Source organism: Poromitra crassiceps (genome assembly GCF_964638095.1).
Source record: "Poromitra crassiceps genome assembly, chromosome: 9".
Lineage (NCBI taxonomy): Eukaryota > Metazoa > Chordata > Actinopteri > Beryciformes > Melamphaidae > Poromitra > Poromitra crassiceps.
Window position 1 is genome coordinate 17,512,172 of NC_139630.1, and position 72,089 is coordinate 17,584,260.

Below are 72,089 nucleotides of genomic sequence, written 5' to 3' on the forward strand. Positions count from 1 at the left end.
TGTGCTACAAATTCAAAATACTTTTTTTTATAAAGGGAAATCCCAAACAGCACAAGATAATGCATACGATGGTATGCAAAAAAACAAAAAATAAAATACAAATAAGGGTGAATACTTTTTGAGAGAAGCCTGGAATAACAACTCAATGCCAACAGGAACACATGACAGGTTACATGATCTTACCATACAAAATGGGTTACAGTATATTCAGAAAATCTACAACAAGTCGAGCAAATCTCTGTACATCTAACAGACATTCATCATTCAGCAAACGGGGTCGCGCTGTCCCTTTATAAGGCAACTAACAGAGGAGGGAGGAGGGGCAGAGGAGGGGAGGGGAGGGGCAGGGGAGCGGAGGGGAGGAGGGGCTGGGGAGGGGAGGGGAGGGGAGGGGGGTGCTGGGCGGAGCCAGGAGGATACACTACCAACCTCTAACCAGCTAACGGTACCGAGGCCCGGCTGAGCCTCGCCGCACTGCCACCCAGTTTGGGATTAGATTATTCAACTATTGCAACAATAGTGACTACGTTTACATGCACACAATATTCCGGTTTTTGCCCATATTCGGAAAATGACAATATTCCGACTAAATGAATAATCCACTAATATTCTAGCCTGGTAAACCAGCCAGGCTAGGGGAAAGCATCTCCTCTCTCGTCTTCCTCACCAGTTGCAGCACCGTCAAGTCATCCAGAATGTAAAAGTATGTCTTCCGCCGCGGGCTTTCACGTTAAGATTAATATACATTTTGAGTAATGCTTTAGACTAGTTTCACTCCTTATGTAATCGTAACACACCGCAACCAGTATTGTTGATGTGTAAGCTATTTTATGGAGGTTCCTCATAGTTAAGGCTATGAGTTATTTAAGTTTATTTTGCACCGTGTGCTTTTATTTTTAAGGCTAGAAACGGAAGCGGTTGTGTTATTTGCTGTGCTCTGGGTGACGCGAGGTTAGATCTCATTCCAACTTTACTCCAGCCTCCATGTTGTGTTACTTTCTATGATGAAGGGTCAGAGTGCAACAGTGACTTGACCTCACAGCCAGTGTTAAATCATTAGGGCATTAGCCGATTCGATTTATATTGCGATTCTTAAGTATTGCGATTCTACGATTATTGCGATTCGATATTATGATTTATTGCGATTTTTGTTTCTTTTTTTATTTTATTTTTTTCAGTTTGTTTGCTTTTTTACTCTAGAACATGGGAAAAGTTGAATCATACACTTCTAGAGACTGTATATTATATCATGAGTAGGGCTGGGCGATATAGTTAAAAAGTATATCGATATAACATCTTTCATATCAGTCGATATCGATAATTATTGATCATTTTAATTACCCGTTTTTATTAATAAAAAACATGAGAAGAAAAATGTTGCATTTAGCCACTTCATTTTGAACCACCTTATTTTCAAGGCACACAGGTAGGTCTAATTTGTCACACACACATACATGCTCTGAGTGCAACTGCAAGCAGTAATTTACAGACATGGTGACGTTTTACTTTGATGACAGCCTAGGGTTGCCAGCCTTCTAAAAAAAAACATTTGGTAACGTGTATTTCAGGGTTGTAGGGTTAACGTTAGGTGAATCAGAGGTGTGGAAAAGCCTGGGTTTTGCTTTGACTTGCTTAACTACAAATATGTCATAGGCTGTAGGGCTGGAGGGCGACCGCGCTGGGGACCGCGCGCCGCTGGTTGGGCGAGAAAAAGCCTTGCCTTGCTGAAAATGCGGTAGGCTACATTTCTCCATACCCATCAAAACTCCGCCCAAGCAGAAGACATAAAGTTATAAGCTGTGTGCTCAATAGATGACACGAGTAATTCCTGTGAATCCTGTCCCAAAGTACAAGTAAAACCTTTCTAACAGTTCAACTTTGTCTCTGCTCACAGAATTGAGCTGCGGATGCCATTCCGTAAAGGAACGCTGCAGATGTCCGTATTTGTGAAATTGATGTCTTAACATTAACGTTAATTTCCCGGGCACTTATTAATAGATATAACACATGTTAACACGTTACGTTAACACAAATTGAAACTCGATCACCCACATGGAATTATTCGTAACGCCGGGTGAGATCAAACGAGTGGCGTCAGCGGAGGACTGATAATGTACAATTTGATTCAAGGGGGGGAAAACCCTTTCAGAGTACAACACAAACTGTCTATTTTGCTGCAACTCGACAGTGCTGCTTAATCCAGGACAGGAGATTTCAGCCAGGACTCTCGGCTCTGATTAGCTGTGTGTGAGTGGGGGCGGGTCATGGGGCGGGCCACTTGTACTAACAAGGTACACGATTGGCTGTATGAGCCACGGAGCAGAGGGAAGCGCTCTATAATGTGATGGACGAAAGTGGTAACATTTCATACATAAACAGAAAAAATGCGATTATCGATTCTGGAATAAAAGATCGATTCAAAAAATCGTGACATTAAAAATCGCGATACTTAAGTGAATCGATTTTTTCCCCCACCCCTATAAATCATGTTGTGTTACTTTCTATGATGAAGAGTCACAGTGCAACAGTGCAACAGTGACTTGACCTGACAGCCAGAGTTAAATCCTGCAAAATGAAGATGGAGAAGTAGACTGCAGAAAAAAAGTCATGGAGTTCAGCAAGAGGGAGGCCAATGGAGGGAGGCAGCTTCAGAACGCATGGGGTCGGTCTGCAGTCTTTTCTCATATAAATGCAGTTTATTCTTCTTCTACAGGCTACATTCAATAATATATTATGATCAATTGTCCCGCCCCCCCAAAATTATTAATGCCATTAAATAGGAATAGGTCTCTTAATCAAAAATAATAATAACTAGAAGATCTACATTTCCTACCGAAAATGTAATTGTGCTTGCTGTCCTCGCCATGCACCGCCTGCCTTGCAGGGTCCCTGCCCATGCAGCTAGGGGGACTAAGTAGTTATGGGTGGGCCTATGTGAGTAGCAGCGGGAGGAGGCAAGGAATCCAGGGGCGGAAGAATTTCGATTGTAGACGCTACAGTTCAAAAGTTATGGACCAAAAGGTGAAGAGGGCTGTTATAGCCCCACCATCAGGTCAATAGGAGTATTTTGTTTTTAGATCAGAGCAATGAGTAAACATGGGGCGAGCCAAGGAAACCTGTCGGGTTCCTCCAACGTCAGGTCAATCGGTGTCATTTTTTAGGCCAGAGTAGAAGAGTACTCTATGAACATATAGCCCCAATTTGGGAACAGTCACTCTTATGGCTTGTGAGCTACAGGTACTTGATGTTGCTACAGTGCCCCCTATAGGCAAAATGACAAGATTTTTCCTATCCGCTTAGAGTACATCCGTCCACACCTGGACCAAGGTTGGTTAGGATGGGACGTTGTGTTATGCTGATTTTTGTGAAATAGGCCCCACCCACAGAACTTTGGAAGTCGATTATATCGCAACGGTGCGGTTTTTTCAAAAACTTCAAAATCAGTGTTGTGCAGGACAGTCCACACATGATGCGTGCTTTGGTTTGGTGAAGATTGGACACAATTTCAAGGAGGAATCGCAAAAAAACTGTTTTGGACAAAATTCAAAATGGCGGAAAATCGTGTCAGAAAAGGTAGAAAAGCGTTGTGGTTTCATCCTGGCTCTCTCAATCAGAGTCCTGTGCTGTGAGATGGCTTTTGGTCGGGCGCTAGGGTCTTCTCCAACATCCAGCCCCTCCTGTCCCGACTGCCACAGCCAGGCCGCCCTCCTGCCTCACGCTGAACCAACTACAAGGCCAAGTGTTTGAAAGAGGAGAGTAAAAACTAATATAAAAAGGCAGAAGATTAAATTATATCTGATTATTCTGTGAGGCTGGTCTCCCCCCAGCCCTCCTAAGGGGAAAGCGGAGGGTGCCCATTCAGGTCCTCATTTTCACAGGCAGAGCGGGGTCATTGGAGCATGAGCTGCTTGAGGTTCTTGTGGAGAATAATGTCCTTGACGGTTTCGAACACCAGCCGGATGTGCTCGGTGTTGGTGGTCGTGGTGAAGTGGTGGTACAGGGGCTTATGGCTGGTGTCGTGCCGCTTCCCCTGGAAACACTCCAAAATGAAGGCCTGGACGTCCCGCAGGCTGTGCTCGGGCCCGGTGTAGTCTTGGAAGTAGTCCTTAAACGGAACGGTCTTTATCTTCTCCTCCAGCAGGTCCATGTGGTTGAGGAAGAGTATGATGCTGATTTTGATGAAGGCAGGTTTGTTGACGACGGTCTCGAAGATGTTGAGCGACTCTTGCAGCCGGTTGGTCTGCCTGTCCTCTGACACCTGATCAAGACAACAGAACATGGAGTTAGCAAAATGACTACTACCACTATTGTTGTTATTTTTGTAGGGGTAGTAGAACAATAATAACAACAACAACAATAATAATAGGAGAAGAATTTTTTAAATGCTTACAATAAATATAATGGGGCAGTATAGAGAAACAAACGCCCATAAAAAGATAAAAACATGAATATGGGAGAGAAATGTATGTTTTTTTTTAAAGGTCTGTAAAATTGGAAATACATAATGAACTGGCCAGTATCTGCTAGAGCATTGGTAAGGTAAGGTCAAGGTAAAGTCCCACTGATTGTCACACAATGTGTGAAATTTGTTCTCCGCATTTGACCCATCCCCTGGGGGAGCGGTGAGCGGCAAATTGTGGTCCGGTCCGTGTTCACCCCCCCCCCCCCTTTTTTAACAGACAACAGTTTTTACATACATTACATACATAATATTATGTAAATATACAATATTACATACAGAAGATTTTCGGAAATATCGCGATACTGTATTTGGGAAATATCACAATTTTGAACATTTACTTTCAGAGGCTGCAGTTTTAAAGCCAAAGTGAAGTTTCTGGTATGGTATATAGGTATCATATGAAACTAGAAGACCTAAGGAATCGATTTGTACCAACCATGCTAGTTTGTCAGGAAGGTAGCTAAATAACATTGCCTGAGCGTCACGACTCGCGTGTGATGCGCCGCAGTGTGTTTTGGGCACACACAAGTCAAAAGTGTGAGTCCACCTGCTTATGCTTTTAGTATAAGCAGTCACTTGTCAGTTTAGGGCACTTAACACTTTGAGTGCCACGGCCCTTGGGCAAAAGGTGCTGTACTGTGCCACATAGGCCGCAATGCATTTTAATATAGCCATATCATTTTTTGTGTTCCTCTTATATGGACAACCAATAGCCTCAATGAAACTTTGAACCCTTCTGTTTCATTAAAAAAAAAAAACTGTGTTTATAAACCGTTCCATTTTGGAAATACACCCCTCTGAAAAAGAGTGTTTTCGACCGAAAAGAGCATGCTGAAATTAGTTTCTGAGATAATCACATCTTTATGTTAGAAAGGCGACAGAATGAATTCTGCTTTGAGTTGAACAAAATGCTATAGCTGAAATGAAAGGGTAGAATGTCTAGTTTACCTGCGGGAAAAAGTATGTCAAAAGAATCTTTTGTTTATTTTCTACAAATATTAGTATACAGCTTGGTCTAACATCAAAATGCTCACTTTCATGGGTCATGCTGGATATTGAAGTCTCTATTTACATAGGGAAACAAGATATCACCTTTATTTTTTATTTTTATGAAACTAAACATTGAAAGCTTTCATTTGATGTGTAACATAATAACAATATTCAAAACACAACATGTCCTGCACTGTTTTATCTTCTTCACATGGACCTTCAAAATAGTTGGAAATCAAGACAACTTTATGTAAACATAGGCCAACATCGAGCCTGCTGCTGCCTGGGTGTGTGTGTGTGTGTGTGTGTGTGTGTGTGTGTGATTGGCTGCATGTGCCCCTGCGTGCCCCACCCCCCTCCTCCTGCTCCTCCGTGGTGGGAGGAGTCGAGTGTCTCTGCTGCGGTTTGCGCTGAGTTTGATCTGCACTGAAAAGTCCGCTGCCTGCATCCCCCTGCTTTTTTACAGCGTGTCCTCGGCTCCCAGCTGAGAATAATGTAACTTTTCAGAAAGACGCTGGTGTCGCCGTGTCGGCAACTAAATCATATGGATGGACTGTCGCAGCCGACACGGATGGGGCTCAATTGTGGCAGCAGATGACTGCAGTTCACAGGCACGGGTAACGTTATGCTTCAAGCATATCGATGCGATTTTCGTATTCCGTTTCCTCATGACTTCTTCTCTCTTTTCTCCTGGCCTTTGTCTAATCGGGAGGGCACTGTCGCCACCTAAGGGTTCTGTAAAATAGGTTAGACACATTCAATAGCTCCCATATTGTAAGAGGCGATGTAAGAGGCTTAGATCGACACCCCCCCGTCAAAATATGAATTTGGAGTTATTGACGCCATTTGGCGTCGCTGGCAGTCTACGGTAAATTTCTCTTGACGCCATATGGCGTCGCTGGCACTCAATGTGTTAAAGGGTTACTGACCCCCCCAGATTTCTTGCAAAACGGTATTCTACTTGATTTGAAAACTCTGCAGTCAAGATGGCCGCCTATACTAGATTCTTTAGCTGGCAGAATTCCTCCTCCATAAACTAACATAGCTTGGGAAATAAGTATGTAACATACAAAATAAAACAACCCGTAATATCTTCATTTGATGTAGAATGCAGTCAGAGGACATGTAACTATTTAGTTAAACTTGCATTCCAGAAATATTCCTCTAAAGATAACGTAAATGGCTCGAGACTGTTTCGTCCTGAAACCCACTCGCTTTGTGCCAGAACACAATCGATTGGGGGACAATCCAGGGATGCATTGCCCTTAAAGGGCTCGCGCCGCGTGAACTACAGTAATCACATGGGGGGAAAAAAACAAATTTTCACATGAGTGGGGCACGCGCAAATACCACCGTGACGTCACGATGTACAAAATCTCCCATTCATTTGAGGGCACAAAAAAAGCAGGTTTGAACCCATAGAGGGAACTTATGCTGCTGAAAATGATACAAATGGTACAATGGTAACAGTTTGGTCTCAAATGTGGACATTTTGACCAGAATTCTTCACACACCACCCCCAAAGTCAGATATATTGGTTAAAAGCTGAAAAAGGTGTTTTGGGGGTAAGTTACACTTCAAAAATAAGAGAGTGAATTTGAATGATTGGGATTATTTACTATTTTGGTTTAATCTGCATGACTGTTGAAGTGACACTTAAAGGCCTGTCAGTGATATTCAGACCTACCATGACCTTTCTGTGAATTAATACACACGATTAATTGGTCATGTAAACACTAAGTACTTAGCTACATGACCCATTAATCTTGTTTATTCATTCTTGTTAGTGTCTCTCCTAAAGATCAATATATCAGCTTCAGGTCTTCTAACGTTAAACCTTTTGTTGGTTTTATTAAAGAATCAGCATCTTTGCAGATATGTTGATTGAATGTGAAGCAAGAATAACTCTAAACGGCCTTCCTTGTTGTTTCATTCATCAGACTTCTGCTGACAAAAACAGCAGGAGAAACCCAGACATTTAGAAACACCACACCATACCACGTTTGGTTCCTGCATCCTACCGATCATTACACGTCATTTAACTGCACCGATTGTAACGTTACACAGGTACCGCTAGCCTTGAAACAGTTAATGTAACGTTAGAATGTTCCTTAGCTGCTAACTGGACAGCGGCATTTAACATTACGGTCTATAGACCGCAATGTTTCCCTTCCCCAGCCAATTCCCTGGCACTCTTCCCAGACTCTGGCACCTCCTGCCCGCATTGTATTCATTATTAAGAGTGGCTAATTAAATATATTGATCTTAGAAAGCTGCAGCAGCAGTTCGGCTGTCAGAAAGTAGCTCCCTTGCGTGACACACACTAACATGATGTGTGTCATGCATCATGAGTGTCGCCAAGCGAGCAGGGCTCCCACCTGACGTCCTGTCCCAAATTTATGTGAGCTTCATCAGACCTGTCTTGAAGTATGCTTCTCCAGTCTGGGGAGGGCTGAACAAAAACCTAACTCAGGACCTGGAATGTGTGCAGCGGAGGTGCTGCCGTATTATGGGCCTACCAAGTGGAACATTCCCCAGCCTGGCGGAGCGGAGAGATGAAGCCACCTCCAGATAATTCAAGCGGATGCTGGAGGAGGAAGGGTCCAACCCTCTACTTGGAGCCCTCAAAACTCCACACCACCAATATGGCCTGAGAACTACTAGATTGTTCACAGGGCCAATAAGTCACACAAAAAGACACCAGCAGTCCTTCTTACCAAGAGCTTACAGGCTGTGCTCACATTGTCCATCCTTTTAGTTATCTCCTCCCTGTAGCCTACTGTAGACATGATATTGTTATACTGTATCTATTCTTGTCTGTTTTCTAACTTGTAAAAAAACATAATTTCATCTTGTGATGCAACAATGTTTTTTCTTTAATAAACTTGAAACTTGAAGTCATGACCTGCCCAAATCTGCCTCTGATTGGCTAGACTCGTTGCATTCGTGGTTGGATTGGTCAGGTTGCTAGTCTTTCACAGTAGTAGTCATGACCACAGTGAGAGTAGATTCACAACACACGATAGGCATACTGCCCAGTGCACCCATACACAATTTAATTCACAGGCGTCAACATCTTTTTGCGTAGTTTTAACTGACAAATCGTACCACCGTACTTTGATGCCAAAATGCATGCATGGTACGAAAAATAAGTGCAGGTTGGCAGGTCTGCACTCCAAAGTTAGGCACTTCCACTGCGTGGAAGTGGTCCCTGGGAAATTTGGTTTGGTACGTAGTGGTACTTGGACGGAAAAGTTTGGGAACCCCTGTGCTGGAGCAAACTGATTGTGTGACTTATCGTGCGATCTAAAGTGTGTGTGCTTGCTTGTGTGTGAGAGGAAATGAGATGCCGTGTATGCACGGTGTGTGCTTGTGGGACTGGAGCGCGTTCTCACCTGGTCGTAGGAGGAGGAGGATACGAGGAAGAGGATGCAGTCGACCGAGTCAAAGTACTTGAACCAGTGCCTTTCTGACCGCAGCCCCACATTCACAATCTTGTACGGCACGTTCTTGACCTCAAAGTCGTACTCTTGGATGCGCGTGGTGGGTGGTGTACAGTAGTCTTCTTCAGGAGTGTACAGGATGTCCTGGTCACTGGGAATATAAGTCTGGTGGAGACACGGAGAGATCCAATGAATGAATGACTGAATGAACATGAAAGACAAATGGACACGTTGCAGCAAATAAGCTCTTCCAGGCTGTAAGACTGGTAGCGGTTCCCACATTCAGTGCACTCGGGACTGCTGATATAAGGGGACCTTTACTGAATTAACCCCAACATCTCTGCTTCATGGAATGCTGTCACACAGGATCATTTGCTGAATTCACTGGTGCTCTAGAGCAGTGGTTTTTAAACTTTTTGTGGCCAATGCACACCAAGTGGCAAGCCAAAATCTCAAGGCACACCTGTATTCATATCCATGCAAAATAGTCTGTAAATGCTTTTTATTTACTTAACAAGCATATTTAATTAACAAAATAATTCAAGAATGCATTTGAAACTTTGTAAAATTACATCAAAACAGCAACATACCATTTAATCAATCCAAGTAATTGTTTAAGCAGAATATCGGAGCAATTTACATTCTGTTATTAAACCTGTCAGTTTCTTATCTGACCTGTTCTCCCTACCTAGATACTTTTCCATCCACCACGTTACTCTGCCATGATGCCATCTGGGCTGTCTGACCAACTGACGACACAATTCTCCCTCTGCTTTCATTGGGGGGGCGGTGCTCCCATGAGCAAACAAGGGAGTCCACGCGAGGGAAAACAGTGAAAGTGCCAAAGTGAAATAAAATGATTGTGTAACACAGTAAATCTCACCAGCAGTTGACTGAATTATCTGCTGATCTAAGTTTCGACTCGGAGCGGATAGATCACAACTTGGTTATGCAGTTTAACAATATTTATTGCCACCATGAATAAATCACTGAACCTGGATTTGTACACCTTATAACAATTGACAAGAAAAATAAATAAAAGAAAATAAAGTGTCTCTCACGGCAGCCGTGTGCCGTGTTTCCTCACAGCAGCCGTGTGCTGTGTCCCGTTCCGTTCCAAAGTCCGTTTCCAGTGCAGTACAGTCCGTTTGTGTACTTCTCTAGTTCTATCTGTGTGTGTATAAGCAAGCGCACGCTACCCGGGTGTGTTTCATGTGCTTATCTGTATCCACAACCGATTCTCTGCGATGCAGGTGAGGACGATGAAGATGAAGAAGCAGGATGGTACCTCGCCCCTCTCTCAGATAGGATGGGGACCCTGGCTCCTCTCCACCCTCTGTTCTGTAACATCTGTTGTAGTCTAACAAAAAACCAACCTGCACACCACAATAGAATCAGTTCAATATCAACACTGTACAGTAGTGATCTTCACTTCTTTTTTCTCTACATCTGGTGTAATCATAATACTGACCCAGCATAGCAGTCGGCATCAATGTTCAACAGTACATTAAACATATACACTCATCTCTTTTTTCCCATATCTCATTCTCATATCTACATCTTTTAAGTATTGTGAATTGACAACAGCAATACTACTGCAGTGTTTATCAGAAAAGAAAAGCCATCATACCAAAATAAATAAAAGGATTTCAACTATAAAGATTACTGCAATATACAGGAAAATGTAGTGTACTCAACCGTGGCCTCGTTGTTAAACGAGGATTGAAAGAACAGTAGAGCCTCATGGTAGCATGGCTACACTATCAGTTCACTTAGCACACTTTCGTACCAAGAAGACTCATCTTAACATGGGCTACAAAACAACATATCTACACAATCTTCACATTTGACTCCGATTGGTTTTTAGTTAGATTCAAAGTGGTTCAACATCACTGAAACGATTGAAAATCAAAGAATACCCCAGCATTTCAGTAGCTAGCAAAACGATAACAAGCTAGGAGCTAGGTTAGCACTGCTAACATAGTGATTCACCAGAGATTTCACGGAGATCCAAATTTAGAAAGGAAAAACAAAGTAAAGCATGCTCCACGGCATGTCACGCAGCAGCATCATCATATACAGCCAAAAATCTTGTTCTCTTGAACAGGAAGCTCAATGCTTCGATATCTTTCGTGAAAAGTCAGCTTTCACTCTAACTTTCACCATGCGTTCATTAGCGTCACCGTGTCCTGCATCGGACTCCTCTTTGCCTGTTTCATCACGTCCGGGTCAGAGGTCTCTGACGTGGTTTCCGGTACTTTAGCGGGCATTTCAGATGCTGGATCGCCGCTTTGTGTAAGTGGAACTAATTTATACATCTATATGTGTCAATATGTGGAATTTCATATGAATATGTGCATGGTAACATGTCAAATTACTTTAGGAAAGTGACTTTGATGACAGAAAGCCATAAGACGTGCTTGGGCGACGAGAGTTACTGATCTTTACCGCTTCTGTTTTTGCACTTAATAAAGTTGCTAGCGAGTAAAAAAAAACCCCACACACATCCAGGCCAGCAGGTGGCAATAATGCAGCAAAATGGGACTCAGCGAGAACTACAAGCCACTCTCTTTGTTGACTATTACTGGCTTGCTAACCACTGGCTTGCTAACCAGCAGAGCCACAGAGTGAGCTGTCCGTGACAGGACAAGAGCAGCTTCCAGTTAAGACGCCAGCGGTAGCGTCCTTTCCCCGACTCTGGTAAATCAAAGACACAACTAAAATAAATTATTTCAACGGTATGTTGCTAGAAAGAAGTTCTACTTAACGTTTTCGCCGTTAAACTACACGGAAACATGACATGATCATTGTAGCAGTGTTTGAAGCACAATTTTAACAGAAGTTTTGTAAAAATATCGTCCGATGCAGGACACGCTTCCGTTAGCTGTTTCTCTGTCTGTATGCAGCAAGCTCTTGTCGTGCTCTGTGGCGTAAGCACGTTCAGCCCCGCCTCTATAGGTGATGCAATCTGGCAAACAGACACAAGACCGCGTTGCCCTCTAGCGGTCTTCTTCTGCAACTACACCAATATATGTGGTCCATATTATGTGGGTTACAATTGCTTTACTTTTCGTCTCCCCATTTGAAATGCGCCCTGACAACGCTGTTATACTGTTGTTGTGTTGAAATGCACCATGTTACCTAGAAGACTTAATGTTTGTTCCCCTGACTATGAACATGTGTGGCTGTGCCGTCCACTCGCCTGTGCGCATGCAGCCAGAGACTTTTAGTATTAGAGACAGATGCTCCACTCCAGGCTCTGCCAATTGTAGGAAATGCATCTCTTCCGGTCTCCTAAATGGGCGTGGTTTTCGGCTTGTTATTGGCTGTCTGTCAATGGTATGAATCTTCATTGGCTGACCAGTCTCCTAAGGGGGCGTGGAAGTGGCCAAACCTCCATGGCACAGATACAGGAAGTCAAAAGTGAGAGAAAAAGCCAGCACTCCAAATGTCCTTTCACAGGTTTTAATATTTCCTCAAACCGGGCAGCAGCAACAAACGTTTCAGCCAAAGGCCTTCCTCAGCGTTGTGCTGTGTCAGGTTCCTCAGCGTTGTGCTGTGTCAGGTTCCTCAGCGTTGTGCTGTGTCAGGTTCCTCAGCGTTGTGCTGTGTCAGGTTCCTCAGCGTTGTGCTGTGTCAGGTTCCTCAGCGTTGTGCTGTGTCAGGTTCCTCAGCGTTGTGCTGTGTCAGATTCCTCAGCGTTGTGCTGTGTCAGGTTCCTCAGCGTTGTGCTGTGTCAGGTTCCTCAGCGTTGTGCTGTGTCAGGTTCCTCAGCGTTGTGCTGTGTCAGGTTCCTCAGCGTTGTGCTGTGTCAGGTTCCTCAGCGTTGTGCTGTGTCAGGTTCCTCAGCGTTGTGCTGTGTCAGGCAAAAATGACGGCTATATACAATCATGCCGGAAGTACAATCAATTATTGAATAAAACATTTTACAAAAACACAATATGCCTCACCAGTAGAAGCAAGGATCTAATTGTAAAGAAGCAGTTAGAAAAACAATTAGAAAAACAATACATTTGTAATAATCACAAGTCATGAAGCACCACTCTCTCTGACGCGGGTTGCCCCGAGACAGCAGGTCGGCCCCGAAATTCAGCCGGCTTGGCACATGAACCGCCAACAGCGAAAGGATACGCCCACAGGTGAATCCCTGCCGCTAACTTGTTCAGCGCCGCAGACCTGTTTGTTCAGGTGGGCGATCGATGCCGTATTGTCCGAACGGATCAGAACATGGCGCCCATGTATCAGCCGTAGAAGTGAAGCAGAGCCAGGCAAATCCCCTCTAGCTCTAGCACGTTTATGTGGCGAAGCTCCTGAGCCTCCGCACACCGCGCCCCACCCCCAGAGGCAGGCGTCGGTGCGATGACCAACCTGAGCGGGACAGGGCCCAACCGAGTGCCTCTCGGGAGGTAACGGGGGTCCGCCCACCTGACCAACGCCCGCTGGATACGTCAGAGGAATCCTGTGATAACGGTCCCTGGCTGTGCCCGCGAGTACAGCTCGAGCCCCAGGAAGGTCGCAACCTGCGCTGGGACGAGGCAACTCTTCTGCAAGTTCACCAAAAGCCCCAGGGTCTGCAGGTGATCTGTCACCGCCCTGGTGTGCTCCATGGTGCGGACCCTTGAATCCGCCACTATGAGAGCGTCATCGAGATAGAGGAAGACGCGAATCCCACTCACGCGGAGGGGAGCCAGGGCTGTGTCCACACACGCGGTGAAGGTCCGTGGGCTCAAGGACAGGCCGAACGGCAGGATGCAGAACTCGTAAGCTTTTCCCAGGAAAAAGAACCTCAGGTATTTGCTGTGCCTCTGAACCACGGGGACATGAAAGAACGCATCTTTCAGATCCACGGAAGTAAAGAAATCCCCCAGCCTCAACGCATTGAAAAGGCAGGGGAGGAAAAGCATAAGGAACGGGAAGTTCCTCAGCATCCTGTTGAGGCGCAGAAGGTCCAGAATCGGACGCATGGAACCGTCCTTCTTGGGTACGGCAAAGTACCTGTGATAGAACCCCGATCGTTTCTCCGCCTTGAGGACCGAGCGTATCGCCCTTTTGGCGAGCAGCGCGGTAACCTCCTCTCGGAGTATGTCCAGGGACCTCCTATCAGCAGCTGAATCGGGTATCCCGTGGAACGCGGGCAGAGGTCTCTCTTCCTCATGCAGGTTACCAGCCTGGTCACACACTGCTGTGGGATGGCATTCCACTCATCAAACAGGATTTGTCGCAAGTCAGCCAACGTGGTTGTGTTGGTCACTCTAGCATGAACAGCACGCCCAAGCTGATCCCACAAATGTTCAATTGGGTTGATGTCAGGACTGTTGGCAGGCCATTCCATTCTCTCTACTCCCAAATTCTGGAGGTAGTCTCTGATAAACCCCGCTCTGTGGGGGCGAGCGTTGTCATCTTGGAGGATGGAGTTCACTCCCAGACTGTGGAGATATGGGATTGCCACTGGTTGCAGAATCTCATCTCGATATCTCTCTGCTTTGAGATTGCCTCCAATGATGACAAGCCTGTGACCCACCTGTGGGTTGCAACCCAGTCTTTGGAAAAGACTGTTTTAACATATGTCTTAATGAATGAACAGTCCTCTGGAGTTACCACACAGCACATAAGAACCACATTACAGGACCGCCCGCAGCAAAATGAATCCAGTTGGAATAGGGCTTAACTTCCACATGGTTGCGTGTAAAATCTACTACACATACACACAGTGTGCTAAGGCATCTACTACACATACACACAGTGTGCTAAGGCATCTACTACACATACACACAGTGTGCTGAGGCATCTACTACACATACACACAGTGTGCTGAGGCATCTACTACACATACACACAGTGTGCTGAGGCATCTACTACACATACACACAGTGTGCTGAGGCATTAACACAGGGCAAGGCAGAGGTAACTACACATACACACAGTGTGCTAAGGCATTAGCACAGGGCAAGGCAGAGGTAACTACACATACACACAGTGTGCTGAGGCATTAACACAGGGCAAGGCAGAGGTAACTAACTACACATACACACAGTGTGCTGAGGCATTAGCACAGGGCAAGGCAGAGGTAACTACACATACACACAGTGTGCTAAGGCATTAGCACAGGGCAAGGCAGAGGTAACTACACATACACACAGTGTGCTAAGGCATTAGCACAGGGCAAGGCAGAGGTAACTACACATACACACAGTGTGCTAAGGCATTAGCACAGGGCAAGGCAGACGTAACTACACATACACACAGTGTGCTAAGGCATTAGCACAGGGCAAGGCAGAGGTAACTACACATACACACAGTGTGCTAAGGCATTAGCACAGGGCAAGGCAGAGGTAACTACACATACACACAGTGTGCTGAGGCATTAGCACAGGGCAAGGCAGAGGTAACTACACATACACACAGTGTGCTAAGGCATTAGCACAGGGCAAGGCAGAGGTAACTACACATACACACAGTGTGCTAAGGCATTAGCACAGGGCAAGGCAGAGGTAACTACACATACACACAGTGTGCTAAGGCATTAGCACAGGGCAAGGCAGAGGTAACTACACATACACACAGTGTGCTAAGGCATTAGCACAGGGCAAGGCAGAGGTAACGCCGTTGCCACTGTTCTCGTGGTGAAAGTGGTCCGTTGATGAAAGGGCTTCTTTGCCAAAATGACAACAACAATCTGGGTGGTTTGGTTTGTCACACCAAAGTCTCTGGAATGTCTAGACATGATACAATATTAAATGTAGCATCTACATGACTGAATATAAGAATCAGTCTAAGCAAAACAAAAAAACTTACCGGCTCGCCAAGCCTATCCACATTATCCAAGAAATACTTCATTGAGTTGCCCTGCAGAAAGAGCGGGGAGAGAGAGAGGAGAAGGGGGGAGGGGGGGTTTATACAGTATGTTAATTCTATACAATTCATCAGATCCAGTCATTTTAAAGACCTATAATCAATCAGAAGAAATCTGTTGCTTCTGAAGAACCGGGGAAGAGCACCCGCTGCCAGACCCAGAGGGAATATGTGCGTTTTCCTCGATGTTAGTCTCTTTCAAAAGTTGGCATGTCTTATCTCCCTGTCTCTCCCATGGATCTATTGTCTCCCTGCAAAGCGGAGCAGAGCTGTGCGGCGCGCTGCTAGAAAAATCTGGCGACACGCGTTTACGGCTGCGGTGGCCTCGCCCCCACCGCCATGACGTTATATTGGCCACATGACCCTCGTGGTTGGAAGCGTGCGTGGAGTATGTCCCGCCCTTAAGAGCCCAGCATGTCTGCCTAAAGCTGGGAATATGTGACACTTCCTGGCGTTAGGGACTGCAACTCGGGTGTTTCAGTTTTCCTCTAGCGGGATCTAAAGTCTATTTCTTGAAAAAAAATGTTTTTTCATTTTTTACAATAGTACACCATAGCTTACCATTTTGGGGTCATTAAATACGTTAATCTTGTTAAATAAAACTCAAGTTGTTTTAGTACCTGGAAACAAGGCCAACAAAGGCTCACTCTTGTATTTGCATACAGAGTTTCGATTGGCTATTCGGCTTTTGTTTACATCGGAGTAGCCACGAGATCCTGTTTCCTCCTCCCACTCCCAGGGACTGTCGTCTCTCTGACATGGTCTGACTGCTTTAGCTCCTCCCCCTGCCAGGGACTGTCGTCTCTCTGACATGGTCTGACTGCTTTAGCTAACGCAGCTAGCTCCCTGATTAACCCTGGAGGACAACATTGAGGAATTCACTGACGAATGCTGAAAGGCGTCTGTGCAGATTAACGTTTTTAAACTTTATTTGCGAGTACTGCCGGGCCACTTTCCTGACACAACATGGAGGATGCGCAGAATTCACAAGGAATGCCTCATTGCCACCTGACAACTGTAATGTTAGTGTTACCCGTGAGATGACCTTGTTGGGGTGTGTTTCATATCTAACAACATGTCTGTGCGTGCGTGTGTGTATGTCTGTCCGTCCGTCTGTCTGTTTGTCTGTCTGTCTGTGTTGTGTGTTTATCGCCAAACAAAGTTTGTGGATGACTCTCTGGCTAACGTTAGCAAATGACTTAAAATAAGAAGTGACATTTAATCTGTTGTAAGCACACAGAGAAGCCATTTTGGCCTATCTTTGTTGTTGCTCTCATTGGCCAGGAGACGTTTTCACGTCAAAATGGTGGTACCGCTATTGTCTAAATTAAAGCATATATATATATATATATATATATATATATATATATATATATATATATATATATATATATTGCTGGGGACCCCTGGAGACCCTCAAGGACCCCTGGCACTTTGAGAACCACTAACTTAAAGGGGGACTAACCCCCCAGATATGTATCAGAACAGTGATTTGAAAATACCTATGGAAAAAACCAAGAAATGACATATACTCTTGTCTATACTAGACTCTTTGGCTGTGTTCAAGTCAAGATTTTTTTTCGGAAATCGACGCCATTACAGTTTGCCTACTGCCTCAAAAATAATTTATTTGATAGGGGCAATATCTTTATAAATATCAACAACTAGCCAACGCTGGTGGCCTGTATGGAAACAGAAAATCTGAAAATGGTTGAAAGTTATATCAATTTGGTAATTCAGTGGCGAACTAGAAATTTAATTATTTTTCTGCATGTATCTCTATGGCAGGTGTCAAACTACGTTACGAGAGCAAAGTGACATGGGCTCGTTACAGCAGCGCACCGCACAATAGGAGAAACCCCCCGCTCTGGGGTAACACAATGCGAGATTTCTCCACGTCATTCCCTCGTACAACTAGCGATAAACCGCGCAATGAAATCCGTTTTTAATTTGCGTTTTGGGGCTTTTCGTGATTCTTGTTAAAAGTTACTGCAGCGCAGGGCAGTGTCATCAGACCTCCATGTGAAGAGCTCCGCCCGCGCGTCCCCGCTGCCTGAGCACACAGCAGTGTGCTCAGGCAGCTCGTGCTCGTGCTCTAAAAGGCAGGGTGCCTACGAGCTGCTGCCTGGCCGGCAGAAAGGGCTGCAGACTCGGTGTGATAATCCTCTATCAGCACTTGAGCTTATTCAGGTAAGATATTTATAATGTAATGACACATTCAGCGATAAACTGTCTACAATGAAGACATATGTCAAATATGACAACGTGGTGTTCAGTATTTTAAGAGCACAGGAGCTACTTGCTTGATCAAACGGTCAAACCCAATCCGCGCAGCAAAACACACACGAGTCAACATGGAGGCGCGCGCCCCCGGAGCTTGGTGCTAGTGCATGAGGTTACAGTACGACTCTCTCCCGCCCGCTCCCGCCTGCCTGGGCTGGAGACAGCTGCTTCCAACTCGGACTGATAATATATACATCATCATTCGAGCTTATCCAGGTAAGATATTAATAAAGTAGTGACACATTCAGCGGGAAACTAACTATAATTAAGACATGTGCCAACTTTGACGACGTTTGGTTCAGTATTTTAAGAGCAAACTTCAATAGGAATAGGCTTGGAGTTCTGAGGAGCCGAAAGGGTACAGGGGGGGTAGGGGAGTAATTATCTTGAAATCCTACAGTCTTTGGGGACAACCTGACGTCAGGTTGTACCAAATATCCCATTCATTTGAGAAAAAAAAAAAAGCAGTGTTCGACCTTTAGAGGGCGCTTATGCCAGATATGCTGCTGAAAAATGATACAAATGGTAAAATGGCAACAGTTTGGTGTAAAATGTGGACATTCTGACCAGAATTCTTCACACATCACCCCCAAAGTCATATATATTGGTTAAAAGCTGAAAAAAGTGTTTTGGGGGTTAGTTACACTTTAAGATAAGTGTTTTTTTGTTTTGTTTTTGTCACTGGGTTGTGGAGTGCACACAACCCATCTGACAGAGACTGACAGCTGAAATGGTTTGGGAGTGGTTAATGTAAATGAGCCATATTGGCTGGTGATATACCATGTAAAAGCTTTACAATTAAATGATGGTGTTTTTCTGCAAATTGCATCATTGGGATGTTGATTCTGGCGCTCAATATTAGGCTTAGGGGTGGGTAATATATCGATTTTATATCAATATTGTGCTATGAGACTAGATGGTCTTAGATGCTGGATATGGTAATATGGTGATATGTATGGGCTGATATATGTGCCACCTCAAATTGAATTCGAATTGCTCAACTTGAATTCGAAATTTTTCATTTTGAATTTGAATTGCTCTTTTTGAATTCGAAATTTTTCATTTTGAAATTGAATTGCTCTATTTGAATTCGAATTTTTTTATTTTGAAATTGAATTGCTCTATTTGAATTTGAATTGCTCTATTTGAATTCGAATTTTTTCATTTTGAAAGTGAATTGCTTTTATATTTTGAAATTTGTATTTTTTAATGTGAGTTGAAAAACTGAATCTGAATAGCATAATTTTAAACTGAATTTATTTGCTTTGAAATTATTCAGTTTCCACATTCCTATTTCAAAATTCAATTCAAAATTTTCAGAATCTTGTGTTCAAAAATTTCAACATGTGTGTGCGCCATCCGGGTCCTTCAAGGAGGAAGAGGAGGAAGGAGGAAGAGCAATCGAGCGCAGATTGACCGAACTCCTTTTTAGGTGAGGGGCCGAAGGCTGCTATCTGCTTTCGTTTTTGAGATGATCGATCCCCATTTTGAGGTTAGATGCTTTTTTCATATGAACTAAATAAAATTCTTCTGAACACGATTCCGTTTGTTGGCAGCCTCAAATCGAACGCAGTTTAATGAAAACGTAACTTATTAGATCAGGGAAACGTTATGGCAGTGCTATCGCAAAAACCAATCAAATGCTCGTTTTAGCGTCACATGACTTGAATCAGCCAATGATATTCCCGCAAACAGGACGTATAGGAAGTGTGAACAAACCATAACAAACGCATCACAGAACGAAGCCGCTGGTAAGTCTGTTGAGATAATGTTTAGCGAATATAATTCATAATCGTTTTAATAGTAATAGTAATACTACTTTGCTACATCTTTGATGCAGTCAATATTGGCAACCGGCTAGTGTTAAATGAATTGTCATCACACAAGTTGTCTCTTTGCTGGTGTTAGGCTACAGCTAACACCATGTTGGACGTTACTAGAGTGGGAAATTAATTATTTTGCATCTTAAATCTACCAGCCACTTTAGTATTTCACCAGCATTTAGCTGCAGTGCTAGATTCTCACCCTGCACATAAGGCTGCTGTTGCAGTAGTGGCCTTGTGTCCATTCTAGACAAGGAAGACAAACCCCAAGACTGTGTTACAGTAGGCTAAGTGTATCTTGTCCTATAATTGACCAGACTAGACAGAGGTTGAAGTAGAAGAGATAACATTTATTACAAACGTTTACATCATCTGCAGCTCACCAGTTACTCGTGTCAATATTTTAACCTAAAATGTTTTAGCATTGATTTTTAAAAGAATTGCAAAGAATAACAGTTGCATGTTCTCCTGTAGGATGTGTTTTGGAGAGCATTGATAAAGGACTACCAGTACATCCCAGATCTCCAGAGCCTGAACAACGTTTTCTGTCAAGCTGCGAATGAGGGCTAGGTGTGACAGGAAACATGTCGTCACAGATTGTCTTTTGAAATGTAGCATATGAAATATAGCCCAATTAATTATAGTATATAGTAATCTTATTTTTTCCAACTAGAAAATGTTCAGTTTGTAGCAGCAAGGTGCATACCTCTGACACTAACACTGTGTTAAACTGTAAAGGTGGAGGTTACAGGTGTAGCCTCAGCAAGTGAGACATCCAGGTGGAATGAGGATTCAGAGGAACTAATGCCAGGGTTTTTATTTACAAACCAAATCCCTTGATTAATGATGGAAAATCATGTGGACAGATGATTTGGCCTAAAAGACAAACAAGGTATTAACAAAGGATTTGATCAAACAAGGGAAAACAAATTAAACTGTAAAGTAATATAATAAATCTAATTCAAATCAAATACTCAATCAATATTCAAAGGAACTAACTATAATAAACTAACACTTCAAACGATGCATCTGCACATGGACAATCAATTGGGAAGAACAGAGCAGAGCAGCCTCCTCTCAACAGCATACATGGCCTACTGAGCTTCACCCAATCAACCACCCTTTATTGAGCCCATGTGCAGCTCAATCAGGGCCCCAGGTGTGGCTGGTTAGGTGGGGCTGAACTGGTGGGGGGATTTTGTACAACTAACATTTAAAAAAGTCTAACATTGAAGTATTTTTGACTCTGAAGAAGACTAGAAGAAGATTACCTGTCAAAATGTCACTCAGCCCCTATTAATAAACGTGCAGACAGAAAAGAGTGCTCCATATGTCTTTACTCCAGGCAGTCTGTGAAGTGCCCAGGTAAAACTTCTTTCTATGTAGGTTCCACTATAACATTTCTAAATTAAATGCTGCCGGTCACTAACACTAACCCATCTTTGCAGGCCACATCATCAGTGCACACTCATATTCATGCAACTCCATTATTCAGCACTGTAAATGTTACTGTTGCAAACAGTATGAATAGTTAATTGATTGTGTCCCACATCTGTTATTTTGGAATAAAAAAATATTCTATGCCCTGAAATGTAATGTCATGCATAATTACTTAGATTTTCTGACATCACATTAGGAGGGGTTATGCATTGTCATTTATGCTGTGATGGTAAATAAAAGGCACATATATAAATATCCTTATTTATTACAGGTAAAACCAAACATGAAACTACTAACAAGTACTGTACATGTTTTATAAAATTTAATGATAGCCTGCATATCACTGTATAGATTAAGACTGTTCTTCACAGCCACAAATATCAATATGCAAGATGATTGGCAGGGTTCCTACATGCTTTCCATTTTTAAATTACATATTTTCCCATGCAGACCCTATGTTCTTGACTGGATTTGATTTATGTAGGTATTTGATAATGCATAGTGACAGCAGCTAGATAGTAAATAGCATCCCTCTATCTGAACATTACTCACATCAACAAAAACTGGACTCAAAGTGGCTACAACATAAAAGCTGTCTTCCCCAACGTCAACGACGGGTCTTCATCCCACACAAGGAGCAAAATGATGTGTAGTAGCATGGAGACACAAGAGTATGGTGGTTGCAGAACATCTCTCCAAATCTGCGGGTATCTGCTGCAGTCTGCAGGTTTGGGTCCGTGATAGACACAGCTAGCAGTTGTCCTGTTCCCCATCCCACCGTCACAGTTAGTCATCGCCAGAGGCAATGTTCTCTCTTCTTGGAATCTCTAATAAGAGAAAACATAGTAGTTACTGTATGTTACATGTGTGGCCAGCGTTGCTAACCTAGCTTCTGAAATGTTTACGGCTAGAATTCATTAGATCGATAATGCTACCGTAGCCTAATCTAGCTAACGTTAACGTTACCTCCACCTCGCTAGCTATAGCAACATACTGTTCTAGCTACAGCCTACAAGGAAAATTCATTCATTTATCAAATGTCTTTATCTTACCAAACACAATTACGCTAGTTTCTGAGATAATATATAGTGTGGCATATACCTGTGAATAACATGTAATGTAAATGCTCAACATTGTGCGTTTATTCTTACCTGGAAATCACACATCAATCCGTAGCTTGTTTCTGTGGCAGTTAGCCTAGTTAGCCAACTAGGCTAAGCGCCACAGAAACAAGCTCAGCTGGTGTAGCTACGTTACGTTATGCCGGTGAAAATACATGGTAACCAGTTGGTATTTACCGTGGTTGGTGTCCTCTCGTCCATGATGATGAGCAGACAATGGAAAGACTGGCGGGCGGCTAATTTAATACATCCGCGGGAGCAAAGACCTGTGGTGTAAGGTGTAATCTCAGTACATGATGTTGACCTGTTGATGATGTCACGGGGTCGGGGGAGGATCAGTTCCGGGTTCACGAGATTCGCTGTCATGTACTGTTCAATGATATATACTGTATAAACATCCTTGTTCAACTCAAAGTGGTCTTCTATGATTGTAGCGAACCTGAATACAACAAGACCAAATAGTTCTAGCGGGAGTGGGTGTGTGGTGCCTCGGCCAAAAAGGAGTTAGGTCAATCAGCGCTCGATTGCTCTTCCTCCTTCCTCCTCTTCCTCCTTGAAGGACCCGGATGGCGCACACACATGTTGAAATTTTTGAACACAAGATTCTGAAAATTTTGAATTGAATTTTGAAATAGGAATGTGGAAACTGAATAATTTCAAAGCAAATAAATTCAGTTTAAAATTATGCTATTCAGATTCAGTTTTTCAACTCACATTAAAAAATAAAAATTTCAAAATATAAAAGCAATTCAATTTCAAAATGAAAAAATTCTAATTCAAATAGAGCAATTCAAATTCAAATAGAGCAATTCAATTTCAAAATAAAAAAATTCGAATTCAAATAGAGCAATTCAATTTCAAAATGAAAAATTTCGAATTCAAAAAGAGCAATTCAAATTCAAAATGAAAAATTTCGAATTCAAAAAGAGCAATTCAAATTCAATTTGAGGTGGCACATATATCAGCCCATAGATATGGCATAATGTCTTTTCCTGGTTTTAAAGGCTGCATTAAAGTGTAGGCTAGTGACATTTTCAGAGATGGGAAAAGTACTGACATTCTGTACTTGAGTAGAAGTACAGTTACTTGTGTAAAAAACTACTCTGGTAAAAGTAGAAGTACTGATTAAATTATTTTACTCAAGTAAAAGTAAAAAAGTACAGGCTCTGAAATGTACCCAACGAGTATAAGTAAAAGTATTTCTACCGTATCTTTCTGAATGACTGAACCTCACATCATAGAATATAATTTGAGGATAAAAGATCCCCTACAAATGTTTTACACATCTTAAAACTCTACTTTAAATAGTGTGCTATGGTTTTTCCACACACAAAAAACCCATTAAAATCATATCTAGTCCTCCCTCATTAATATTTCCATGATATATGAATGTGCAAATAGTTAGACAAGTTTAACTGCTGGATACAAGGTGTCCCTTACAAAGTGCAGAATCACAATACTCGAGACTGATATGATACTGATACCTAATGGATAAGGAACTGAATGTCCACAGGTTGATCACATTCACAAATTCAAGGTTTATTATTAAGACAGAACTGTCTCTGGTGTTAGAACACCACCATATTCCATATTAGCTGAATGTTGACAGTGCACAAACTGAATGTATGTGTTAGAACAACTCCATACGCTTGGAAACGCCAGATTATTGGCAACTCTGGAAGCAGCGAGATGAAAATCCTCCTCTCCTGGGAGAAGACTCGAGGTGGGAGGAGTGAAGAGGAGCAGGGCATTTTTCCTGTTAAACTTTCCTCAGCTTTCAGCGCCCAGAGCGCTGCGCTAAAAAAAACACCACCAGCTTTTAAACGCGATGAAATGCTTCTTGAAAGAGATGCGCGCTAAGCGCGTATTTATAGAGAATGATTTGCAAAAAGACGAGCGCTAATAAGTGCTGGCTGTCTGCACGGCTCCTAATGTCTGCGTGTGTCTCCCCTCAGAGAAAATCCGTGTTTCTCTTCTTTGTGCTTCTTTGTCCACGCCCCGGAGGAGTGCCAAGTCATACTATTGGCGGAGCTGGAATGAGCTTTTATCAGCAGCGCTGGGAAACTCGTCTATTACTTCTGCTCCGTTCTCCCGTTTCTACTCGTTTTTAAATTACATTCTCGTGCATTTAAACAAAAGTAACGAACCTGTTTTGAAAATGTACACAAGTAAAAGTACAGATACTTGTGTTAAAATGTAACGAGTAAAAGTAAAAAAAGTCGTCAGAAAATTAAATACTCAAGTAAAGTACAGATACTCGAAAAATCTACTTAAGTACAGTAACGAAGTATTTGTACTTCGTTACTTCCCATCTCTGGACATTTTAAAGTAGAATGTTATAACTCACTCACTTTTTCATGTATACACATGTAGACTTTACAAAATGTTTGGACATGGACATTTGTTTTGAAGTCATGGAAATCCATTGGGAAAAATGTGTATGAACCCTGTGAGAAATACTTAAGAGAAATACTTTACTTGTTTTATTAAAGTTCCCATGGTCACTGACTGTTAATTGAGAAGTACTGTAAATTGAAAGTTCACTATCACTGTAATATTTGGGAAGTTGAATTTCAAGTTCATTAATAAATGTGACCTTTTTTGTCTTAGATTTGCCTTTGTGTGTTATTGCAATATAAAACTACATAATGTTATACACTTTATTCTGCTATATTCGGCTTAGCACACAGTGGCCTCCAGTAGATCCTTAAAGCTCTCTTTGTAGAGAATGGATTCTAGGGAGTATGCTTGATTTTAAAGTCGAACTGAACCCGTTCGGTGCGTGGGTCGGAGTCCGTTTCAGACTGAAAACATAACTTGTCAGAGATGACAGGTTGAGAGGCGGGTCATAGTAGCATGTCGATGATTTGATTGGACAATTCTGGGGACTGGCTTTGGCATTGGCCAATCCTGGCGTGTTCCACCCCCAAATCGAGTGGGATTCAGCGTGTTGCCATGCTACGCGAGTGGGATCCGCCGAGTACCAGGCAGCCAGCTACTTCTGTGTGGAACGAGCGGACAATCCGATGCATGGGTGCTGCCCGCCAGCCTGGAATCTCCGAGGGGCAACCTCTGACAACCAGTCTCTCAGGCATGCGCCATTATCGCTATTGCGGTAAATACAATATTCATGGAATGCGAGTTTTAATGAGCCAGTTACATTTTTTTGCATTCTCAGACATTACCGTTTGATTTATTTAGTATGTTCCATACAATTGGCCAAGTTAGTAGTTAGTTTATGGGCTAGAAATTCTGTCAGATGACAGGCACTAGGTGCCATTTTCTCCTTCATTTGGATGAGAAAATTATCCGGAAATGAAGATTTGATTGACAGCTGCCATGTCGTGATATGATTGGTTGAAATGGGGTAGAAGTTCCATAGTACTATGACGTCAGCAAACTGTAGATTACCGGTACTGTTATGAATGAAATCTTGAAAAATGAACTTTTGATGTGAAAAAGTGTGAAAAAAATTTGTGATTTGTTTTGCATACATTATTAAATAGGTGCACTGCATACCCAGGTATATGAACTAAAAGAAAAGAAAAGTCATTTTTGGGTTCAGCTCGACTTTAACTCATTGAGTGCCAATGACGACTTTAGTCGTCAATTGCTTTAGTAACGTTGAGTGCCAAAGACGACTAAAGTCGTCAATTGCGTTTTTTGACGGTGGGACGTGGATCAAAGCCAGATCTATCTCCTGTGAAAGTATGGTGGCTGTTGAATGTGTAAAAGCTATTTTAGGGACCCATTAGGTGGCGACAGTGCTCTCCAGATTAGAGAAAGGCCAGGAGAAAAGAGAGAAGAAGTCATGAGGAAACGGAAATCGCATCGATATGCATGAAGCATAACGTTAGCTGTGCCTGTGAACAGCAGTCAATCTGCTGACACCACAATTGAGCCCCATCCGTGTCCGCTGCGATAGTCCCTCCATATGATTTAGTTGCCGACACCAGCCTCTTTCTGAAAAGTTACATTATTCTCAGCTGGGAGCCGGCGACAGGCTGTGAAAAAGCGGGGGGTGCAGAGAGCAAAAGCAGAGCGAGAGCAAACGCAGCGACACTCAGAGTCGCGCAGAGACACTCCCAAGAAGGAGGAGGAGGAGGGGGGTGGGGCACGCAGGGCAGCGTACAACACACAACACCCACACAGCAGGCTCGATTGACAGAGACAGGCAAACAAGCTATCTGATGCCCACCAGCAGTAAATCAAGACCAGCAAGAAGGTGTAGGGTCTGCGCACGCAGGGGCCAGCGCTGCTGGTTGCAGCTAAAAAATATTATTTTGCCAAACAAAATTCCTTTGTTTTCACTGTTTTATTGAAGTAAATTATTTTTGAGGTGTCACATCAGAAAATATTACCTTCAGAGTCAGTCATGTGCTTGAAATGCTATATTTCACAAAAGGCTCAATATCTCAGCTTCTAGATGGAAACCCCAATTTTTTCTGTTTTTGACCTATCTTCTCCGGCTGATAACTAAAGAACGGAAAATGATATCAATAAACTTTTTTTTGCTGCTGATACAATAGAGTCTCATCGTTCTTTGTGCGTGTTCGGTGTTTACATAGTAATATCACACAATATTCTGTGGGCCTCGAGAAATCACTGAAAACGCTCTGAAACTCTGGCACTGGGAGCGTCCGTTCTCCAAAAGTGGCTGGCACTCAATGAGTTAAAGACACACTTTGCTTGAACTTTGTACTATTTGGAGCAGAGAGGAGCCATGTGTGGCCTCAGCCTGTGTACATGCGTTTTTCATGCTAATTGCAAGTCAGGGGCATGGTCCAAACACAATGAGGTGTATTTACTGGCAGAGGATGAGTTCGCTCTTCCCCAACAAGAGCAGCAAGGGAAAAGCAAAATGGCCACTAACAGGACAACTCTGAAAGGCTTTACATACTTCCGCGTCAAACCTCTCGACAAATGCGCCGAGGGGTGCACCGCGGTCGGCAAGCCTGCCGGCGCAGCCTGCATGCAGCTCCTCGAAAATGTGACTGGACGCAGCTGACGCGAACAGCGCGAGTATAATATAATGTAGATGGGAGATAACAGGAGAGAGTGAAAGCTATGACTACATTCTCTCCCTGGGCTAACGTCTAGTCTCTGAAATCCTAGTGAAATCACACAATTTACTCATTTTTCTGGGGACACCCCTGTGACCCCTCGTCAAGTTGACGTTCGAGTATATAGGTCTAGTTGCTGCCGGCAAGGCTCCAAGTCAAGGCGGACGCATAAGTACATTTAAGCCTTTAGTGATCACATTTGTTCTTTAACAAATTTCTCTCTAAACAGGTAGTGATCATCATCACTGGGATGATAATCAATCATTACTGACATGGTCGCTACACTGAGCCCTTTTATGAGAGGATCCTCCAATGGTGTTTGAGATGGCATTTGAAATAGAGCATCGTGATCACGTGCATCATTATTATTCACCTTATTCTTTGCCCATACAAGGACGCTTCTGCATGACGTCATTTTGTTATCGTCTTTCCGGTTTTAGACACGGAAGTAGATGACGCCTACCATAGCTGTTTTCAAGCAAAAAAACCCACAAACTGTTATAAAGTTTTAATATTTTTTCGGATGAGAACATTCCAAATATGTGACACGTCCTGGTTTTTTCAGTACAATCTCGCCAGGTTGAAATCTCGCAATTTGAGGTGAAAGGTTGTTTTGTGAAAAAAGTTGTTTTTCGTTTTTTTCTATTAGTACACAAAGAAGAGGATGGACTATCCATTCCACATAAAATGGAGTCATTTTAGAAGCAGTAAATAGGTATATTTTGTAAGATAAAAACTGACCCTGAGAGAGAAATTACTTCTCGCTGGACACGGCTGGTATTCATTTGCATGCAGCGTTTCACTGGCTTAATGTCTGCTATTGTTCCGAGTTTCGGCCAATGAGCCACATCAATAGAATCCAGCGTGTTACATGGGGGCGGGGTGCAAAGCTCTGTTTACAAGTGACAACATGGAGAGCCACTGAGGACAGTCTGTGTGGATTAAAATGATTGAAACTTTATCTGCGAGACGAGTGCAGTCCGGCCACTTCATCTGACAACAAGGAGGAACCACAGATTTTATTCACAAGACCGACAGAATCCAGACAACAAAAAGACACACTTGTAGACAACACTAACAACATTTACTGATGCAGGAAGTGCAGAACACCTCTGGCTTTTCCTCACCTAGTCCTAGGTGAGTTTAATCATGATCCCTAACTATCGTTATGTCTTGTTTCTGGTTGAACGTGTGTTTTAGTATCGCGTTCTGATGTGTGTATTGTTGTCGAACAGTAACGAAGAGTATAGAAGGAAAGAAGCGACCATTTACAACAGCAGCGCGGCCATTGTGGCGCAGAAAACAACGGTTACGGGACAATAGAGGCTTGTTGCGCCCCAAAATGGCCGGTCTCTTGTGCGCTGTTGCAATGGAACAATGGACTAGTTGTCGCTTCTTATCAATGCTCACTCTACGCTACTAAAACTAACATTAAAACTGTGTGTGTTGCTGCGTGCAAGAGGGCTCGTGTTTACCATGAATATGACATAAATTCACTTGAACGGTTACACTTATGTAGTATTGATATTTACAGATAGGGCTGGGCGATATGGCCTCTACAGAATATTGCGATGTTTTTCGGCTATATCGCGATGGGAGCATATATCTCGATATTTTTGAAATCTCTCATAAATGCTCAATTTAACCCTTCAGGGTTCATACACATTTTGACCAATGGATTTCCATGACTTTTCCATAAGTTCTTAACCTGTATTTTATGCACACCTGGGGTAAAAAAGAAGAAGAAAGAAAGGGCAGATGTAGTGAGCAAAGATGGATGATTTAATATTCCATAGCTCTGACCTAAGCAAATCTGACATCACTGTGAACACAAACAACACTTCTGATATAATATGATTGTTTTAGTAAAGTGTATCACTCAATAGTCAATACAAAAAATAATGGCTTTTATAGAATCGAAAGCCTAGCTGCTTAGTCTGCAGATAAAACATAAATTTTTTAATTTAGACTCTTATTGGCATGACGGCAACATATAAGCTGTCTGAATTTTGCATTGGGGCCAGTTCTATAGTGAGGCATGGAAAGCCTCACTATACGCCATCATATCTGTGTCGTTTCACTTTTGACTGAAAAATGATGCCTCTAGTCTAGATTAAAGAAAATACACGTATGTGATGTTGACTTTTATGTAGGCTAAATGTGCGCATTCGTCTTCCTTATAGATCATGACTGCCCTGCAGCTAGCTACGTTAGCTTCACGTTACCTTGCATGTAACGTTAGCGTTAGTTGCTTTTGGAGACACAAATCCTGGACGTTTCATTTTGAGTAATGCATGAGGTTCTCTATGGTTTACGCCAGCTCTGGGAGTATGAAGTGCTTTAAATGCGGGGATTTTGGTCACAACAAGCTTGTGGTGAGGTAGGCTAGGTAGGCTAACCAGCTAGCTAACGTTAGCCCCGACCACAACAGCTAACGTTAACGCCAAACAAATCCGCTGCCTCCTCCCCACGTTTGGTTTAGCGCCAGCTCAGACTTTCCCCTAATCTCAGAAACCTTGCGGAACATGTATTGCAAATTGCAATAGTGGTTGTTTTGTTATAATTTGAAACTGTCAACAGCACACTGGAGGCGGCCATGTTTCGCCAGCTGCTTGGGTTGGTGCGGACGCGTGATTTCAAATCGCACATAGGTTAAGGATGGGTGTGTCTGACGCGGTTTGACGCGTTTGACGTATCCATGTGATTCCCCCTCCCTTTTGAGTGTGACTTGAGCTCTCCCTTGAGAGGGATAGCTGACAAGAGGAAATGTGAAGCGAGTCATGCCGGCGACTTAAGTTATAAACAATGCGTGACAATTATACTCGAATGTTCGCGATATAGTCATTTCTACATCTCACGGGGCACAAGTCGCGATACATCGAGTATATTCGATATATCGCCCAGCCCTATTTACAGACGGCCCATATTCTAATCAATAGGGTGATCATATATGTTTGCATACAGCTCATGTGCTTAGTGTTGATGTTTAGAGGCTGCCCATGTGCCCATGTGCAATGGAGTTGATGGGGTTATCCCTGGCTTTGCTGAGAACAGTTAGTGTGAGAAAAGTACCGAATTATGTAATCATCCTCTGCAGTTCCCACCAAAAAAAGCTGTTGATATCTAGCATAGAATAAAGACTGTCTCATAAGAATGGTTATTCCCACAGCGCTGCGTGTGCAATGACGTGTGTTGACCTTGCAGGTGGACGTGCGATCTGTAAACATGAAGACGGGAGTAGTTTTCTCATCAAGACTTATAACAGAAGCATTGTATGATATCTAGAAAATGAGTCACATAACTGCTGAGCTGGCAGAATCGCACACCACCGGCCCCCACCCTTCTTGAGCTCTCTCTCACAGAAGACATGTCACTGCAGAGTGTACATACAGTATATGTTATTGTTTATATAATGCACACTTTATATACATTTCACCTGGTTAAATATGCAGCCCTGATGTTTAACCTAGTTAAACACACAGCCCTGCTCCCCAGACTCTCAGGCTGTTTTGTCGAAGCAGTCTGTCGGCCACTGCCGACTCGCCGAGGTGGACGAAGCAGACCGGCGCTTCTCGCTGTGATGTGTGATTTCCTGGTTGTGGACTTTCTGAGTAGATGCGGCCGCCTCCCCCACGTGCAGCTCAACGAATGACGATGCATTTAATCGATCACGTGTCTTGAAAACGACATACTGATTGACCTGATATCACTCAATCACTCTGCTGTCCTGTGGGAGTGTGTGTGTGAGATAGAGAGAGAGAGAGAGAGAGAGAAAGAGTGAGAGAGAGAGAGTGAGAGTGAGACACAGAGAGAGACAGAGTGAGAGTGAGAGACAAGAGAGAGACAGAGAGAGAGAGAGAGACAGAGAGAGACAGAGAGAGAGACAGCGGGGCAGGCCAATGTGGAGTTTTGCGAGGGGAAAAATACTCTGTCAAATTCTGATGTGGCTCATCAGTGCGTTGTGGCGGTGCGCCATGAATGTATTAATGAATGGGAAACAGTGGAAGCAGAGAGAGAGAAAAATGTAGCCACTGCAGATTACGTAGGTGACCAGCCGCATATTTGAGCTAAGAACGCCTACGCGAGAACACAACAGCCAAGGACAGCACCGCCATCAGCAGAACATTGTATGCTTGTAGCCTACGTGCAGAGTGATAGTGACAGTGTATCAAGCTTGGCCCAGCACTACTGATGACATATAAATGGTATCCTAACCTAGGTGGACTTTGAGATTATAGTGCACAAGGCTCAAACTCAGAGATTCCAGTAGACTAAATCCAAGCACTTTTAATATACTTTAATATAAATCCAAATCGAATACTTTGATCAGGGCTTAAAATTCACTTTGCAAAATCTGCTCTTTAGATATGGGGGATTTATAGATTTTGGGGGGGATCTATAGACTTTTTTCAGCCGATACTATAACCGACAAATATCTGCTTCTCATGTCCGATAAGCAATAATTTCACATTTTTCATTTTTGTATTTAAAAAAGGAAGTTCTTAACCTGTAGTTTATGCACACCTGAGTCTAAATTACTATGGCTTTTGTCAATGTGTTTTATCTGCAGACTAGGAGCCATACGCTTTAGGTTCTATCAAAGCCTTTATTTTTTGTATTGAGTGATACACTTTAATAAAACACTCATCATATTATATTCAGAAGTTCTTTGTTTTGTGTTCACAATAGTGATGTCAGTTAGATTTGGTTAGGTCAGAGCTCTGGAATATTAGTTAAACCATCCATCTTTGCTCACTACATCTGCCTTTCTTACTGTCATGTTACTGGCAAAGCTGTAACAGATTTGGCATTGGGGAGAGTTCTATTGAAGTGAATGGGCAGGCAGGCATGGGAAGTTTGTCCCACTATAAACCATTAGGCTATCTGTCTGTTTCCACCTGATTAAAGAAAATACATGATGTGATGTTGACTGATGTTTTATGCATTACATAAAAGCACGCGTTTTCTTTAATCAGGTGGAAGCGTTTTTCAATCAAAGGTGAAACGACACAGATATTAAGGTTTATAGAGGGACTTACCCCACACGCAATTTAACGGTTAGCCACTGTAACGTTAGCCGGCTGTTCTATAGCCACCGACAGACACAAAACCTGGACGTTTCATTTCGGGTACAACATGAGGGTTTTTATGGATTACGCCAGCTCTGGGAGTATGAAGTGCTTTGAATGCGCGACAACAAATATGCTGCTTGCCGAGCGGGCCGGCTACACTCAGGCCCGTAGCCAGGGTTTGAGAACTACCGAGGTCATTTTAGCGCGGCGTGGGGTGCCCAGGGTGGGCTGTGCCCCCCCGGATAGAAAATTGTGTCAATTTTAAAGTAAAATGCTTCAATCTGGTGCACTTTGAGAGCAAAATGAAGAGGCTAGATCTATAAAGAACTACAGACATCATGTTAGATTAATATCCTATTTACTGTGCTGTTGCTTTAAAATTATACAAAAAATAAATGTCTCCCCATATACCGTAATATAATTTATATTCTGTATACAGGTCACATGGCAGAATACTGCTCAATTAAATATAATGGCCCATCTACACAAACATCACTTACAGGGGAGTTACTTACCCATTCACTTCAATAGAACTGTCCCCAAAGTCTAGCCCCAATCTAGCCTCAATGCAAAATCTGAATGTTGTGAGTTATCTCTCTTCTTTAGGACACAGAGAGGAAGCAAATTGTTGCATTTCCGATCAACTGTCGCATTAAAACATCAATGACAGATGAATAGATCTGGGGACTGGGGCTATTTTTCTTAAAAAAAAGAAAAAAAAGAAATTGGTGTGGAAAATACCGAGGTCATGACCTCGGTGTCCTCAATGGTAGCTACGGGCCTGGCTACACTGCTGCCTGAGGTAACGTTGAGCTAACGGTCCGCCCTCTAAATGTGTCCGACACGGCGACCACTCGTCCGTATGCAGCAAACGTTTGTTCCGCTCTGTCGGCTTAACATTGTAGACATTGGTGCGCAAACAATTGCGGGACTTCTCCCGCATTATAAATTACAAATCTGCGGGAATTGGCAAAAATATGCACGATTCTCGCAATCCCACGCCGAATTTTAAGCCCTGTTGATTATTTTTTCTTAAATCCAAGCACTTTCAAGTACCTTCCAGACCCGTGGCAACCCCGTTTCAATGCAAATGATGTTGCAGAGCTGCAAACACTCACCAACACTCTTCCAGACGCTGATGGAAGAGTGTCTACAGACTGGGCCATTACCTGCTAGTGGATAATGGCTTATAATGCTTTATAATGACTGGTGGATTGATGAAGTCACTATGAGCACTGAAAACACCTTTGTCGTGTGCATTTCTATGTGGCTCCTTGGCGTTCAAAACAACTTGGAACTCGGAAGTTTCAACTCTGAGATTTCCGACTTCCAACATCCCTGCATTTGAAACAACTCTGGGAAAAAATTAGCTCCGGCTTGTTGAAAATGAATTGAACGGTTGTCGTACTTGGAATTACAGGTGGTAAATGTGGATATCATTTCAGAGCTTGTGTGTGAAAGTGTGTGTATGAAGGGCCACTTACCAGCTGAAACTCCCTGCGACGGTCGTAGGCATCCTGTATCCCAGAGTCAGCCCACAGGGCTTTGATGGCGGGCAGGTACTGCAGGAAGATGGACGTCTCCACCTGGCCATGAGCCATCATGGCCGACCGCGTGTCGAACGCCATCAGCTTCTGCCCATGGTTATCATTATCCTGGCAACCCCACGGGATGTTCAGCTTCTGCCGGGCATCAACCAGCACACGTATACCTGAGGAGGAGATGGAGCGGAGGGACAACATTATAAGCGGTGTTGCCAGATTGGGCGGCCTCCCGCCCAGGGATTCCGCTAGACATTTTCCCAGACGGCCAGTGCAGCCGGTAACGTTCCAAAATTCCGGCCCTATCGAATATTTACCGGCCACTATTAAAAAAAGGATGTTATAAAATAATTGTTTCCTAAATAAACAAATCAATTTATTTCTCTATAGTCTATTCTTTATAGCCTCTATAGTCGATCATATTTATTCCAGTGTTGTCATCAAGAGGCCGATTTCGCAGCAAGAATATTGAATTGGTCGGCACGTCGTTCTCGGTAAGGACGCTTTCGTTATTGAAACAGACAAGATGCATGCATGCTCCTATAGCCTATCTATCTGCATTTGCAGACACTCATGAACCCATATCTTCTGGACATTGCCTTGATGAAAAAACGTAGCGTTAGCTAAAAGTAATGTGTCAGTGCAGAGTGCAGACAGCGCACAACTTGAATCTCCAGCAATAGGCTACGCACCTTATCTCTCCCACTCCACACCTGGCGGCACCTGCGTCAGCTCTCCTGCACTCGTTCTCGGCTCCCATGTGGCTTTATTTGTGGTAAGTATTTTGATTCATCTCCTCATCATACGAGCGTCGGGCAACAAGCACGAGCCATTGATTGATTGATTGATTCGGCCGACGTAGGTAAAAAGGCTTTTTACCTCCGCTAAATTGACAGCCTACGCCGGGTCGCTTTCGCTTTTGACGGCGGCAGGCACGCTTCTGTTTATTCCCTGCCGTCTTGCTGGCCTCGGCTGAAGTAGGCTACTTGTTGCATGATCTCGATTAAAAAAAGGACTGGCCTAGCAAGGGATGTCTGTTTTGACATTTCGGTTTCCTCCTGTGTGTTTCCTCACAGCGGGTCCAGCGCTGGCCGGCGGGACTGATGCTCCTTGTGCGGCTTTTAAACGGCGCTCTACAGTAAAGAAAGCGTCTGCTATATTTTTCTTTTTCACCAACACTCAACATACAGGGGGCGGAAAACATATGATGTAATAAATTTCTATTTAAGTCGTAGCTTATTGGCAACATCACTTAGGCTATAGGTCACACAATATTAGGCTATTTTATATAAGGAATTTATTTATCTGGCGTATTTTCAGCCGGCCACTTGAGCCGGTGACCTTTTAATTTGCCGGCCCACGGCAACACATACCGGCTAACGGAATCCCTGCTCCCGCCAATTAAGCTGTTTTGGGGTGTATTGTGCGGGGGGGGGGTGGCGGCTTTGGGCTTGAGTGGGCGGAGATAGTCGCTTGTTGCCATAGGCCGCCAGTTGCTTGGACGGTTTTGTGTGCATTTTGCCGTTTTTTGAATAGTGTGGAATAGCTGGAAACAGCAGCTGTATCTGGCAACACTGTAGGGGAAAGAGAAACACACACTTATCATGCGTTCATGTGCTGTCCGTGTCATCGGAAAAATGTGATTCCAAGAAGGAAAAAACCGCGTGACACGGTTCGCGGTCTTAAAGGGATACACACACAAATGAGGGATATACACACAAATGCTGCATCAGGTATCAATGGGTTAATGGAGAAATAGGCTGCATGCCGCTACACATCATGTCATGGACAACTGCAACAGACCAAGACAGACCGGAACAAGCTAAATGCAGGTTGTGTTGATGCAAAACATTCAATATCTTGAAGATGAGAGAGGCGGCATTAAGGATTAAATGATGCAAACATCAAAGCACTGCTGCTCATCAAGGTAACGTTACTGCAACTCCATCACTGGACTGGGTTTCTTCCCACAGCAACGCAACTGCTATCACCGAACAGCACGCCTCTCTCTCGTCAGCTACAAGTACAAGCAGGCAGCGATAACCGAAAAATAAAGTCTGAACTGTGGAGGCAACGCGACGCTGGCCGCTGACGTCGGCTAATTATTATTATTAATTAACTGGTTCAAGATGCCAGCCTGTTACGTTACGTGTGTGTGTGTGTCTGTGTTCACAACACAAATCAAACCATTTAAACAATTAAACAATCTAAATCCTCTGTGTTGTGAAGGGGGGGGGGACTTTGGAGTCGTCTTTCAGACATAGAAATGCAACTGATGGACTGTGCACTGCATGTAGCACGATTCTAACGATCTGTCTGGAAAGGCAGATCGTGGAGCCATTCTGATCATTAACGATCTAAGACACAACGATCTAAGAGCACTTTCTACCGGAGCAAAGTTGACTCTTTCGAACTTGATTACTTGTGGAATTGTAGCAGCCATTAGCTTAAGGTGAGCAGATTTCTTAAATGAAAATCGGGGACATTTCCACTTTTCAGTTTGGCAGTCAATATATCATTAAAATATCCAATCTTATTATCTATGAAATAAAAAGGGGGACAATTCCAGTTTCATGTATTTAGACCACTAGGAGTGCAACAGATCACAAAACTCACAGATTGGATAATTTTTCGGATCAGCAATTTGTTTTAATTAATTTTCAAATGTGCTACTTAAATAGGCTATACAAACAGTGCAGATGTTCTCATCATAGGTTGAGGCCCCGTCTCGTCATAGACGCTGGTTTAGCTGGCTCAGCCTGGCTGGAGGCGTGGTCAGGGTGGGGTAAAAAGTTAAAAACCCCCATTCTATCCATTCAGCAAAGTTAGAATTTAGCTGATAGCCCAGCCAAGGCAGACACGATCGGGGATTTAACCACCGCAGTAAACGCACATCTGAGCAGACGTCTTGTGTTCTGCTCTAGAACCCCCAAACCTGTAGTTTAGAGCCGCAGCACCGTCTTTTGGTGAGTCAGCCCATGAGATATATGGGCGGTTTTACCCCACTCGCGCGCCAGCCGTTTAACATTCTGTGGGCGTTCCCAGACATGCGGACTGTCTCTATCATGGTATACATAGAAACAAGAATATGAATTTAAAAATAAATAAAAAACAAATAAATGTAGTAATTATTATAATTATTTTATTATATATAAATAAACTCTGTTAATAATACAATTATTTGCTACTTTGACTCTGATGCAGAAGCCTTTCCTGTCTGCCTCTGTAGACTTGCTCAGTGTCCCGCCCTCAGCACTATCTGATTGGTTACACGCCTATGCCACAGACAGGCAAAGAGACAGCTGGTTCAGCCCTCAGCCTCGAGTATGAGAGGGAGCTGAGTCCCGTGGGGTACCCGTACCATAGGTTGAGAACCACTGACTGACCAGCAGTGTTGGGCAAGTTACTTTTCAAAATATACTACATATTACTAGTTACTTTCATTTGAAAGTAATAAGTTACTTTACATTATTACTGTCTGTGTAGAGTAACTCGTTACTTATTACACTACTTTTGCATTACTTTCACCAAAATAACAGCAGCAGGAGAATGACATCGCCGCCCCGGAACATCCAAAAAAATGTCAACCGCCTTGAAGTCAGTGTAAACAATCTAAAATTATAAATGTTATTTAAATGTGCTTTGATTAAAAAAAAAGATACTCAATTTGTAACTTGAATTACTTGACAAAGTAACTGAAATCCTATTTGTAATAAGTTATATTACTGAGTTACTGCTAAAAGTAATATATTACATGTAATGTGTTACTTTTGTAATGAGTTACCCCCAACACTGCTGACCAGTATTCAAACGGAAACAGCGGTGCTTTGAATCGTGGAGGAAACAACTTGGCAACCGTAGCAAATGGTGCATATAGCAAATGGTGCACACCGTTTTACAGTTTGAACACACCCTGACAGGTGCTCACAGCGAGCGGAGCTGTCTCTGTGTTTTTCGAGGGGAAGGCAGGCAAGCTGCAGCCAGGGTCAGGACAGGCAGCATCGCTGCGTAAATTGCATAAACACCACAAACAATCGTGTGATCCATTTCAATGATGACACAGTAGCTGGTGAACGTACCTTTGATCACATTGCTGTAAATAGTGGGTCTGAAGTCCTCTCTGTATTGCTGCTGGAAGTCCGTGCCGTGAATGAGCATCATCTGTCTCATGAAAGTCCTCTTTCCGCTCCCGCTGCCGCCCAGCACAAGGACCTTCACTAGCCGCTGCAAGTAGGTTTTCTCCCTGGAAAGGCATTTGTCGATCTCCTTGGACTTTCTGAGCTGGTCCACCTCGCTGTTGTTGAGGAGACAGACGGGCAGGCAAACTTTTAACACGGACCTGGACGGCAGGGAGTCCGCCATGTTCAGCACTTCGATGCTGATTTGGTGCGCGTTCGCGGCGGGCGCAGAGCATGGATGGCGCAGAGGCAAGCGCGGAGCCGAGCCAAGCCCCTACTCTAAACTAAACAAGGGCAAATTCGGCCAAGGACCACGTGTGGCAACCAGAGGTGTAGTGCTATCTGGAGCAGGGCCGCTGCTGGCCATTTGGGTGCCCTAAGCGTAATTGTTTTGTGGTGTGTCCCCCCCCCCCCCCCCCCCCGCAAAATACACAACTGCAATCTTAAAACCGAATACTTATTCATACAGTATATTTACTATATCTACTGGGATCATAATTCAGGCCGGGCATTAGATACCAAGCAGGCCAGGTCGATACGGGCCAACGCGCGTGCCGGCGTCGAAAAATTTGGGCCGTTTGAAGCCAAATTTGGGCCATTTGAAGCCAGAGTTGGGCCGTTTGAAGCCCAATTTGGGTCGTTTGAAGCCAGATTTGGGCCAGTTGAAGCCAGATTTGGGCCGGTTGAAGCCAGATTTGGGCCGTTTGAAGCCCAATTTGGGCCGAGTCCAATTTTACAATGAGATGCACCCACTTTAACCCTGAATAAAGTAATAAAACCACCAGTAGGCGGCGCCTGGCCTGCTGTTCAGTGAGTGGCCTGACTGCGGGCACCACATTTTTTTTTTTTTTTTTTTTTTTGCAGGCCCTTAACACATTCACTGCCAACAGTTTTTTTTTTTACTGTAGGTAGCTTCTGCCAAGGTTTTTTTTTGAGGATTCTGGCTCATCTTTCAAGAGCAGAGGATTATTTTCTGCTAGGATTTTGTGAACACAAAATATCTCAAAAGAACTAATAGAATGTGTGCTTTCTCTGTCTAAAAGAGTTAGTTTGTAGAGTTAGTAGTTATGTAGGCATTAGCAGTTGAATACAGCATGGTTTCAGCGTCTGAAAATGAAAGGTGAGAAAAATGCCTTTTTGTGAAATTCGATAGAACAGTCACTTTAACCATTTATTTTTGGCATCAAAGACATCAGACATCTAAACAATTTGTTCTGAACAGTATTTTCCTCCATAACAGCACCCGCACCCCCCTCTCCTTCAAACTCCTCCCTCCTTGGCTCTGCAGCGGGTGTGCACAAGCGAGTTTCTGCTGCCTGTCTGCTGCCTGGCGGCCCCTCGTCGGGCGAGCCTGGATGGGGCTCGCTCGTTTCTTGGGGTTTCGGTTGAGAGCTTTGATGAAGCTTTTGCGATTCTGGGCTTTATGCTGCGTGTTTCAAAGTGTGTTGCACCCAGTCTATTTTTGGAACCCCCCACCGTTGTGCGCGACCGTTGTGCGCCAGCGCGAAAGCGTTTTCGCCAAACCATTCTACAGTATGAGAATGGTTTCCTCACGCTTTTCCCTGCAGTTTTGGCTCGCTTTCTCTAGTCTGGAGAGCACTGTCGCCACTTAGTGGGTCGGTGGAATGGGTTGTACACGTTCGGTGGCTCCCATATTTTTATAGGAGACGTAAAAGGGTTTGATCCACGTCCCACCGTCAATTTTTTTTTTTTTTTTTTTGACGAGTTGACTCGTCATTGGCAGTCAACCGTTGGTTTCTGCTTGACGAGTTGACTCGTCAACGGCAGTGAACGTGTTAAGAGCACATGATGCCCTACGCAGTCATGCGTACTCTGCGTATAGGGTGCGGCGGCCCTGATCTGGAGACACCTATATGACACCTATATGGGGAACACCCGCACATGCACAGGTCCCAACAACATCCCCCTAGCCCCCGCACGCACCCGCACACACACACACACACACACACACACACACTGACACACAACTTAACTTATTGGGTCCTCTAGAGACAATGCAGAAGTAGCCCATGACATTTCCAGCTCTGAAACTAAAAAAAGAGTATAGAGACACTGCGTAACGCGTCATCATTCATTGTCACGCCCAAGACGGGGGAAAACAGAAACCCCCCCTCCAATCCTGGCGTTCTCCTATGTCACGTGCATGGTTGCGTGTTGCACACAAAGATCGTATATACAGAAGATGAACACTCCAACTTACTTCCTTGACAGCTAAATCCACATTTTCTTCTCGCCAATTCTCAATGGCTTCCTTGTTTTGCTCGGGAGTACAAAAAAACTTTAATTGGCGATTTTTTACATTTGTTGTGTGCGCAGCCCCACCACACAACAGCTTTTAGCTATGTTTAATTCAAGGAAAATGACGCTGGTGAATGGGAGTGAACGGACCGATTTCCCCCGTGATGGGCGTGGCCTATTTCTTGCAGTGTCTCTATATAGACGGTTTTCACCAGAGTGCAACCCCACAGCACTTCCTTTTTCTCAGCATTCGGCAAACTGCAGAAATATTCACTCGACATCGTTTCTATTGTTTTTGCTGCTCAGGGGCCAGTTGCACCAACTGGTCTTAACACATTGAGTGCCAAGGACGTCTGTGCACGTCCTAAAAAAAAGTAACGTTCAGTGCCAAGGACGTCTGTGCACGTCCTAAAATCATAATTCATATTATTCCATAATTCTGCTGTTTAAGGTCGTACCCAGCCAGTGAGCATGAATCCCTTCAAGGGATCACACGGCGCCACCTTAACACCTTGACTGCCAACGACGAGTGTAGTCGTCAAACACAATCCAGCTGTTCACTGCCAGCGACGAGTTGACTCGTCAAAAAAATAGATTTTTTTTTTTTGACGGTGGGATGTGCATCTAAGCCTTTTACATCTCTTATATAGGTATTGGACGTGTACAACGTGTACAACCCATTCCACCGACCCACTAAGTGGTGACAGTGCTTTCCTGACTAGAGGAAGGCAAGCAAAAAGCAGTGTGACTGAAGCCATTCTCATGAAGGTGGATTGGCGAAGGCGCTTTCGTTTTCGCGCTGATTGCTGGCGGTGCGGGATTGCAGATTTGCATAGTGGATTGCGGGTGGGACACACTTTGAAACACGCAGCATAAATATGACCAGAATCGCAAAAGCTTCATCAAAGCCCTCAACCAAAACTCCAAGAAGCGAGCGAGTCCAACCAGACTTCCTCAAAGAGCGGCCGCACAGACAGGCTCACACCCGCACAGCAGCAGCAAAGCAATGAGACTGGTGACAAGCGGGGACTGCCCCCTAGTCCGACACCAAATTGGAAACAAATCCCATTCTAAAAGGCTTTTAGAATGGGATTTTCAACCCATTCTTTTTTGTTTCTTTTTCGCTATAATTTAGAGTAATTTAATTTCTATTCAGAAATTTATTTGAGAGGTCGAGAGTATGAGAAAGTGCATTTGCAAAGGTAGGAAAGTGCTTGTGACATGGCGCTGCAGCCAAGAAGAACGCCCACGGAGGGAGGAGTTGAGCAGAGGGAAGTTTACTGCTGTTATGGAGGAAATTACTGTTCAAAACTATTGTTTAGGTCTTACTGATGCCAAAAATGAATGGTTAAAGTGACTGTTCTATCGAATTTCACAAAAAGCCGTTTATCTCTAAATATTTTTTCTGATGCTGAAACCATGCTGTATTCAACTGCTAATGCTTACATAACTACTAACTCTACAAACTAACTCTTTTAGACAGAGAAAGCACACATTCTATTAGTTCTTTTTAGATGATTGGTGTTCACGAAGTCGTAACAGAAGAGAAACCTCGGCTCTTGTAAAATGAGCCTAGAATCCTCAAAAAAAACCCTGGCAGAAGCTATCTACAGCAAAAAAAAAACGGCTGGCAGTCAATGTGTTAAACATAGACACGGGAGCTGCGCCACCCACCTCAGATCCTTTAGTTTGTGCAGGAGACAGCAGGGAAAGACGTGATCAAAGAGGAAACCGATGCATGCTTCAGCCAGAGCCGTATAGCTTGCTCTGTCTGCAGCGGAGAGTGGGCTCGGCTGCATCCGCGCTCACAACTGAGCTCTTATGCTTCTATCTATCTCCACACGATTCCCTGCCAGAAAGCCAGCATCTGAAGCCGAACGGCCAAGCCTTTTCGTTCAGTCGCGTTTGGCATTTCCTTGATGCGCGCTGGGATTCGTGCGGGGCAAAAACGGAGTCGATAGAGAAAACAAACTCTGTGCGTGTGGGGAGGAGCCCGCAGCTCAGAGGTGGAGAGGGGGGGGGGGGGGGGGGGGGGGGGGGAGAGGAGGGGGGGGGGGGGCACGCAGGCTGCACAGAAACCACACCACGCCACCACATCAGAAAACACCAGCCAGAGTCAGTGAATGTGCTCGAAATTAGAGTGCAAAAGGTATTCATAAAAGTGACTATATCTTGGAAAGTTAAAAAAAACTGTAACGAGGGCAGCGGGATGTTTTATTTTATTGGTGTGACTTTTACTTTGGTACTCAGTAATGTGCGCTCTCTCTCCTTCACTTCCGGTCGGCCGGTGAGCTGCGCCACAGCTGTGGCAAATCGGGACAATCAAGTCGGCGTCTTCCCTATTAAAGGATTGTTAGCAGTGACTGTCGGCAGGGTTCCAGAGTGAGTAAGGCGGAGGCTGTGTGCATCTGTTCCTGGTGGTATTGTAAACTTTGACTTTGAGAACAAACCTTTCTTTGATCGTGAGCTTATGGTGCTGGGCCATCGAGTTAAACCTTGCTTCCATAGCAGAGAGATTCTTCCTGCTTACCTAGTTGTCCTCCTGCCTGTCACTCTGGGGCGCTGATCTTTGCGTGCACGCATCTTGATTCTAATTTGTATTTTGATATTTATATTGTTGCCTTTTAGCCCTTTGATTTACTTTGCTGTATTGGATGTGCTTTTATTATATTTCAAGGAACATTGTAACGTCGATCCCTACTAACCTGTGTGTTTTGAGTGCATATAACCCACAATCATCTGAACCTTATTTTACCTGAGTCTTAATAGTGTCTTCTCAGTTTGTGTGTTTTATTGCCTGTTCAGTATGTGCTGTGTGGACTGCCCACCGGATTTTATCTAATGCCTGTACTGTAATGTTGTTCCTTGGGATTGAGTAAAGCATTGTCAAAACTATCCTGTGTCCTGTCTCCTACATACTTACTGAGGTGCTCCTACCCATGGTGTATTTATTACCGTTTTGGCACGGTTACATATTTGGCGTTGTCGGGCAGGATTGGTCCTGGGTGGAGCTACCAGTAAGTGTGAGCAGACAGTGACAACATGTCTGTAGAAGGCCAGTCAGGCCAACCAGAACGCAGCATGGACAATTTTCCTCTTGTAATGGCGGCATTTTTTTCTGGCAATATGGGAGGCCAGAAATTTACAGGCAAAAGTGCCGATGTTAAGTTGGGAGAATGGCAAGCTAATTTAAAAATGATGTTCCGCATGTACAGCTTATCGGAACAGTCGCAAGTGGATATGACCATTAGCTGTTTGGAGGGTGAAGCTAAAAGGCACATTCTCATTTTGGAGGAGTCAAAAAGAAAGACTGCAGACATGATTTTTAAAGTGCTGAATAATCTCTATGGTGATAAAATGCCCACCTCTGCCCTTCGTTCCCTCTGTTTCAGCTGCAGACAGGACCCCGGGGAGGCAGTGGCGTATTTCTCATTGAGGCTGCAGGAGCTGTTTCAAAAGCTGCAAAGAAGGGACCCAACTGGATTGGGAGAGGCAGACCGCCTACTTCGAGATCAGTTTATTGATGGCATTGCTGATAGAAACCTAAAGCGGGAATTGAAAGCATTAATCCGGTCCACACCTACTCTCTCCTTTTCAGAGATTGAAGAGGAGGCAAGGAGCAGGGACGATGGGGATGAGATGGAGCCAGCAGCCCACTGCCATCAGGCCACAGAGCAGACCCAGGCACCACCACCTCCCTTTGATGTTCAGCAGCTAAAAAAGGACATCCGGGATGAGGTGACTGCTGAGATTAGGGACCAGGTGTCGGCCATCACACAAGAAGTAATTAAGGAGTTGAAAGCAGAACTGCGGCTAGGAGTAGCCCCTCCCCCAGCCCCACCACAGACCATCCCTTATGCCCCAAATAGACAGTCCTATTACCAGGGCCATGCACCAGTCCATCACCCTCCACGGCCTGGCCAGCGGCAGTACAGTCCAGCTGCACCTGCCACCTACAACTTCAATAAATATGATGAACAGGGCCGCCCAATCTGTCGGCAGTGTCAAATGGTTGGCCATATCCAGCGAAATTGCCCCCGGCGTCAGAACTCCAATCAAAGTAATGGAGCTGGCCCGCCAGCTTTAAACTACTAAGCCCCACTGCCGACCCAGTGACAGTGGGGCAACGAGAAACTGTATCCAGTGCTGAGCCCTCCCGAGAAGACCTGGTCGGTGAGTGCCCAGTTATGAATGTGATACTGGCAGGGGAGAGTATCCCTTGCCTTGTGGACACTGGCTCACAAGTCACCATGTTGAGAGAGAGCATCTTTCACAAGGTGTTTGGAGAAAATGGGGTCAAACTGACAGACCCTTCAACATGGTTGACTTTGACTGCTGCAAATGGCCTAACCATCCCCTATGTTGGCTGTGCAGTGCTGGACATCACTATTGGGTCTGTCACAGTGGAGCGTTGTGGGGTTGTGGTGGTGCAGGATCACTGTCTGTCCCGGGTGCCTGGGCTTCTAGGCATGAATGTGATGAGAAGGTGCTGGAAAACCATGTTCCAAGATGGTGCAGTACGTCCACTGGGGCTACCAGTGGAGGCTAATCCGCTGGGGCAGAGAGCCTGGAGGCAAGCGATGAAAATCTGCAGCCGTGAGGACAAATTCTCACAACCAGAGGGCAGTGTGGGGTATGTGCGAGCCACCAAAAATGTCTGCATTCAGCCAAAACAAGAGGTTCTGCTCATGGCAAGAGCCCGCGGGAGTCCAGTTGGCCAGCCGTACGTTGCCCTGGTGGAGCCCATGACTGAGGCTGCCTCTTTCCTGGTCGCACGGGCAGTTGTGACAGTGGAGGGTGGGCTTCTTCCACTCAGGCTAAAAAACACCATGGCCACCCCCATCTACCTTAAACGCTACCAAAAGCTGGGACAATTAACACTGACTCAAACAGAGGACGTACTGGGTGGAAGTGTTGACCTGTCCATGACCACGCCAGGTACTATTGAGGTCCGGCTACAACAAGTTGACTTCAACTCGACTTCCACCCCAACACAAAAAGTAAGTCCCATCCCAGTTGATCTTTCCAGTGCCTGCCTCACTCCCGAAGAGGAACAACAGGTACAGGAGTGTTTGGAGCGTCATCATGAAGTATTTTCATTAACAGACAATGATGTTGGAAAAACTGACATTTTATTTCATCAGATCCCAACAGGAGATGCCCCACCTGTCCGTGAGAGACATCGGCAGATTCCCCCTAACATTTATCAAGAGGTTCGTGGTCTTTTGCAGAATATGCTGGACGCGGGCATCATCCACCAGAGTTGCAGCCCCTGGGCATCTCCCATTGTGTTGGTACGGAAGAAGGACGGCACCTTGAGATTCTGTATAGACTATCGCAAGGTAAATGCAATCACTCGTAAAGATGCTTTCCCTCTGCCCCGAATCGAAGAGTCTTTGACCATGTTGACCCAGGCCAAGTACTTTTCTACACTGGACTTGGCCAGTGGATACTGGCAGGTGCCTGTCCACCCAGAGGACCGCCAGAAGACTGCATTCACAACTCCCATGGGCCTATATGAGTTCGATCGAATGCCTTTCGGGCTGTGCAACGCCCCTGCAACCTTCCAAAGGCTGATGGAATCCTGCCTAGGTGATATGAACTTTGAGTCACTTTTGATTTATTTGGATGATGTTATTGTGTTTGCTCCAGACTTTTCTACTCACCTTAAATATCTTGAGCAGGTCTTCACTCGTTTGGCCGAACATGGTCTCAAACTAAAGCCCAGCAAGTGTCATCTGTTCCAGCCCTCTGTGCAGTACCTGGGCCATGTGGTGTCAGAGAGGGGCGTCACCCCCATGGAGGAGAAGGTGAAAGCAGTGGCAGCATGGCCACAACCAACAACTGTCAAAGAGCTGGAGGCTTTCCTGGGACTGGTAGGCTACTACCGCCGCTTTGTAAAAAACTTTGCCAGGATAGCCGCACCATTAAATGCTCTAAAAGGGGGGTATCCTCAAAAACAAACCCGCAGGGCGAGCCCCCCATTGAGAGAATGGACCCCAGAATGTGAAGCAGCATTTCAAGGTTTGAAAGAAGCTCTAACAAAAGCTCCAGTTCTTGCCTTTGCCAACTTTTCACTGCCCTTCATTCTCTACACAGATGCCAGCAAGCGTGGGTTGGGGGCGGTGCTAAGCCAGGTTCAAGATGGGGGGGAAAAAGTCATCGCCTATGCCAGCAGGAGCCTGCACCCAACCGAGAAGAATGATGCTAATTATAGCTCCTTCAAGTTAGAATTTCTTGCATTAAAATGGGCAGTAACTGAGAAATTTCATGAGTATCTGTTGGGTTCTCGCTTCACTGTCTTCACCGATAATAACCCCCTCGCCCATTTACAGACAGCCAACCTGGGGAGTGTGGAGCAGCGGTGGGCAGCCAGGCTGGCAAGCTACAATTTCGAACTCAAGTTCCGGCCTGGAAAAGCCAACGCCAATGCAGACGCCCTCTCACGTCTGCCGTTGGAGACAAGCGAAGCAACAAGTGCAGATGACGAGCTTCCACTGTTCGCTCCATGTCGTCAGGTGACTGCTGATGTGGTCCAGGCCTGCTGTGCGGGGGTGGGGATAACCACTCCACCTCCCCCAGAGGTTGAAGTCCAGCTGAGTGAGGTACAAGTGGGCATAACACCTAGCCAGTGGCAGGATGCACAGAGCCAGGATGCTGCAATTCAACAAGTGTTGCAGTTATGGCAGGCCAGAGGACCACTTGACAGCCTCCAAAGAAAAAGTCTACATCCCATGGCACAGAGACTCCTTAAAGAAAGGGGGCGTCTCTTGTTGAAAGATGGCATTCTGTATCGTCAGGTCCAGGACCCAAAGACTCTTGACCAGGTAAAGCAAATAGTCCTCCCAGCTGTCTACAAACAACAGGTGTGGCAAGCCTGTCATGAGAAAGCAGGTCACACCGGCCCTGAAAAAACTCTTGCACTGGTCAGAAGCCGTTTTTTCTGGCCTAAACAGATGGAGGAGGTAAAGGCCTGGTGTTCTTCCTGTCCTAGATGCATCCTACGCAAAGCACCCACCATAGCCACACGAGCCCCCTTGGTGCCCATAACCACATCATGCCCCCTTGAGCTGTTTGCCATGGACTTCCTTAAATTGCCCCTCTCAACAGATGGACATCAGTATGTGCTAGTGGTGACAGATCACTTTACAAAGTATGCCTGGGCTATACCCACTCGTGACCAATCAGCAAATACCACTGCTAAGGCTCTCTGGAAACAAGTCATTCGCTTTGTGGGTAGCCCAAGGCGGTTCCATTCAGATCAAGGGGCCAACTTTGAATCGGCTGTCCTGCAGGAGTTATGCAGCCTTTACGGGACCACCAAGAGCAGGACCACCCCTTACCACCCTGAGGGAAACGGCGTCTGTGAGCGCTTTAATCGAACATTGCTTTCCCTTTTGGGAACTCTAGAAGAGAACCAAAAAGCCCGGTGGCCCGATTACATACAGGAACTTGTGTTTATGTATAATAACACTGTCCACTGCTCCACAGGACAGACCCCCTCTTACCTCCTGTTTGGGTGGCATCCACGTCTCCCCCTGGACGTGACACTCGGGACCCAAAGTCAACCAGTAGAGCCTCGAACTGACTGGGTCAAGCTCCACCACATGAGACTCAAACTGGCTCATCAACAAGCAGCGCAGAGACTGGGCAACGCCCGCCAACAGCAGAAGAAAAGCCACGACAGACGTCCAATGAGTGCGCCACTGCTTCCCGGGGAAAGGGTCCTGCTGCGGCAACGAGGGCTAAAGACTGGAGGTAAGCTCTCAGATGTTTGGGAGAGTGAGCCATATGTTGTTGTGAAGCAACCAAACCCAGATTTGCCAGTCTTTGTAGTTAAGCCAGAAAGGGGGCAGGGAGTAGAGAAAGTTCTGCATCAGAATTTAATGCGCCCATGCCCAGCTAACTATAACCCCTTATATAATAAAACCCCTGGGACAGATGGGTCGAAAGAGAGGCAGCCAGGCTTGGTGTGGGGTTTTATTCCTGTTGCAGGTTCAAGCCACCCCAGGGGGCCGCGTCCACAGCCCCTCCAGCCCAGTAGGCCGGGTCCAGGAACTCTCCAGCCCAGGAGGGGGGACTCATCGCAAGCCCCTCCAGCAGCGGAGCCATCCGGATTGCAGGATGGGAGCCCGCGCCGCCAATGCGCTCAGGCGAGGCCAGAGGTCGGGGAGGAGGATGGTCCGGCCCTACGTCGCTCTCAAAGGACCACTCAAGGCCAAAGACCAGCAAGGTTCGAATATTGACATTATGATCGCCATGAGGACATGGCTGGGAAAAAATGGGGGGAGATGTAACGAGGGCAGCGGGATGTTTTATTTTATTGGTGTGACTTTTACTTTGGTACTCAGTAATGTGCGCTCTCTCTCCTTCACTTCCGGTCGGCCGGTGAGCTGCGCCACAGCTGTGGCAAATCGGGACAATCAAGTCGGCGTCTTCCCTATTAAAGGATTGTTAGCAGTGACTGTCGGCAGGGTTCCAGAGTGAGTAAGGCGGAGGCTGTGTGCATCTGTTCCTGGTGGTATTGTAAACTTTGACTTTGAGAACAAACCTTTCTTTGATCGTGAGCTTATGGTGCTGGGCCATCGAGTTAAACCTTGCTTCCATAGCAGAGAGATTCTTCCTGCTTACCTAGTTGTCCTCCTGCCTGTCACTCTGGGGCGCTGATCTTTGCGTGCACGCATCTTGATTCTAATTTGTATTTTGATATTTATATTGTTGCCTTTTAGCCCTTTGATTTACTTTGCTGTATTGGATGTGCTTTTATTATATTTCAAGGAACATTGTAACGTCGATCCCTACTAACCTGTGTGTTTTGAGTGCATATAACCCACAATCATCTGAACCTTATTTTACCTGAGTCTTAATAGTGTCTTCTCAGTTTGTGTGTTTTATTGCCTGTTCAGTATGTGCTGTGTGGACTGCCCACCGGATTTTATCTAATGCCTGTACTGTAATGTTGTTCCTTGGGATTGAGTAAAGCATTGTCAAAACTATCCTGTGTCCTGTCTCCTACATACTTACTGAGGTGCTCCTACCCATGGTGTATTTATTACCGTTTTGGCACGGTTACAAAACGACAGAAAACCCTTGAAAGTGCACTTTTTTCAGAGCCTGTCATTTCATAATGGAACTGTCTAGAAACAAAATTTCTTCTTTGGAAGAAGCAGGAGTGTTCAATGTTTCATTAAAGTCCAGCCCTGTTAATATAGCCCTAATAGAAAAAATTCTATAGCTGTTTTCAACTGAATGGAAGTGAATCTGGCACAGGCTGCAGACAATTTTACTGAAGCGCTGTGGCACTCAATGTGTTAACTATGCCTGGTCGTTACTCCTACGTCGGTCTTAGTTAAGACCAGTCTTTAGAGTGGATTTACGCCTGTTGCACAAACAGGGCTTACGTCTGGTCTTAACTACGCTGGTCGTAGCAATGCGCGTTCATGTGAATTGCCGGGGAATGCCCTCTGATTGGCCCACAAATGTGCCTCGCGCCCTGCAATTTCACTGACCCCCGCGAAAATAACTTGCTTTGTTTTTGTAGTATTAGAGCTGTTTTGACTTTTATTGCAAGAATAGCCGATAGACAATGGCTGAACAAAAGAGAGCACGGAAAGGTAATTTCACAGACATTGAAATAAGGAAACTTATCGAAATGTACAGCCAGCATAGGGAGATACTGACAGCAAAGCAGTCTAATGTAGTTAGGAATAAGAGGAAGAAGACTATATGGGCAGAAATAGCGGAGATGATTAATGTGTGTTCAGACTCGGGCATACTTCGCACAGAGGAAGATCTGAAAAAGAAATGGAAGGATTTGATGACCAAGGCGAAGAAGGACGCATCAGCCAGAAAGATCCATCCTACTGGTGGCGGTCCTCCCCCGAAAGTGTCAATATAGTGACATAATTGTTGATATGTTTGGGGAGCATTCCCCTGTATTCACTGGGTTGATGGGTGCTGAGAGCGGCGGGCCCCGGGAGGAAGACGTGGCGGAGGAGAGCCAGGCCGAGCCAGAGGATGTGTGTGAGGACAGCGGTGTTTGGAAAGGTGTGTGGATTTTAGGCTACATAAAACTCCACATTTGTTTGAAAACAAATACATGGTAAATAAGTCTAAAATGTATTATGGTAGGCCTAATTAGTTATTTTATTTCAGATACACCCGATGCCACTCCTCAGCAGCAGCAGCCTTCAGGCAGCAGCGGCAGCAGTCATGCACCACCACCCCCTCAAAAGAAAAGGAAGAGGGAGGAACTTCAACAGGTGCTGCTGGAGAAGGAAATCCTGAGAGTTGAGATGGAGACCAAAAAACTCCAGACGGAACAGGAGAAGTTGGAGTTGGAGAAAATCAAGCTGCAAATTCTGCTGCTCCAGCAACAGCTTGCTAGGCCAGTGACTGTGTCCCTCATTGACGAGGACGGGCAGAGCATCACTCTGAACCCGCTGTAGTTGTAGCCTATATTGTTATATTTATATTTTTCTATTTATTTCTATGTTCGTTATGTTGTATAGGCTATATATATATATATTGTTCTATTATATTATCACCAATTATTATTAGCCTATCACCAACAAATCCTTCCATTTCTTGCTCAGATCACCCTCTTTGCGAATTGTTTCAGAGTCCTGAGCACACATGAACAGCCTCCGTTACAGTATTTCTGCCCATACAGACTGCTTTTTGTTGTCAGTAATTACATTTGACTGCTTTGCAGTCAGTTTAGCTGTATGCTGGCTGTACATTTTGTTGACTTTCCTTATTTCAATGTCCAAATAAAATATCCGCCAGAAAAGGCGAGACAGTGTACGAGCTTCTGTTCTTTCAATCACAATTTAAAAAATACAAACATATGTGGCAAAACATAGGTGCCTGCATGGGTGAAAAGTATAGGCTACTATTAAGAATGAAAGAATCGACCACATCAGTGTACTGTTAACAATACAATATTTATTTAATCTTCTAGCTGCCCATTTATTTTTTATTTTTGACTTAATTGTAAACAAGTAAAAAAAACAATCTTTTCAAGACAACGAGCAGACATTTAGACGGGAATTATGCAATTGGGAAAGAAAGCAATACATTGGAAATGGTCAAATGACAAAGAGCTGATTAAGAGGTTTCGATTATGTAGGAGAGATCTTTTTTAACTTAATGAAGAGCTGTCAACGGATTTACAGTATGTGCCAGACGCGGGAATGCAGCGCTACCAGGCGCGGACTGCATAATCGGGCACGTCGGGCAAATGCCCGGTGGCCTGGCCTGGCCTGGCCTGGGGGAAAAAAAAAAAAAAAAAATTGGTGCCAGTCAGGCCACTCACTGAACAGCAGGCCAGGCACCGCCTACTGGTTTACTAGTGGTTTTATTACTTTATTCAGGGTTAAAGTGGGTGCATCTCATTGTAAAATTGGACTCGGCCCAAATTGGGCTTCAAATGGCCCAAATCTGGCTTCAAATGACCGAAATTGGGCTTCAAACGGCCCAAATTTTTCGCCGCCGCCCTTCGGACGCCGGCACGCGCGTCGGCCCGTATCGGCCTGGCCTGCTTGGTATAATGCCCAGCCTGAATTATGATCCCAGTCCGCCCCTGAGCGCTACCACCGGCCTTTGAAACAAGAGGAGTCCGAATCTATTAGCTATAGCCTATAACATGTTCACAATCCGTGTGCGGGCTAGTCGGCCACCGATATCCCCGTGCGCTGCTGCTGGGACCACGGGCTGCAGATCTTCCTCGTCCTGCACCGGCTGATGCCTGGGGAGAGGGATCCTCTTGGTGACACAGATGTTGTGGAGCACCGTGCATGCAGCTATGACAGTGCAAACTCTTTCAGGATGCATCCTCATCTCCCCGTGAAGACAGTGAAACCTAAAATACAGATAATATTAGTTAAAACTGCATGTTTTTGAATGGAGTTTGGTTATTTCCATCTTTACACATTTTGTTTAGTTATTCAGCATACTTGTGTATTTTAATTATTATATATTTATACATATAATATATAATTAATTATATGTAATTGGCCTATAGTTTCTGTGCAAGGGATTTTTTTAAAGATAGCCTATATAGCCTATTATGCAGCTTACCTGCGCTTGAGGACACCGATGCACCGCTCCACAACTGACCTAGTTGCAGAGTGGATGGTGTTATATCGCCGTTCTTGGTCAGGCCTCGGAGCAATGATCGGTGTCATCAGCCAGCGTTTCAGTGGGTAACCACTGTCGCCAAGGAGCAGCCCGTTCACCCTGCCAGCCTCGAAGTCCTGGTACAGGGCACTCTCCCGGAGGATGCGAGAGTCGTGTGTTGATCCAGGCCATCTTGCCACCAAATTAAAGATTGTATAGCTGGCATCGCAAGCAATCTGAACGTTGATGGAATGATAGCCTTTGCGGTTGACAAATAAATATTCATGTTCAGATGGTGCCTGGATCTTGACATGGGTCCCATCAATACACCCCAAGATGCCCGGGATGCCGGAGGCCTGAAGGAAACGCTGTTTCATCACCGCAGCCTCTGGTTCAGTAGGGAGGCGAACATGAACAGCAAGTGAAACAGCGGTGTTTCAGTGCCAGGGAAACTCTGCGGATGACCCGACAGGCAGTTGACTTGTGGACTCGGATCATGTCCCCAACGGTGTTTTGGAAAGCCCCGTTTGCATAAAAACGAAGAGCAATTAGCACTTGCAAAGCCGGTGGCAGCGCTGCATTGCGGTCTGACACAAACTGTAAATCTGGTGACAGCTCTTCAATAAGTTCAAAAAGATCTCTCCGACAGAACCGAAACCTCTCAATCAGCTCCTCGTCATTATACATGTCCAATGGATTGCTTCTGTCCCTAATTACTCTCTCCCGTCTAAATGCCCGCTCGTTGTCAAGACGGTGGACAAGACGATGTGCCATTGTTGTCAAATTTCGCGCCGTCACTGTGCAACTATGCTCTAATCATATACAGTGGCCACCAGTGGCGTGCCTGACCAAGTTGGTGCCCTAGGCAAGATTTTTGCTGGTGCCCCCCCACCCCCCCCCTCCCCCAAAGAAAATATAATAAAAATTATATCGCACCTAATTCCACCACTGCAGTGCAGGCTCAGAATCGCCCTTCCAGTGGCGCTGGAAGTACTTTTAGGTAGGGGGTGCTGTAAGGAAGGGACGTTTTTTGGACTTTCATCCATATTTAGAAGAATATTTAATTTGAAATTAACATTAGGATTATACTGTTGTGATGTCATTATTCAGTATCTTCTCCTTTTCTCACTCACTTTCATGTAAGCACCTGCCTTCATGTAAGCACCCAGCAGGTGTAAGCACCTGCTGGGTTTAAGGAGTGTAGTTAGAGTATAACTACACTCCTTAAACCCCGTTGTTATACTCTAACTACACTCCTTAAACCCCGTTGTTATACTCTAACTACACTCCTTAAACCCCGTTGTTATACTCTAACTACACTCCTTAAACCCCGTTGTTATACTATAACTACACTCCTTAAACCCCGTTGTTATACTCTAACTACACTCCTTAAACCCCATTGTTATACTCTAACTACACTCCTTAAACCCCGTTGTTATACTATAACTACACTCCTTAAACCCCGTAGTTACCCTGTAAGTACAGTGTGGTACCCCGTAATTAGCCTATAAGTACAAACATTTGTCCCCTGCTTCATAATACAGCCCGTGACCCCATAGTTAGACTATAAGTACAGATCTTGTTACCCTCTAGTTAAAGTATTTTTTCACTCCTTAAACCCCGTAGTTAGACTATAACTACACTGCTTAAACCCCGTAGTTACCCTGTAAGTACAGTGTGGTACCCCGTAATTAGGCTATAAGTACAAACATTTGTCCCCTGCTTCATAATACAGCCCGCGACCCCGTAGTTAGACTATAAGTACAGATCTTGTTACCCTCTAGTTAAAGTAGACTATAAAGACTATAACTACACTGCTTAAAACCTGTTGTTATACTATAACTACACTCCTTAAACCCCATAGTTAGACTCTAACTACACTCCTTAAACCCCGTTGTTATACTATAACTACACTCCTTAAACCCTGTTGTTATACTCTAACTACACTCCTTAAACCCCGTTGTTATACTCTAACTACACTCCTTAAACCCTGTTGTTATACTCTAACTACACTCCTTAAACCCCATTGTTATACTATAACTACACTCCTTAAACCCCATTGTTATACTATAACTACACTCCTTAAACCCCGTAGTTACCCTGTAAGTACAGTGTGGTACCCCGTAATTAGGCTATAAGTACAAACATTTGTCCCCTGCTTCATAATACAGCCCGCGACCCCGTAGTTAGACTATAAGTACAGATCTTGTTACCCTCTAGTTAAAGTATTTTTTCACTCCTTAAACCCCGTTGTTATACTATAACTACACTCCTTAAACCCCGTAGTTATACTATAACTACACTCCTTAAACCCCGTTGTTATACCATAACTACACTCCTTAAACCCCGTTGTTATACCATAACTACACTCCTTAAACCCCGTTGTTATACTATAACTACACTCCTTAAACCCCGTAGTTAGACTATAAGTACAGATCTTGTTACCCTTTAGTTAAAGTATTAATTCACTCCTTAAACCCCGTAGTTAGACTATAACTACAGCCCTAAACCCCGTTGTTATACTATAACTACATGCTTATTTGCGGGCTGTATTCTAAAGCGTTACCGAGGTTAGGTTTGGCGTGGGGGCTGGGAGAGGTTAGCTCCACCGACACGCTGCACGCCACCTCGCTCAGCTGGTTCTGCTTGTGGGCTATCGGCATTGCGACCTGTCGGCACTGCGGCCTGTCGGCACATAGACGCGGCACCGGCGATTAGTGACAAGCAGTCTGAATGAAATTGAATGTAACGTTCCCAATTCTATGTATTAAATTCTAAAAGATTAACGGCAACATTTGGGAAGGCTAAGCCACACAACTAGTTAGTTATAATCTAACATCGTGCTTCAAAGACGGAGAACTGGCTGTGTTACGACGATGACGGTAAGGACTCAAAAAGGTCTCCGCGGAGATCTCTGTTACAGGCAGGCACTACGCCTCCTCCTCACCAGTTGTAAGAGTTACACCTGGGCTTAGTGAAAATAAGGCTTAAGCCGTCTTGGTGCAACCGGCGTAGCTGTTAGGTCGTAAAGTTACGACCAACTTAGCTTAACACATTGAATGCCAGCCATGTTTTCATTCCTGTAGGTAAGTTGTGCCAGGGGTGTTTTTGACGATTCTGGCTCATTTTACAACGGCCGAGGATTCTTTTCTGTTAAGAATTCATGAACACCAATCATCTAAAAATAACTAATAGAATGTGTGCTTTCTCTGTCTAAAAGAGTTAGTTTGCAGAGTTAGTAGTTATGTAGATATTAGCCGTTGAGTACAGCATGGTTTCAGCGTCTGGAAATTTATTCAGAGATAAATGGCTTTTTGTGAAACAGTCACTTTAACCATTCATTTTTGGCATCAGTAAGACCGTCAGACATTCTAAACAATAGTTTTGAACAGTAATTTCCTCCATAACAACAGGAAACACCCCTCTCATTCAAACTCCTCCCTCCGTGTGTCTTCTCCTCCTTCCTCCTGGCTGTACAGCGGGCGTGTCAGAAGCGCTTTTGCTGCTGCCTGCCTGTGTGCCTGCCTGCCTGCTTGCCTGCGTGCGGACGCTCCTTGTGCGAGTCAAGATGGGCCGGGGAATGCGTGGGCGATGGGCAGATGTTGATTCTGGCCTTTCTGAGGTGTTTCAAAGTGTGTTTCACCTATGATCTATTTTGCAAATCGCTCTCCGCTCTCTGTGTGCTGCTGCCGGTGCGCGGCCGCTCTCAGGCAAGACAAGTCTTGAATGGATTACTGTAAAATCGCCACGGCATTTCCTTGAACGGCTTGGTCCCGCGGCAGTTTTTTCTTTGATTTCGGTCGTCTGGGGGAGCACTGTCAACACTTAGTGGGTCGGTAAAATAGATTATACACATTATCTTGCTCCAATAGTGATCTCGAAGATGTAAAAGTTGTTGATTGATGTCCCACCGTCAAAAAAAAAAAATGTTTATGTAAGACGAGTTAGGTCGTCCTTGGCACTTAAGCGCTGGATTATGTAAGACGAGTTAGGTCGTCTCTGGCACTTAATGTGTTAAGACCAGTGTAAGACCAGTTGGTACAACTGGCCCCAGATGTATAGACGTTTTCACGGAATGGTCAGTCCTGTACTTGAATGTTTTTTTTTCTTTTATGTCCATAGCAAACACTGCAACAGGAAGTGAGCTGTTTTGAGCTGGCGGCGCCGGGAGAGGGCGACTCGCTGGGAGCTCCGTGACTTCATAGACAAATAGGCTCTTTATTCTAGTGTAAACACGTTTTGTTTTGATTTCGTTGCTTCGACTCGCTTTGTAAATACCTATTGTATATAACAGTGTTTTGAATAGTGTAGTTAGTGGTGTCTTCGCACTTTTCTTTGCAAGAAACTGCACGGACGGCAGGACCCCTTTGTTCGCTCTTTGTTCGCTTGTTCGCTCGTTGTTCGCTACAACAACACCCGCTTCCCCACAATGGAGGAGGGCAAGGACGCGGACGCGGATACCAGCGTCGGGATAAAATATAACAGGGACGCGCTGATCCAAATCAGGAACGAACAGATATATTCCAACAGTAACTGGCAAGCTCCCGACTTTATGGAATTTCCTGAACTCATAAAACAGCACCGGAGGAGAGGTAAGCGAGGAGGGATACTCGCCCGCTTAAGAAGACGCGCGGACAAGCCACCCCTGCCCAGCATCCTGCTGGCAAATGTCCAATCTTTGGAAAACAAGCTTTGTGAACTAAGAGTGTGCGCAAAATACCAAAAAGACATAGCGCGATGTAACGTTCTGTGCCTAACGGAAACCTGGCTTACTCCTGACACAACGGACCATTCTATCGCGTTACCAGGATTCAGTGTATTCAGAGGAGACAGAAATGAACGATCCGGTAAGATGAAGGGAGGGGGCGTTTGTCTAATCATTAACGTAAACTGGTGTGTAAACATCACAGTCATTGGGAGACACTGCTCGGAGGACCTTGAATCTGTAATGCTTCAATGCGTGCCGTTCTGGAGTCCACGAGAATTCACGACAGTAACCGTAATGGGGGTATACGTCCCTCCACAAGCAAACGCCATGGTCGCACTGAAGGAGCTGCAACGAGCGATCAGCGCACAGGAGGCAAAACAACCGGAAATGGCCCTGGTGGTGACTGGTGATTTTAACAGGGCAAACCTGAGAGTTAGAATGCCCACGCTGTACCAGCATGTCCATTTCCCCACCCGAGGCAAAAATACACTGGATAAATGTTACACAAATATCCGCCATGGCTACAAGGCCGTACCCCGCCCACCTTTCGGCAAATCAGACCATGCCTCCATCCTGGTGCCCAGGTACCAACACAAACTGAAAAAACAGCCCCCGGCATTCCGAACCGCCCACTGCTGGTCAGACCAATCAGACAACATCCTGAGAGACTGTTTTGACCAAGTAGCATGGGAGGAGTTCAAAGCGGCGGGAGACCTGGGCGCGTACGCAGAGACGGTGTCATGCTTTATAAAGAAGTGCACCGACGACATAGTCCCCACAAAGAGGGTCAAAATAATGGCAAACCAAAAGCCCTGGGTCAACAGCGATGTCAGGGCTGCCCTACACCGCCTTCAGTTCAGGCACACCGGAACAATACAAGCAGGCACAATATGCCCTCCGGACCGCTATTAAAAAAGCACAGAGAGATTATGGAAGGCAGCTGGAGTCAAAACTGGACACCAACAACCCCAGACACCTGTGGAGAGGTCTCCATGCTGCTACAGACTTCAAAGAGGTGAAACGACAGAACGCCAGCACGTCACCCACCCTACCGGACGAACTCAAAGCGTTCTACGCTAGGTTCGACCCCTCTGCCAGAGCGCCTCCCCTCCTCCCCCCCCCCTCTCCCACCCCTCTCCCACTCTCCTCCCCCCCACCACCCCTCCCCCTCCCCTCTCCTCCCCCCCTTGCCACCTCCCTCCCCCCATCATCCCCCCCCCTCCTCCCCTCCCCCCCCTGCCACCTCTCCCCCCTCATCACCCCCTCCCCCCTCCGCCCCCCCACCACCCTTCCTCCCTCCCCCCCCCGACCACCACCCTCCCTCCTCTCCCCGCCCCCACCAAAACCCCTCCTCCCCTCCCCCCCCCCCACCCCTCAGCACCCCCACCCCCTCCCATTCCCACCTAACCACCAACCCCCCCCACCTCCCAACCCCCACAGATCCAGACCACCCTCTCACCATCACTGAGGACGAAGTGTGCCGGTCGTTCCTGCGTATCAACCCACGCAAGGCGGCCGGCCCGGACGGCATCCCCGGGCGGGTCCTCAAGGCCTGCGCCCACCAGCTGGCAGCCGTATACACAGGCATCTTCAACCAGTCTCTCTCCCTCCGACGAGTTCCCTCCTGCTTCAAGGCAGCAACAATCATCCCCATTCCCAAACAGCAAAAAGTGACCAGCCTCAATGACTGGCGCCCTATAGCCCTCACGCCAATAGCCAGCAAGTGCCTTGAAAAGCTGGTCATATCAAAGATCCGCCCCACACTCCCCCCGGACCACGACCCGCTACAGTTTGCATACCGCCCCAACAGGAGCACAGCGGATGCAGTAGCACACGTGCTCCACATCGCCCTGTCCCACCTGGAGGGGAAGGACACCTATGTGAGAATGCTGTTCGTGGACTACAGCTCAGCATTCAACACCATAGTACCCTCCAGGCTGGTAAGCAAACTCAGGGACCTGGGACTAAACACAGCGATGTGCGACTGGATCCTGGACTTCCTGACAGACCGCCGCCAGGTGGTGAGGGTGGGCAACCTCACCTCCTCCCCACTGACCATCAGCATAGGAGCGCCCCAGGGGTGCGTCTCCAGCCCCTTCTGGTACGACCTCTACACCCACGACTGCGTGGCGACTCAAACTTCAAACACCATCGTGAAGTTTGCAGACGACACAGCAGTCGTGGGGCTGGTCTCGGGGGGCGACGAGACGGCCTACAGAGAGGAGGTGAGGGTCCTGGAACAATGGTGCCAGGACAACCACCTCTCTCTGAACGTCTCCAAGACCAAGGAGATCATTGTGGACTACAGGAGAGGGGGGGGCACACACCCCCCAATCACCATCAACGGCACAGTGGTGGAAAGGGTGGACAGCTTCAAGTACCTGGGAGTCAACATCCACCAGGACCTGACCTGGGCCGGCCACACCGCCACTGTTGTCAAAAAGGCCCAACAGCGATTACACGGACTCAGGCGCCTGAAGAAGTTTGGGCTAAGGAAAGAAATCCTCAGGGACTTCTACAGAGGCACCATTGAAAGCCTGCTGACTGGCTGCTTCACCGCCTGGTACGGGAACTGTACCACCATGGACCGCAGGGCGCTACGGAGGGTGAGGCGCGCTGCCCAGCACGTAACAGGAGACGAGTTGCCAGAACTGCATGAACTGTATAACCAGCGGTGCCTCAGGAGGTCCCTGAAGATCATCAAAAACACAAACCATCCCCACAACAGCCTGTTCTCCCTGCTACCCTCAGGGAGGAGATACAGGGTTCCAAAAGCACGCACAAATCGCTTGAGGAACAGTTTCTTCCCGCAGGCCACGAGACTCCTTAACATACACAAATAGTGTAGTAGTCGTACCGTACCGTACACAAATAGTGTAGTAGTCGTACCGTACCGTACTGCAGCTGCTACCATTATTGTATGTCTAACAAGGTACATGCTATTTGACCTGTATGTCATTTACGTCGAATTTAAAATGTCTGAACACGTCTAACGTATGCACAATGCCTTATGTTTAATTGTATGTTTAATAAGGTACAAGCTATTTGCACTGTATGTCAAATACGTCAAATTAAAATGTCTGAACACGTCTAACGTATGCACATGACATGTGCACCTATGAGCAATGAATATGCCACTGACTTGTCTTATCGCTATTCTGCCTTATTGCCTATTGCTGCTTAGTATTGCTTATTGATGCCTATTTCTTATTGCCTATTGCTCATTGCTTGTTGCCTATTTGTACTATGTCGTAAACGGAGTCCACAGCACAAGAATTTCACACGTGATACTTGTACCATGGAGTGACAATAAAAATCTTGAATCTTGAATCTTGAATCTTGAGCGGGGGTTCAATTTAGAATGTTTTTGTTGTCAAGTTAAAACCGTCTATTGGCACAGCCAGGCGCGGACTGCATAATCGGGCACGTCGGGCAAATGCCCGGTGGCCTGGCCTGGCCTGGCCTGCAACATTTTTTTTTTTTTTTTTTTTTTGTGCCCGCAGTCAGAACCACAGCACATCTCCGATGGGGAAGGCTGCTCACCAACACTGAACACAGACAATAATGATCAACAATCAATCGATCAATCAATCAATCAATAATTTTCACTGACACCGCCCCTGTCCCGTCTGCCTGTTTGAAGAATATCTCAGCTGTGTGCAATCCAGTGAGAGGATTGATTGACGGCCAGTCATCCAATCACGACAATGCTATAGAGAGGCAAAGTGACCGCCTACTTCCTGCTTCAGCTCTGTACCAGAGATTTTCATCCGCCATTTATTTTCCCATACACATTTCGTAAAATGCGTATACAAATGCTTTACTGGTTCAAACCAAACGGTACAGATATAGAAACAGGCGAGATCGCATAAGATTTCACTTGGAAACAAAATGTTTAAAAAAATGCGGGTTTAAAGAAAATGTTTTTTCGATGTTTTTTTAAGTTTTGGTCCGAGTGAAATGTTCTATGGTCTCTCCCGATTATAGCGTTAGCTGAACCGTTTGGTTCGACGAAGTACAACTATTTCATAAGCATTTTACGAAATGTCTATGGGAAAATAAATGGCGAATGAAAATCTCTGGTACAGTGCTGCTGAAGCAGGAAGTGACGTTCCACTTTGCCTCTCTATAAGGAGGAGCATGACTGGATGACAATTTGTCATTGGATGACTCAGTCATCATCCTCCTTATGGCATTGTCATGATTATATGCCATGCCTACGCAGCTGTCAAGCGCCGGGATTGGCCAGGCGGCCATGCATTGCTTTGCGTGAGCTGAACAGCTGATGCACACACACAGATCACCAAAGTACTCAGTAAGTGTCACCTTGTTTGCTCTGGTCAGGGCTGTTTTTGTGCACTATATTCACCTGTTCATCTTGCTCAAAAGAATCCTCTTCCCTGTTCCACAGCTTGGAAGCATCACACATCCATGTCGAGACGTCTGGCTTCAGAGGTGAAGCCAACTTTGAGAAGCAACAGTTCACTTTATTTACTTTTTAGATGGTTTTAAAATGTTTTATGCAGCTTCCAACTTCATCCAGCCTGCAGTACCAACAGTTTATCAGCCAGTGTTTCTATTCACCATGCCAACAGTTGCATGTTTAAATGTATTATTCCATTTGAGTTTTATGAGTATTTATAATTATATATTTTAGTTTCGGTTTTATTTGTTGTGATGTGTGATTGTGTGATTTTACTTTTATGTTATTGCATGGTTCTCTTTCAACATTTGTTTCGGTATCTCACTATGGGAACACGCCCTCTGCGCTGTTTCCTAGAAGCATTTATTGCATTACGCCAGTCCTGACTGGCTAACGGACGTGACGTCTGCTCCCTAGGGGGAGGGACCTTCCCCTACTATAAGAGCCTGACGTCACATCCTTACCCTCAGTCTAAAACCTCTTCTCGCTCCTGAAGCATACCTCGGAAGGACAGTACGGTGGATGAGGGACTAGCATCACTGCTTACAGAGCGAGCTTACACCTCGGTCAACGAGCGCTATCCCGACACGGTACGGTTCCACTTTCTGAGTCTAGCGGCTAGTTCGTACCCAAACGTTAGCTGCTACGGCTAGCCATCATACTAGCCTGAGCGATGTCGGAGCCGGCAATTATCCCCACCACGGGTAAAGCCAACCCTCCGGCGACGAGGACGTGCATTTGCAGCAATAAAATTTCGGGAGCAGACACTCACCAAGTGTGCTCAGCGTGCCTCGGGCTGCAACATGCCCAGGACGCGATGCTATCCCCGACTACCTGCGAGCACTGTGCACGCTTCTCGAACAAAACTCGCAGACGCAGGCTGGCACGCCAAGCCAGCATGCCAGCGACGGACCCTATGATGGGGGTATCCACTCCCCCACCACAGGAACTAACTGAGAGCCCCCGAGGAGACATCCACGCGGGGGCGAGCTGGGGCGACCAGGTCGACGAGCTAATCCCTCTGACCGGCCCCGAAGACGAGTTTGACGACGGCCTCGCGGCAGGGGAAGAGGACGTCTTGGGCGAAGCCTCTGAGTCGGGAGACGAGCCTGTCAGCTTGGGCTCCGACGATGAGGAGGACAGCGGCTACGCGCCGTTTGACATCGCACCGGCTGCAAAGCCGATGGCTGTGGGATTCTTCGGCGTCGGCCCTCCAGACCCGACCGCCGGCACGGACCTGCACGATGTTTGCCAAAGAGCGGCTGCAAAGCTAGGCATAGTGTGGCCCGAAGCCCTCGCCGAAACCGCAAGGTCTCATTACGAAGGGCGGAGACTGCCCACAACCAAGCCCTCGGCAAAGCAGCTGCTGCCGATTTTCCCTGAGTGCTTGGAGGAGGCTACCCGGTCATGGGATAATCCCCTAACGTGTAAGAACCCCGTCCTGGGAGGGTCGTCGTTAGACTGGGCCGGGATGGAAGAGAAAGGTTTCGCCCACCTGCCACCGGTCGAACCGGTGTTGGCCTCCCACCTCCACCCCACTCAGAAAAGCACCATGGCCTCGGCGGGGCCAGGCCTGCCCTCCAAGGCAGAGTGTTTTCAATCATCACTGACGGAGAAAGCGTACAAGTGTGTCGCCACGTCAGTGAAGGCTTTGAATGCATCGTCCCTGCTAATAGCCTACCAGGCCGAATTGCAGGACGACATGCGAGATTCACCCTCCACACAAGTGTGGGATGAGGTGTGTGTGGTCACGGATCTCTGCCTGCGTCTGCATAGATGCGCAGTTCAATCATCCGGACGTGCCATGGCGATGATGGTCACTCAGGAGAGAGCTAGATGGCTTAACCTATCCAGCCTGTCCCAGAGGGAGAAGACCCAGCTCCTGGACGTCCCCGTGGATCCTAAGGGCCTGTTCGGTCCAGCCGTTGCCTCCATGCAAAAACGCTGTGAGGAGAAAAAGAAGGAAGGTGAAGCGCTACACCTCTGCCTGCCCAGGAGAGCGCCACCCCCTCCCCACCCCGCTGCTGCACCCAGGCAGTACGCCCAGGCCGCCGCCCGACCAGCCTACCGCGGCGGTGCCAAGCGACAGCCCTCCACCGGCCCACCCCAGACGGGCGGACGGGGACACGGCAAGCCGCCAGAACAGAGAGGCGCGTGGGTGAAGAAAACCTTCGCCGCCGTGGTGACGCAGGGAGACCAGGCTGGTCCTCCCGCCACGACGGGGGCGAGGAAGAAGAGGCGTACTTAGTGCGCTGTTGCCGGGGGAAGACGACGGGTCCAGTCAGACGACCGATTCGCTACCCCCGAGGGATGTTCTGTTCCTAAACCAGTTCCAGAGAGCATGTTCCGGCTCCAAGAGGCGTGCAGAGGCCACATCGGCGCTCACAGTTCACAGCCACGGGAAGAAGAGAAGGGTTTGCCCAGCAGAGAGCTCGGTGGAGCCACAGCTGTATCGCAAAAGTGTAACACAGTTCAAATGTTACACAAACACATACCAGTGTCCCTCCCTTCCCAATGTAAAACGTTCATTAAAGATGTTTACAGGCGCGCATCCAGGCCACGAGCCGAGGGCGCAGCCCAATATTGTGAAAACAATAAAAGAAAAAACATTAAAAATAATGAATGTGGCGCAAGCCTGGAACATGAGCGGGCAAGTCCTCGTTACGCCGCATGGGGGAGCCATTGCTCTGCCTGTGGTGCAACGACCAAGCCAACAAGACACAGTGAGTACGGGTGCCGCGAAGGCTCATCTCACAGTGCCTGCTCAGCCCGGTTTAGCAACGAGTCCGGCTTTGGGCCCGCTTGCGGACCGGGCTCAGCAGTGGCGGGCGTGTGTGACGTCAGATTGGGTCATAAAGACTGTAACAAAGGGTTACAGGCTCCAATTCGCATCAACACCACCGCGGTTCAACGGGATACTGCAGTCACAGGCCCGTGGGGAAAAAGCCCGTGTTTTGCAGGAGGAAATAACCTCGCTGCAGAAGAAAGGGGCTATTCAGATGGTACCATCAGAACAGAACCACAGCGGTTTTTACTCGAGGTATTTTCTGGTCCCCAAGAAAGGAGGAAGTCTGCGACCGATACTGGATCTGCGGGCTCTGAACGGATACCTAAGACGGTACAGATTCAGAATGCTGACAAACGCAGCCGTATTACGCAGTGTGCGTCCGGGCGATTGGTTTGCATCAATAGACCTGAAAGACGCCTACTTTCACATCCATATTTATCCGCCTCACAGAAAGTATCTCAGGTTTGCCTTCAAAGGAATAACCTACGAGTTCATGGTGCTCCCGTTCGGACTCTCACTGAGTCCCAGGGTATTTGTGAAATGCACCGAGGCAGCGATCGCCCCCCTGAGGGAGAGGGGCATTCGCTTGGCAACGTATATAGACGACTGGCTCATACTGGCAGATTCACCCCAGCATATCCAGGCGCAGACCAGACAGCTTACGCTGCATCTGGGAGCCCTGGGTTTCACAATAAACTGGGAGAAAAGTGTTTTGACCCCCACTCAAAAGATCACTTTTATAGGTCTGCATCTAGATTCAGTTGTCTTCAGAGCACGTCTGTCGGCGGAAAGGGAGGAAGCCTTTCGGGCTTGTCTGACACTTTTTCGCAGAGGGGCGCTGCTCAAATTCAAGATGTGTCTCAGGTTGCTGGGCCTGATGGCGTCAGCGCTTGTGGTGATCCCACTCGGCCGGTTATACATGAGGCCGGTTCAGCGGTGGGTGACGTCACTCAACCTGAGTCCGACGCACCACGGTCACCACAGGGTCTCCGTCTCATCGGCATGCGCGCTCGCCCTGCGTCCTTGGAGACGCACAGCTTTCCTGACAACGGGCGTCTCCATGGGGACGATCCTGGCAAGAAAAGTCGTTACGACAGATGCCTCTCTGACAGGCTGGGGAGCCGTGTTCGAGGGCAGACTGGCGAATGGCACATGGAGCTCACAGCTGAGGGGGTTTCACATAAACTTGCTGGAGCTCCAGGCGGTCTCGCTGGCACTAAGGCATTTCCTACCCTTCCTGAAGGGGAGGCATGTCCTGGTCAGAACAGACAACACCACGGTGGTGGCGTATATCAACAGACAGGGTGGGCTGCGCTCTTACCGACTTCACATGTTGGCACACAGACTGACTGTGTGGAGCGACTCTCACTTGTTGTCACTGAGAGCCACCCATGTGCCGGGGATATTGAACCGGGCGGCAGATTTGCTGTCCCGAGGCAACCCCCGTTACAAAGATTGGAAACTTCACAGCGAAGTGATGTCCCAAATATGGATGAAATACGGTCGGGCGGAGATAGACCTGTTCGCATCGGAAGAGGATGCTCAGTGCCCACTGTTTTATTCCCTGACCGGTCGGGCTGCGCCGATGGGGCTGGACGCCTTGGCACACGAGTGGCCGCGTGTCCCCCTGTACGCGTTTCCCCCATTAGAGCTGATCACTCCTACTCTTGCCAGAGTGAGAGAGAGGGGCCATGCTCTGATCCTGATAGCTCCACGCTGGCCGGGGAAAACCTGGCTGGCGGAGATAATTCAGCTGCTGTGCGGCACGCCGTGGCCTCTGCCTCTCCGCAGAGATCTCCTGACGCAGGCTCGCGGGGAGATCTTCCATCCTCATCCGGAGCGCATGGCCCTATGGGCCTGGCCCGTGAGAGGCAAAATCTGACTACTGTCGGGCTTCCACGAAGTGTCATTGAGACTATTCAGAGCGCCAGAGCCTCCTCTACGCGCTGCGCATACGATGGTAAATGGCGCGCGTTCGAGGAGTGGTGCGTAAAAGCCGGGGAGGTGGCTTTTCAGAGCCCCGTACCGGTGATCCTGACGTTTCTGCAGGGGCTGCTGGATAAAGGCTTGGCTTTCTCCACTGTCAAAGTGTACTTAGCCGCTATATCGGCGTGTCACATAGGCTTTGGGGACAAAACGGCGGGTCAGCATCCTCTCATTTGTCGGTTTATGAAAGGGGCACGACGCCTGCGCCCGGTTTCAAGGGACTTGGCTGCCCCGTGGGATTTGGCTATGGTGCTTGAGGCGCTATCACGCCCACCTTTTGAGCCTTTACATCACGTAGAGCTTAAAATACTCTCCTTTAAGACCACTCTGTTGCTCGCTTTGGCTTCGGCTAAACGCGTGAGTGACATACATGCATTGTCGGTGAATCCGGCGTGCATGCGGTTTTCAGGGGTGGATAAGGTGGTAATGAGACCTAATCCCGTTTTTGTGCCTAAGGTTTTCAACCCGGCAGTGCCATATCGCCCTATTGAGCTATATGCTTTTCATCCCCCTCCTTTTTCCTCGGGAGAGGAGGAGCGGCTTAATGCGCTTTGCCCGGTGCAGGCATTACGCATATACATTGACAGGACAGCTGGCTTCAGGAAGTCTGAACAGCTGTTTGTGTCATGGGCTACGTCACACTTGGGGAAGCCTCTCACGAAGCAGCGTTTGTCACACTGGATCGTGGGGGCTATTACCATGGCGTATGATAGTAGGGGGATTCCTCCCCCTGAGGGTCTGCGGGCTCATTCCACGCGTGGAATGGCCACGTCATGGGCTCTGTTTCGAGGGATTTCTGTGGAGGAGATATGTGCGGCTGCCAGCTGGGCAACGCCTCACACCTTCACCAGATTTTACAGGTTGGATGTCACTGCGCCTACACTGTCTCACACAGTGCTGAGCGTGAGTTGAGACACCAACTGTCCCTGTTGACTATCGTAACTGGTTGTATTCTCGGTCTTCGAGGTAAGCTTGTCTGACAATACGGGAGTCTCTATATCCCATAGTGAGATACCGAAACAAATGTTGAAAGAGAACTTTAGGTTAAGAAATTAACCCCTGTTCTCTGAGACATTTGTGAGGTATCTCACCAGACAGCCCTCCTTGCCTGGAGCGAGGAAGAGGTTGTGCTTGCTTAGACTGAGGGTAAGGATGTGACGTCAGGCTCTTATAGTAGGGGAAGGTCCCTCCCCCTAGGGAGCAGACGTCACGTCCGTCAGCCAGTCAGGACTGGCGTAATGCAATAAATGCTTCTAGGAAACAGCGCAGAGGGCGTGTTCCCATAGTGAGATACCTCACAAATGTCTCAGAGAACAGGGGTTAATTTCTTAACCTAAAGTTTTGTAGATTGGTGTTTTACTTTCTTGTTGTGGGTTTTTTATGGGGGTTTGTGGGAGTATTTATAATTATATATTTAACTTTTGCTTTTATTGATTGTGTATGATTCAACTTTGTATCTATGATTTTATATTATTGCATGTTTTTGTAGATTGTTGGGACTTCACTGGCCTGGAACAAATGGCTGGACTGGGGGGAATGAATAGCTGTGCCAAAAAAAGAAGAAGCTAGGCCTATGTGCTTAGCCTACTGTATTTGCAATTTTATATTTTTTATATTTTTCATTGCAAGTTAAACTGTCAGCTGAGCTCTGTTATTGAAGCTTTGGCTAAAGCCCTGAATTTGACAATGATGTTTTGAAATAAATATGTTTAAAAATCGATTGTGTGAGCTTGTGTTACATTTTCATTAGCGTTAATATATTACAGTAATTTATTTTCATTTTGTCCGCTATCAAGAGCAATTTGGTTGGTCGGAGGTACGGTGTTGCAGTGGTAAGCACTATCGCCTCACAGCTCGAAGGTCGTGGGTTCGATTCCCACCTGGGACGAGGTGAACGCTGAAGGAATGCGTGCCCGTCCGCATGTCCTCGAGTGCCCACCGCCCGGGTGGGGTCGGCAAAAGAGCCTTTCTGTGTGGAGTTTGCATGTTCTCCCCGTGCCTCCCTGGGGCTTCCTTCATATAGGAACCCCCTTCACAAAAACATACAATATCCTGGTTGCTAATGTGGTTCCTCCTCTGGTCATTAAGGGCGCCTGTTCAGAGGGAGGGGAACTGGTTGGAATAGCGTGAACCTCCCACATGCTATGTCCTACCGGTGAAGCTTCCTCTGTCAGGTGAAAAGAAGCGGCTGGCTGACTGCCCATGTCTCGGAGGAAGCATGGAGCCAGTCTCGGCTCTCCCCAGATCGGCAGAGGGTGGAGTAGCAACCAGGATTGAGAAATCAAATGAGCACTAATGGGGGATAAAATGGGATAAAAAAAATCTGGATTTATTTTTAATTTTTAAAGAAGAGCAATTTGGTTAATAAAATCGCTGGGCTGGGCGCAGTGTTTGTGGTGTGGGAAATGTGTTAAAAGCTTATTATGATTTAATTAGCGTTAATACACTAAGGAAGGTATGTGACCATAATTAATTTCAATGTCCGCTATCAAGAGCAAGTCAAGGGCACAGGGTGTGGTTTTGCACGGTGGGTTTCGTAATAACGTCTGACTGACGCATACCGGACAGACAGAGAAACGACAATGTTGCGTTATTATTTCATTATTTAAACAGACAAAAACAAACAAGTCATCACCTCTCAAGTCAAGTCAAGTCTCGAGTCATTTATGTTTTTGTCAAGTCAAGTCACAAATCATCAAAACAGGGACTCGAGTCGACTCGAGTCCAAGTCACCAAGTCTCAAGTGCCCATCTCTGCTCACTAATGCCCCCCACACTTCCGGAATGGTATTGCAACTTGCTTGGCACAAACACACATACATATATCGTCGCCTGATAGATATATATATATATATATACATATATATATATATATATATATATATATATATACACAGTATATATATACACAGTATATATATATATATACACAGTATATATATATATCCGGCGACCCCATTTGAATTAGTTAGTTTAGATTAGTTAGTTAGTTTAGTTTTGTCAGTTAGTTTAGTTAGTATTAATCTTTGTGTTTTTATTATCACACGCATGCACGCACACACTGTTAGGCATGCTGTGAGACTGGTGGATTTACGCGCGGATAGTTGATGGCCAAGACACACTTGGTAACTGAAGTCTCGATAACTAGGAACACTGAAGCACTTGATAGCTGGGTCTGCAAGGTTCGAAGTTGGGAACTGTTGCAGAAGGTTGTCGTGAGGTTAATCTAGTCTATGAACAGGGCTGTAGTGGTGGCTAAACGCACGTAAACGGCGTTTACGTACCTTTTTCAATGCTCTGCAGCGTTTAGGCACCTTTTAAGATCGTTTACTCACATGTTTAAATCGTTTATGCACACTTATTATTGCACGAGTTTTAACACGTTCGCGTAAACTCCGTTGATGCGGAGACCACGCCAAGCACGTCACACACCAAAAGAAAAGAAAAAAGATTACACATGGGCATGGCACTGACCAGGATCTCCGCGAACCGTAGCCTATTTTTGTGGAGCGCTCCGCGGGAAAGGTACACGGCCCCGGTCACTTTGGTGCCTTTATCGAGCTGTGCTTGCCTGCCCAGACAGCGCTCCCTTCAAACAACTTAACGGTGCCATTGTGCCAGCGATGCGCAATGCGCATTTGGAGATGTGCATTTGGAGACCAGCTCATGGTGAGCTGAACATAGGTAAGGTTGGTTAAAAATGTGTGTCCGGAGTGGGGAAAATCATATAGGCTCACCGTTTTACAACTGAAGAGTGAATCACTGGTGTAAGAAACATGATTGATTTCCCTCTGATCAAGTAGCTAAAGTTTGTAACATTAGGTGCGTGCGAGTCGACTTGAATAGTCCAGGTGCTACTGTATAAAGCCAATATAATACGACCATGTTGAAAACTATCTAGAAACATACTGGTGTTTGTTGTGCCGAGATCTGTATAAATAAATATTGGCTGACTAAAATTTAGTGGCCAGAGTGGCAGAACCACTTTTATTTCCATGTACAGTATGTTGTCTACCTATCCTTGCCCAATGTGTTTGGGGACAGTTTGAATGATATATTGGTATTCAAGAATCACAGATTCAATCTGTCTACATACTTTTAGCTATAAAGCTGAAGCTGACAATCACAGGTACAGTGTGTGTGAGAGAGAGAACTATATTACTCTTCAAACTGTATATACAGGGTTCATACAAGGTCCTTTAAAGTAGGCTACCTACTGTATAATTTAACTTTTCATACCTGGAGAAATTCAACAAATGTTCAATAAATACATTTTATATTGATTGTTTAGGGCTAATTATTTGTAAAGTCACAACACATTAGAGATGTGTGTAGTTCATTTTGCTCTCAAATGCACCAGGTTGATGAATTTTACTTTAAATTGTAAAAAAAAAATCTTACGGGGGAGAATCCCCCCGGACCCCCCTTGAGGGGCAAGGCCCATCCCATAGCCAGCTACTTTTTCTATCTGGCTGGCTACTCAGAAATGTGGGGGAACCCCCTGATATACCTAGGGCTATATGATTCAGATTAAGTTGTTCTATATACTCTCATATTTTGTCTTGTATATCGGTCACGGAAGCTTATTTATCCGCCGTTATAACACTGCCGGTGCCGCGTGAGAAAGCTGCCTCGAGTCAAAAGTATAGTTTACCCACTTTTTTTTTTACCACTACAGCACTGTCTATGAACAACTGCAGAGGACCTGCAGAGCAAACCCCTTATGGGTCCCGAATATGACATCACCTTGTGTTATGACATCATCAGTGAGACCATCCGAGAGGCATGATTTAGACACTTATGGCATCCAATGAGACCATCAAGGATGATATCTGGAGAACAGAAATTCTGCAGACTCCGGTGGATCCTCTGGAGTCGGCCATCCCCCGGGGCACGATCCAAACATGGGAGACTGGAGACCATCAAAAGGGCCAATGTCACGGTCCAGTGGGGACCAACAAGAACTGTTCTCCTGACGCAACACCTCAAACTCGGTGGGCTCCGAAGGTGGGGCCCCAAACTTGGCAGAAGGAGCCAAGGGAACTGCAGGGGCCGCCGTCTCCGAAGGCAGAGCCACAGGGGGCTCTCCCCCGGGGGATGGCGGCCTAGGCAAAAGGCCGACAGGAGAACCGAATTCCTCCAAGGCCCGATAACAGTCCCAGGGTTGAGCAGGACCCGAACGTCGACGCTTAGACCTACATTTAGACTGCCGCTGAGGACCGGGCTCTGACTCAGCAAGGCCTACCCTCCCGACCTGTAGTTCGGGTAGGACACCCACAGTTTCCTTCTTCGAGGCTGCTCCTGACCGAAGGCTGACGACACTTCGGAGACCTCCCAGTGTCAAACGGGAACCTACGTGTGGGTCAAGAACTGGAATTGTCTGCTGCTGGGGTTCGGGTTCGGACTCGACGAGGGGAAGGCCCACAGGTCGGGTCTCAGGGCCAGCAGACTGGGAGGCCCCCTGCAGGGGGACGGGGCTGGTCGGACTGGGCTGCACAGCCAGGCAGTAGGCAGTGATCTCCAACTCCTTAACCCTCT

The 72,089-nt window shown here is 46.0% G+C and overlaps 1 protein-coding gene across 1 annotated transcript; it reads right to left on the reverse strand.

The window, feature by feature from the left end:
* Window positions 1-3,889: 3,889 nt before the first annotated feature.
* LOC310782136 (guanine nucleotide-binding protein subunit alpha-13-like) lies at window positions 3,890-38,452 on the reverse strand (the record flags this gene model as incomplete). Its single annotated transcript, XM_083642828.1, has 5 exons — window positions 3,890-4,258; window positions 8,848-9,060; window positions 15,691-15,741; window positions 34,034-34,260; window positions 38,170-38,452. 5 exons carry the CDS (start codon window positions 38,450-38,452, stop codon window positions 3,890-3,892), a joined length of 1,143 nt encoding a protein of 380 aa, XP_083498954.1.
* Window positions 38,453-72,089: the final 33,637 nt, after the last annotated feature.